The 72,089-nt window shown below is 42.9% G+C and overlaps 1 pseudogene; it reads right to left on the bottom strand.

Moving 5' to 3' along the window:
* Positions 1–39,456: 39,456 nt before the first annotated feature.
* On the bottom strand, positions 39,457–39,574 carry LOC126420242 (5S ribosomal RNA; annotated as a pseudogene).
* Positions 39,575–72,089: the final 32,515 nt, after the last annotated feature.

The raw sequence follows: 72,089 nt of genomic DNA, 5'->3' as shown, positions 1-72,089 counted from the left end.
TCCCTGATAGCAACAGCTGTGCCCTCATGCTGAGGCCAATATAGAGTTGAGCAGATGAGCGTTCAGCCAGAGACCTCGGCTACAGCAGTCAGCATCATCATCGAGGACCAACGAGTTGTTAAAGTTCTAGAAGGGCATATGCTTTTGTCAAGGTTGGACATTGTGTCTCAGTAGAAGAGTTTGTTAATTAGTGCATCAAGTGATGCTTTCTTAGTCCACGACAGTTGTCAGTTATCCACTTCTGCTAGAGCAAAGAACTGTGTCAAAGTTAAGTACAACTTTTATTCATTTGTATAGTAAAATGAACTAATATTTCATATGTTCTAGAACAGTGGTTCCCAACCAGAGGTAATTACCCCTGAGGGGTAAAACCGAAAGGGTACGGTACAATTGTGTTTTGGTCGCAAAATGTGAATTATTTTTAAAAGATCATTACTGTTATCATTATCTCATAAGACTGTAATACTGATTACATAAGTTGCCAATAATTACGTCTTCTTTCCAAACAATAGCACTGATGCGTGACACAACATGGTGGAGGTTACGGCCTGTGAACATCTTCCTCGCCCAGTCTGCCCACTACACACATACTATATGCTTTATTCCACGCATCTGTAACAGTAAAGTTAAAACACATGCATCCTATATGGTTAAACTGCTCATGAGGTTGCCTTCTCGAGCTGTACGTAGTTCCTGCAAGAATTATTCATTTCGTAACTGTTAACGAAACAACTGACAGCACACTAGTAATTATGTAACGCCTACTACACTGCTATATGGCGTACTCTATATTATTATTATTATTAATTGTAGCGGTAGTAGTAATAACAAAACATTGGCAGCCTGAAGTCTTCCATATTTGCCAGTTCAGAAGTTAGGAGTCATTTACAAACAGTCGGCCTAAATGTAGTTCACATATTTTAATTCGGTTGATTTTGAATGAGGGTTCAGGATGCGAGAAAATCAAGTGCCGCTAGGCAGAGGAGTGGTTGAGAGGAAGCATGTTTTGTAACATCTGTCTACCCTCAACATGGAAAGTTAGCTTTCCTTTCGGGAAACGTGGTATGGGTAACAGTCGCAACGCACTGAGAATTGTTTCATCATTCTATAAAAAAAATTGTCATCAATAAACCATAAGAATTTTCTCGTGGTTTAATAATACATCTGGAAAAGCTTAACATCATTTTAAAAATGAATGTATTCAAAGAAAATTCTTTTTCATTCTTTAGATGGCAGCTGATGTTAAACATGGTGGAGGAGAGGTGTGGGGTACTAGCTAACATCTAACTCAGATGGTCTCAGAAAGGCTGGGTACCACTGTTCTAGCGCGATGAGCCTTTTCCCAGGGTAGTCACAGGACGGCCTGGTTGGGGCTTTACGAAAGTAGTTTCGCATTATCACAACACATCGGCCAGGTGTACAACGTAATGAAAGCCTGATATTAAATCAAGTTAAATGTGACAAAATAGAATGTAAGTTAGTGATAGATTAACTTTTGCTGTGACCGAGATGAGAGCTGTAGATGATGTTATGCGGTTAAATATAGGCGAATGAAACCGACGCAAACAACACTTTTCAACTGTCCCTTATCACGTGACGAGGAGCCAGTGAGCCCCCACAGAGTAGAGAGGCGCAGTGGAAGCATCATGGGCCAATAACTCAGAGGTCCGTGGAGCGAAACTGTGCTCTCCTAAAATTATTTCTTTTCCTGATTTAAATTGCAATAATTCAACAAGCAAATAATTGTACAGCAAGATGACTGAAGAAAAAAACAGTTAGGAAATATTATATCTAAACAACCCACTGAAACAAGGTTCTTATTTTATTCTGCATCTACGTCTACATCCATACTCCGCAAGCCACCTGACGGTGTGTGGCGGAGGGTACTTTGAGTACCTCTATCGGTTCTCCCTTCTATTCCAGTCTCGTATTGTTCGTGGAAAGAAAGATTGTCGGTATGCCTCTGTTTGGGCTCTAATATCTCTGATTTTATCATCATGGTCTCTTCGCGAGACATACGTAGGAGGCAGCAATATACTGCTTGATTCCTCGGTGAAGGTATGTTCTCGAAACTTCAACAGCCCGTACCGAGCTACTGAGCGTCTCTCCTGCAGAGTCTTCCACTGGAGTTTATCTATCATCTCCGTAGCGCTTTCGCGATTACTAAATGATCCTGTAACGAAGCGCGCTGCTCTCCGCTGGATCTTCTCTATCTCTTTTATCAACCCATCAACCCTATCTGGTACGGATCCCACACTCGTGAGCAGTATTCAAGCAGTGGGAGAACAAGTGTACTGTAACATACTTCCTTTGTTTTCGGATTGCATTTCCTTAGGATTCCTCCAATGAATCTCAGTCAGGCATCTGCTTTACCGACGATCAACTTCATATGATCATTCCATTTTAAATCACTACTAATGTCCACTCCAAGATAATTTATGGAATTAAGTGCTTCCAGTTACTGACCTGTTATATTGTAGCTAAATGATAAGGTATCTTTCTTTCTATGTATTCGCAGCACATTACACTTGCCTACACTGAGATTCAATTGCCATTCCCTGCATCATGCGTCAATTCGCTGCAGATACTCCTGCATTTCAGTACAATTTTCCATTGTTACACCCTCTCTATATACCATAGCATCATCCGCGAAAAGCTTCAGTGAACTTCCGATGTTATCCACAAGGTCATTTATGAATATTGTGAATAGCAACTGTCCTACGACACTCCCCTGCGGCACACCTGTAATCACTCTTACTTCGGAAGACTTCTCTCCATTGAGAATGACATGATGCGTCCTGTTATCTAGGAACTCTTCAATCCAATCACACAATTGGTCTGATAGTCCATATGCTCTTACTTTGTTCATCAAACGGCTGTGGGGAACTGTATCGAACGCCTTGCGGAAGTCAAGAAACACGCCATCTACCCGGGAACCCGTGACTATGGCCCTCTGAGTCTCGTGGACGAATAGCACGAGCTGGGTTTCACACGATCGTCTTTTTCGAAACCCATGCTGATTCCAACGGAGTAGATTTCTAGTCTCCAGAAAAGTCATTATACTCGAACATATTAGGTGTTCCAAAATTCTACAACTGATCGACGTTGAAGATATAGGTCTATAGTTCTGCACATCTGTTCGACGTCCCTTCTTGAAAACGGGGATGACCTGTGCCCTTTTCCAATCCTTTGGAACGCTACGCTCTTCTAGAGACCTACAGTACACCGCTGCAAGAAGGGGAGCAAGTTCCTTCGCGTACTCTGTGTAAAACCGAACTGCTATCCCATCAGGTCCAGCGGCCTTTACTCTTTTGAGCAACTTTGTTTTTCTATCCCTCTGTCATCTATTTCGATATCTACCATTTTGTCATCTGTGCGACAATCTAGAGAAGGAACTACAGTGCAATCTTCCTCTGTGAAACAGCTTTGGAAAAAAAACATTTTGTATTTCGGCCTTTAGTCTGTCATCCTCTGTTTCAGTACCATTTTTGTCACAGAGTGTCTGGACATTTTGTTTTGATCCACCTACCGCTTTGACATAAGACCAAAATTTATTAGGATTTTCTGCAATGCCAGTACATAGAACATTACTTTCGAATTCATTGAACTCCTCTCGCATAGCCCTCCTGACATTACATTTCGCTTCGCGTAATTTTTGTTTGTCTGCAAGGCTGTGGCTATGTTTATGTTTGCTGTGAAGTTCCTTTTGCTTCCGAAGCAGATTTGTAACTCGGTTGTTGTACCACGATGGCTCTTTTCCATCTCTTACGATCTTGCTTGGCACATGCTCATCTAACGCATATTGTACGATGGTTTTGAACTTTGTCCACTGATCCTCAACACTCCCTGTACTCGAGACAAAACTTTTGTGTTGAGCCGTCAAGTACTTTGAAATCTGCTTTTTGTCACTTTTGCTAAACAGGAAAATCATCCTACCTTTTTTAATATTTCTATTTACGGCTGATATCATCGATGCAGAAACCGCTTTATGATCGCTGATTCCTTTCTTTCAGGAGTGCTAGTTTTGCAAGGTTTGCAGGAGAGCTTCTGTAAAGTTTGGAAGGTAGAAGACGAAGTATTGGCAGAAGTAGGGCTGTGAGGACGAGGCCTGAGGCGTGCTTGGGTAGCTCAGTTGGTAGAGCACTAGCCCGCGAAAGGCAAAGGTCCCGAGTTCGAGTCTGGGTCCGGCACACAGTTTTAATCTGCGAGGAAGTTTCATATCAGCGCACACTCCGCTGCAGAGTGAAAATCTCATTCTTGAAGTGCTAATCATTTGCACATCCAATCATCTTCTTGATGTTGTTGCAATCTTAATGTCCAATAGTGTGTATTTTTGAGCAGTTTACTGCAGCATCCTCTCTGTTTGTAACACACGCCCGTGTTCAGATTCCGAGATTGACTCTTGTAATAGCCATTTGATTAAAATGGTACAGTTAGTCCATATAGATGGGAGATGTGTTATTAGATTTAGTTTTTTTGAGAATTTATTTTATTGCTAGAGTTTGAAATTATTATCCGTTGCATAGTGGTCTGCACTGTTAATTAACTTCAATAAATATCTTTTGAACATCATTAAGCTGAGGTATCGAATATTGTAATTTTTGCAGAAAGTTGTATATGCTCCCTAAGGCAGTCTGGTTTATGGTGCACTGTCACGCAATGAAGTGGTTTATCGACTGGAGTAAAGGAGGATGTTACAGCATTCCTAGCGGAGAGACGCTTCTCCATCAAGTCACGGAAGCCTGAAAAACCATTCAACAAGTTTCGGCTGTGTTCGAAGGCTCCTATAGTCCATGAACTGAAAAGTGCATGCATATATACTGGGAGTAACTAAATTGCATTTATAGACTCTGAGGACACATTCATAACACCAAGACAAAGATGTCTGGCGAACATGAGCTCGAAAATGCATACTTTAAGTGCTGTGAGCACATGCTCATGTTCACTACAGTGAAACACATCTCTGCTGTTGAACAGGACCTCATAGCTCTTAAGCTATGCATTGTAGAGTCCATGTTCACTAGACATTTATTTCTTGATTTGTTGTAAGGAAGCTGTCCTCAAAGCCTGTAAAAGAATTTCGTTACAGTCTGTAGAAACAAGTGCAGGACAGTTTGATAATTTACACTGAGGTGACCAAAGTCATGGGATAGCAGTATAAAATATACAGATGGCGATAGTATTGCTTACACAAGGTATGAAAGGGCACCGCTTTGGCGGAGCTGTGTGATTCATACGAAAATGTTCCCTACGTGACTATGGCCACAAGATGGGAAGGAACATATTTTGATAATTGGAGCTGCATGCGTGGAAGTTCCATTTCGGAAATCGTTAGGGAATGCATTATTCCGATTTCCAAAGTGTCGAGAATGTGCCGAGAATACCAGATTTTAGGCATTACCTCTCACCACGGGCAGTGCAGTGGCCGACTGCCTTCACTTAATGACCGAGAGCAACGATGCTTGCGTAGAGTTGTCAGCACAAACCGACAAGCAACACAGCGTGAAATAACTAAAGGAATCAATGTGGGACGTACAACGAACGCACCCGTCAGTACAGCGAAGGGAAATTCGGCATTAATGAGCTATGGCAGCAGATGACTGCTAGCAGCACGACATCGGCCTGCAGAGCCCCCCCTCACACCTGCCCCCTTTTGGCGCGGCCAGATGAGTCCCGATTTCGTTTGGTAAGAGCTGATGGTAGGGCTCGAGTGTCGCTCCACGAAACCACGGACCCAAGTTGTCACAAGGCACTGTGCAAGCTGGTGGTGGCTCCGTAATGGTTTGAGGTGTGTTTACATGGAATGAACTGCCTCTGGTCCAACTGAACCATTCATTGACTGGAAACGCTGATGTTCGGCTAATGGGAGACCATTTGCAGCCATTCATGGACTTCATGTTCCCAAAAAGCGATAAAATTTTTGTGGATCACCATGCGCCATGTCGCTAGGCCACAACAGTTCGCGCTTGGTTTGTGGAACCATTTGGACAATTCGAGCGAATGATTTGACCATCCAGATCACCCGACATGAATCCCGTCCAACATTTATGGGACATAATCGAGAGGCCAGTTAGTGCACAAAATCTTGCAGCGGTACCAATTTTCCAATTACGGACGGCTATAGAGGGAACATGGCTCAATATGGCTGCAGAGGACTTACAAAGACTTGTTGACTAATGCCATGTCAAGCTGCTGCACTACCCCCGGGATAAAGGAGGTACGACACGATATTAGGTGGTGTCCCTTGAATTTTATCATCTCAGTGAGATTATGACCTGAGAACTTCATAAATATTTCAAATGGTTCAAATGGCTCTGAGCACTATGGGACTCAACTGCTGAGGTCATTAGTCCCCTAGAACTTAGAACTAGTTAAACTTAACTAACCTAAGGACATCACAAACATCCATGCCCGAGGCAGGATTCGAACCTGCGACCGTAGCGGTCTTGCGGTTCCAGACTGCAGCGCCTTTAACCGCACGGCCACTTCGGCCGGCTGTAAATATTTCTTTCATTGAGGACTCAAAGATGCAGAATTTTAGAATATATGCTTCTATGGGCAATATTACTTGTTTCAGTGTGTCAGAACGACCTAAAGTGTCTAAAAATGTTTCTAATGCACCACATTTGACAAAAAAAAAAAAAATAGCTGGGAAACATCTTTATTATGCTGGTTACGCAAGAAGTAAATCTGGTAAGAATGAGTGCGACGAAGCCACTGCACTGAAGGAGGTGACAGTGTCGTGGCCTTGTACAACGAATTAGCCCGCAGCTGACACCGCTCAAGCGTCGTTCGGGCCATCGACAACTCAGATTACATTGCAGCACGCATTTTGTTTGTAGCGAACTAACTCTCACGCCCTGTATTGCAGTATTTCCTTGATCCTGTATGGAATGGTGGTAAAAAACATTTCACATTCTGAGTTCTTGGTGGAAGACAAGAATTCTCGTCGTAATAAGAATTCAAATGTAACATAGCCATTCGTTTTGCATTTTTCTGTTAGTATGCTGACACTTCAGTAGACATTTCCCCCGGAGACGGTTATTTAATTAGGACTTTCGGCGCGACGGAAGAAGACTTTTTGTATGTGATCATCACAGACGTCTTTGATCTCTTGCAATATTGGAGAAGTTTCCGAGTTTCCTAACGAGAGAGGCATATTTAACAGTTGCAGTCAGTTCACCGATGCCGAGCCATACCTTTTGGATTCGCCGAGATTAAGGAACTCAACTTTAGGCAGAGATAATGCGGTTACGGGCGAAGCTTTAGAGATGTTCTTAATTAAAACTTTCTTTTGATCCCCCGCTGCTAGCAAAGCCACGGCAGGAATTGGCTCTTCTGTATAGGAGAAATTGCTCCGCGAGGCTTATTTCCAACGACGCCCCAGGACACTTTTGTACTTGTGTTACATAAACGTCACCTTATTTTTCACAATCGCCCAGTATTCAAGATTCGTGGATCTCCGACACTGCCAATCGATGTTGTCACTCATATGAAAACATTCCACTGGAAGCCGGTAGGATGAGAACTAAGAAGTTTGCGCCATTTATTGAATACCCTTTGAAATTTCAGACATGGACCAAGTAATATAGTGCGCTACGTTGTGGAGATACTACGAGGGTTGCCCATGAAGTAATGCACCGCATTTTTTTTTTCTCAGCCGAAATCAATGCTACCAGTGTGATACGTTACGAATGTTTTATTTGAAGTCTCTTGAGAGAGCGGGCCAAGGTTGCCACTTCCGACAGATAGCGTAGCCGCAGGGCAATTTAAAATGGCGTCTGTATGTGATTCATGTTACAAGCAACGTGCCGTCATTGAATTTCTCACTGTAGAAAAAGAAAGTGTGAGGAATATTGACAAACGCTTTTGCAAAGTCTATGGAGCATCTGCAAGTACAGTTAGTGGCTGGGCACGGAGGGTGAGGTCATCAGAAGGTGGTTCGGTGGAGCCCCACGACTGTCACACATGGCAAGATGCAGCTAGCTGATGTTGTCATCCGCGAGGACAGACGCATTGCGACTCGGCAGTTGGCACTGCATCTGACAATTGAAACACGTATGTAACATAGCAGCGATGGTGAGGCACGTTAAAATCTTTGACCAGAGAGCCTATTATCGTGGTTAGTATGCGCTTGACCGCGCGAGTGTTGCGAGCAGTTCGCTAGTAGTCGCAATGTAGAGCAGTACGCTAGTAGTCGTCATGCAGAGCAGTCGGTCAGTAGTAGCAGCCCAGTGCGGTTGTGTGATGTAGTCTGTCGGCAACACTGGTCAAGATGCTGAATGAGGTATATTGTTAATGTAGGTAATCATCAGATAACGTAAAGTTTATTTATTGTAATTAATTTTGAACAAGTGCCCCAATAATAATTTTTATTTCAAAGCAATTTTACAAAAAAAAAAAATTTTTTTTAATTGAACTAACGATTTCGTTCCACTTCCCTTAAAGAAAAGTTTCAGTTAAATTAAAAAAAAAAAAAAAAAAAAAGAATATTATTATTTGCAATGCAGTTCCTCCAAGCTGTGCACAAGAATAAGGGCAGAAATTTGACTAGCAGTTTCAATGAGGTAAGAAGTTAATTCTGATTGTTTTGCACAGGGCCAAAGACCGATATTTCGGTTTAATTGAATTATCATTATCACTGAGATTTTCTTATCACTAAATTGACTTTCATTTTTTGTGAGGAATTTATATTTGAGTCAGATTGCGATTCTCACTTTTGTTGTCATTAAATTTAATTGCTAGGGAGATTACGTGTGGCTCCTATTCATTTATTATTTCTGTCTTTAAAATTTCAGTGGAGAGGTTACACTTAGCGCAATGTCCATTAGCATTCTTAAATAATATTGTCCTTAGAAATTTTTGTGGGGAGGTTACACAATCTGCAAAGGAAGCGTGGATGTAATTATCCGCACTCTCGGATATTCAGAAATGTGTGAAACATGGGTCCCGCCGTGTCTAACGGTGGATCACAAAACCCAGAGAAAAAAAATTTGTTTTCAGCCATTAAGAATGCCATTCGTGGAAAAAATTTTGAGGAGGATAAGGAAGTGATTCACACAGTGAAGCACTGGCCCCACCACCAGGACAAGGATTGGTACCGACAGGGCCTACACGCCCTTGTTTCGCGCTGGAGGAAGGCCGTTGAAAGAAATGGAGACTACATGGAAAAATAGAGTGTATAGATTAAACACCATTATTTCATGTGTGCAATTCTCATTATGTTCAATAAAGAACTGTTGAAGAAAAAATATGGTGGATTACTTTCTGGGCAACCCTCGTAATTCTTAACGGCAAGGCATTTTCACACAGCATATCTTCAAGGCTTCAAACATAGAACTCCATAACCAACTATAGTGTCAAGCAAATGACAAAGTGATAATCCTAATTAACTGGGACAACGCATTTTCCTACACACTATCAAGACTTTAAAAATAGATCTCCTTATTTAGCTACAGTACGCAACAGATGATGAAGAGACAATTAATTAAGAAAATGGAAGCAAACAGCAAGAAAAACACAGTGACAGAAATGGAAAGTGACCTACCATTAACGTCTGTATTTACGTGTATAGGTACCCCTCAAGTCACCTTACGGTGTGTGGCGGAGGGTAATTTATATACCTCTTTTACCTCCCCCTTTTTCTGTTCCAGTATGTGTTCGAATCGGTACAATCTTATCTTGACGGTCATTTCTCGAGATTTATGTAGGCCGATGCGATATGTTGGTTGACTCTTCCAGGATTGTACGCTCTCAGAACTTAAACAGCACACCATAATGTGATGCAGAAAGCGTCTCCTTTGCGTTTGATAAATGAACCTCTAATGAAACGTGCTGCTTTTCTTTGAATCTTTTGAGTTTACTCTGTCAGTCCTATCTAGTACGGATTCTGTACTGACGAGCAAAGTATTGGTCGAACGAGTGTTTTCTAAACTACTTCCTTTGTTGATGGACTAAATTCATTATAGGTAAAGTATGTTGTGAGTACGTCGGAAGTTACTTTTACTCCTCACAACTTCTCTCCGTTCAGAATGACATGCTGCATTCTATATGCAAGAAACTCTTCAGTCTACTACACAGGTGGTCTGATTTAATTCTTCATTTGTGTGGCCATATTGCCTGTATCTGCTGTACTATTTCTGCGGTATTTTTGCTCCAGCTACAAAAAAGACGCACTGTCTCGTAGAAAATACCCCAGGAGTTGGTCTGACTTTCCGCAGGCTCGTATTTTGTTCATTATGTGGCAATGTAGAACTGTATCGAACGCCTTTCAGAAGTCAAGGAACATGGTATCTACCTGGATGTCTGTAACTTCTCGTGGAGGGCAGAGGGAGCTAGGTTTCACATAATCATTGCTCTAAGAACCAATGTTGGTCTCTACAGAGGGGATCTTCGGTCTCCAGAAATGTCATAATGACCGAACATAAAACGTGCTCTAAAACTGTACAAGAGACCGCCGTCAGAGTTATAGGCTATCGTTTTGTTCGTTTGTTCGACGACTCTTCTTGAGAACGGGAATGACCTGTGCTTTTTTGCAATTATTAGGAACGCTTCGTTCCTCAAGAGAGCTGCGGTACACAGCTGCTAGAAGAGGGACAAGTTCTTCCGCACACACTATGTAGAATGTAATCCGTCAGCTACAGTGATCTATCCTCTGTTGAGCGATTTAAGTAGTGTTTCTGTCCCTTGGTCTCTTCTATGTCTGTCATTCTGTCGTTCATGCAAGGATTTATAGGAGGAGCAATAGTATGATCTTCCTCTGTGACGCAGGTTTGGGAAAAGACGCTTAGTATTTCGGCCTTTCCTGTGTCGCTCCCTGTCCCCTGTTCCTTTATGGTCACACTGTGTCTGGACAGATGACTTCGGTCTGTTTACTGATTGAACATAAGACCAGATCTTCTCAGTATTTTCTGTCAAGACTTTTACTTTATTCTTCATTGAACTCTTCACGTATAGCATTGCTCATGCTAATTTGCACTTCGATTGATGTTTGTTAGGCTGGGAAGCTGTGGCTGCGTTTAAATTTACAGTGAAGCTGCCTTTGCTTTCATAGCAGCTTCTTAACACGGTTGTCGAACCACGGTGCGTCTTTTCCATCTATCACATTGATTGAACGCTGCCAAATTCTTACTCCAGTATTTACATGCCTGGTGATAATTTGTTTATAATTACAGCTTCATGTGACCTTATTTTCAGGTTTTTCAGGGCAGAAGAAACCTGTTGCTGCAGATAAAGAATGTTGTGAGTAGGCACAAAGTTTACTTCGTATGTCTGACGTTGATGGAACTTTTCAGGTGGAGATCGCATCAAAGAGGACGCACAGCTTCTTGTCATGTGTCGGTAGTGTTTAGAAATACTAATCCGAAAATTAAGGTGTAGCGAATCGGGACTGAAAGGCTCGAAGTAATTCCCAGGTCTTTAGACCAGGCTGGTCCAGATACAGTAACATTTCTCTCTCTCTCTCTCTCTCTCTCTCTCTCTCTCTCTCTCTTGCTCTCTCTCTCTCTCTCTTACGATCCAAGTCTTTCCTATCTTCTAGGATCATATCTTCTTAAAATTTGAATATCTTTTGTGCCTTTTTTCCAATTTCTAATGTATTATTAAGTACGAGGGTAACCCCAAAAGTAAGGCCTCCTATTTTTTTATAAGTATATAGACCCATTTATTTCTACAATGGTTTACATCAGTTTACAGCTTGAACATTTAGCTATTTTTCGACATAATCACCATTTCTGTCGATGCATTTTTGTAGACGCTGTGACAGTTTTTGTATGCCCATGTCATACCGGCTCGCCGCCATGCTGTTCAGAAAGTTATGAACCTCTTCTTTCATCTCATCGTCGGAGCTGAATCGCTTTCCGGCCAAATGTTCTTTTAACTTAGGGAACAGGTGATAGTCACTGGGCGTCAAGTCAGGACTATAGGGTGGATGGGTGATTATGTTCCACTGAAACTGCTGCAGGAGAGCAACGGTTTGCCGAGCGATGTTTGGGCGAGCGTTGTCATGGAGAATGTGTACGCCCTTGCTCAACGTTCCTCTTCTCCGGTTCTGAATTGCCCGTCTGAGTTTCTTCAGAGTCTCAAAGTACCTGTCAGTGTTAATTGTGGTACCAGTGGGCATAAAGTCGACCAACAATACCCATTTCCGATCCCAAAAAACAGTTGTCATGACTTTACCGGCAGACTGTGTTTGTTTGAATTTCCGCGGCTTTGTAGAAGAAGGATGCCGCCACTGGCGTGATTGTTGCTTGGTCTCAGGTGTAAAGTGGTATGACTAGATTTCGTCACCCGTGACAATTGAGTCCAGAAAGTTGTCCTGTTCGGCTGCAAGGTGGTGCAGAAATGCGCGGGAAGCGTCAACTCGTTGCCGCATGTAGTCCTCAGTCAGCATGCGTGGCACCCATCTTGCGCACACCTTTCGGTAGTTCATTGTTTACGTTAAAATTCTGTAATCGGTGCTTTGGGAAACCTCAGAAATCAACGTGCAAAGACCATCCAGGGTGAACCGCCCATCTTCACGCATGCTTTGCTTAACCTTCAACACTGTCTCCTCAGAAACTGACGGTCTCCCGCTTCTTTGTACGTCGTGAATTTCGGTCCGACCAGCTGCAAACTCTCTACACCACTAACGAACATTTTTCACATCCATGCACCACTCACCATACATTTCCGTCAATTGGCGATGGATTTCAATCGTCGCAGTGCCCTTTGCGTTCAAATAAATGCGCTCAATTCGCACTTGGCGGTAACATCCAACGTGAGCTCCATTCTCAATGGCTGCCAAGCCAAGACTGAGCGCTTCAGCGCGGCGTGCGCATGTTTACACACAGCGCGTGAAGCACTCTTCATAACAGTGTGACCAACTGCCACACAAACAGAGTTCTGTACTCATACAAAAATAGGAGACCTTACTTTTGGGATTACCCTCGTATTATTACTTTCATTGTAACTACTGAGAAATAGTTTTCTAATCAACATGAAAAACTGTAAAATGAACGACCTGTTATAAAATGTAAGGCAACAGGTATCTAAATGAGCACTAAATCAAATCAAATCAATCATCTGTCGGTCGCTGATAGAGGTCCAGTTTCTTGTTACAGAGCTATGTCACCCCGACTTATCGGCCATACAGTTACCTGCAGTGTAGTGACTGCTGATCAGATGGACTCAGCAAGACAGCGTGGCAAGAAGAGCATGTGCGGGTATGGTCACAGAAGACTGGAAGACCCTAGAACTGTTTGACGAGCTCTGACGACTAGACCAAAGGCAAAAGCTGAAATCGCGGCAAAGTGTACAACACCGAGTGCCACTACGAATCGCCAGGAAGAGATTATTGAATCCGCGCGGGGTGGCCGTGCGGTCTTAGGCGCCTTGCCACGGTTCAAGTGGAGCCCCCCGTCAGAAGTTAGAGTCCTCCCTCGGAGATGGGTGTATCTGTTGTCCTGAGCGTAAGTTAATTTAAGTTAGATTAAGTAGTGTGTAAGCCTACGGACCGATGCAGCTCAGCAGTTTGGTCCCGTAGGAACTTACCACAAATCTCCAAAGATTACTGAAGCGGGTTTGATATGTGAACGGGCCATGCGTTGTTTGCCGCTGACACTGTACCACACAAAACAGAGACTTCCATACTGTCGATCAAGAGTCAACTCGGACATTGAGAGGAAACCTGTGGAGTTCGGCCACGAGTGTCGCATCTGTTTCTTGTGCTCATTCGATCCCAACGCGTCCGTCTTGTCCTGGTGAAAGGCCCAAGGAAACAGCGGTTCTAAATACCTACACCTTTTCCACTCCCGTAACCGTGGTGTGGGGAGCCATTCGACCGACAACAGAACTGAATTAGCAATTCTGTTGTTATCTGACAGTGTCAACTAGGGAGTCAAGCGATCTGCTATTTTAAAATATAGAGATTGGGCCAATATCGCAAAAATGTCTTTTTTGATAACTAGTTTCGGCTCATTGGCGAGCCATTTTCATATATAAAATATAACAGGTAAACAATAACAAGATACATTTAAAGACTAAACTTCCATTTTACGATAAATATCAATATAAAATTACACTCTAAGACAGAAAAAAGGCTCATCACGAATAATTTATCATAATGGGACGGAAATCGGCGGCTGTGATGTTCATGTACAGACAAACAAATGATTATAGTTTCAGAAAAAGTAGATTATTTATTCAAGAGAAGAGCTTCACTTAGGACCATTAGGCAAGTAGTTATTCGGCTTGGCATTGATTGATAGAATTGTTGGATGTCCTCCCGCTGCATATCACGCCAAGTTCTTCCATTTGGCTCCTTAGATCGTCCAAATACCGAGCTGGTTGAAGGACCCCGCCCACAATGCTCCAAACGTACTCACTTGCGAGAGATCCGGCGGTCTTCCACACCAGGGTGATGTTATGCAAGCACTTATACAACGGTAGAAAGTCTGAGATTCTGCGGGCGGGCATTACCTGACTGAAAAGCAAGCTTAGGATGGCTTGCCATCAAGTACAACAAAAGGAGGCGTGAAGCATCGTCGATGTACCGCTGTGCTGTACGGGTGTCGCGGCTGATAGGTAAAGGGGTTTAGCTGTGAAAAGAAGTGGCACCCCAGACAGTCACTCCAGGTTGTCTGACCACATAGTGGGCAACAGTTAGGCTGGTATCTCAGCCCCATGGGGCGTCTCTAGACACGTCTTCGCTGGTCAATAGGGTTAAATTCGAAGCTAGACTGATCACAGAAGACAATTCTACTCCAGTTAATGCGATCCCAGGCCAAAGATGTGTTTAGAGACGCTCCAGACAGCAGAGGATACCCCCTGACTGCCGCCCACCATAAGGCCCGACAATCAGGAGCGATGGTCGCCCGCACACGGTTCAACTGCCTGTCCTTGTGTTTGCCAAACCCTACCTCGGCCAGCAAGGTCACCGGATACCTCCACAACTGAGGACGTATGGAACATTATAGGCAGTGTTCTCGAACCAGCTCGAAATTTTGACGGTCTAAAGCGCCAATTGCACACAATTCGCCGCAATAACCCTGAGGACAACCAACAGCTTCTACAATCATTGCCAAGCCAAATAACGGCTTTCGTAATAGCCAGACGTGGACAAACGCCTTATTGGCTTGCTGAATTTTTGAAATCTTTTCACTGATAAGTTAATACAATTTGTCTGAAATTGTAATCATTTCTTTGTCTGCATATGTATATAACACATACCCATTTTCATCGCATTCGGATAATTCCTGCGTGATGAGCCTTGTTTTTGGTCTTAGAGTGTATTATTTTGTTTGCTGTGTATTACCCACCAAGCATTACACATATCGTCATAATGTGATCAACCGAATAGCTCTTATTAAATTGAAGAACCGCATGGGCACGTCAATACTGGGAAATATGGTAGACTGTGACAAAAGTAAAGACGTAGAAAAATATATTTATAAGTGGTATCAAACTATTATCTTAGTTAAAGTAAACGGTGTCATTTTTACGTTGTTGGCAACTTATAATATTTAGATCCGGTGTTCATATTGACACACAGCGTTAGTATAAAGTGACTGACAGTCGTACAGCTACGTAATCCATATGTGGGGGTAAATAAGATTTATTGCTAAGGAAGTATCTATACTATGGCTATAAGAGAAATGGCAGATATGTAGCGTCATGGCTGCACGAAAACCCTAACTGCCAGATATCGCTATGAACTTCCTAGCTGTATGCACTGAAGCGCCAAAGAAACCGGTACAGGCAATCGTATTCAAATAAAGAGATATGGCCGGCCGGGTGGCCGTGCGGATCTAGGTGCTACAGTCTGGAACCGTGCGACCGCTACGGTCGCAGGTTCGAATCCTGCCACGGGCATGAATGTGTGTGATGTCCTTAGGTTAGTTAGGTTTAAGTAGTTCTAAGCTCTAGGCGACTGATGACCTCAGATGTTAAGTCCCATAGTGGTCAGAGGCATTTAATGTAAAGAGATATGTAAACATGCAGAATACGGCACTGCGATCAGCAACGCCTGTATAAAACAACAAGTGTCTGGCGCAGTTGTTAGATCGGTTATTGCTGCTAGAATGACAGGTTACCAAGATTTAAGTGAGTTTGAACGTGGTGTTATAGTCGGCGAACATACGTTGGGAGGCAGCGATGACGTGAAAATTTTCCCGTACGATCTTTTCACGAGTGTAATGTGAATATCAAAAATGCAGTAAAACATAAAATCTGTGCCCGGAAAAAGATCCTGCAAGGCGACTAAAGAGATTTGTTTAATGTGACAGAAGTACCACCCTTCAGCCAAATTGCTGCAGATTTCAATGCTGGGCCATCAACAATTGCCAGCGTGAGTCCCATTCAACGAAACGTTATCGATATGCGCTTTCGGAACCGAAGGCCCACTCGTGTACCCTTTATGACTGCACGACAAAACGCTTTACTCCTCTCCTGGGCACGTCAACGCCGACATTGGACTTTTGATGGCTGGAAATACGTTAACTGGTCGAACAAGTCTCGTTTCAAATCGTATCGAGCGGATGGACGATTACGGGTATGGAGACAACCTCATGAATCCGAGGACCCTGCATGTGAGCAGGGGACTGTTCAAGCTGGTAGAGGCTCTGTAATAGTACGGGGAGTGCAGTCGGTGTGATATGAGACCGCTGAGACGTCTAGATACGTCTGTGACAGGTGAAACGTAGGTAAGCATCCTGTGTGACCTCCATCCATTCATGTCCATTGTGCCTTACGACGGACCTGGGCTATTTCAGAAGAAAACTTCGACACCCCACATGTCCAGAATCGACACAAAGTGGCTCCAGGAACACTCTTCTGAGTTTAAACACTCCCGCTGGCTACCAAACTCGCCAGACATGAACGTTATTGAGCATATTTGGGATGCCTTGCAACGTGCTGTTCAGAAGAGACCTACACCCCGTCATATTCTTACGGATTTAAGGACAGCCCTGCAGGATTCATGGTGTCAATTCCCCTCAGTACTACTTCAGACGTTAGTCGAGTCCTTGCCACGTAGTGTTGCGGCACTTCTCCGTGCTCGCTGGGGCCTTACACGATATTATTCAGGGGTACTAATTTCTTTGGCTCTTCAGTGTATACCGAACATTACCTGTTCGTTGCGTAATGCAAAACCAGGAAATAGTGAATGAGAAGGAAAATAGTACAGAGTCGTAACTGAAGAGTATGTATTTTGGATACAGAGAAGCATGTGCAATAACAACGGTCAAAAAAGGTTATATACATAATAATGAGTATAAAGGCGAAGTAATACTGTAACCCAATGCCTGTGTGCAAAATAAAAAAAATAAATAAATAAAATCTAGCGTTATATGCTTTTATGACTACAGACTATTAAAGAAATGGATAAAACAGGAAGAATGTACAGTTGAGCCATTAGATGTTATATAAAAATAGGTGACAAAAATCGAAATTCATGAATATATTGATTAAAGGATTGTACAAAGGATTAATTGTTCAACGGAGATTGAATGCTTGCCAGCGGATGGGAAGAATTAAAATGCTGTCAGACCAGTCATATTATTGCCACCTCCTTGTTTGGTTGTCAGTGTATATATCTGTACGTTTCTCACTCGAGAATAATACCTTTCATGACCATAGTACTAAATTGATATATTCCAACGCGGTATTCAAGGCGCCACGTTTCAGTTTACACCATAAAGACGTTGAGGAATGCACGGATACTTGATTACCTAGCTGTCCACTAATTTTGTGACAGATTAATCATTTCTGAAATGAGATGGGAAGTGTATACGTTCACACTAGGCCGCAGCCACCTATCTTCACAAAGTGAGACAGCATGTGTTTCAAGCACGACAAGAAATTGAGAAATTCCTCAAGAACACATCGGAGGCTGTCTGCTCCTGTGCCACTACAGTAGGAATGAAAAGGGCAATTTCAGACCAAATTTGTCTTTTGACGTTTGACCATAGCCGTCCTTTAGTCCTCTCGCTCGCTCCCTTCCTTCTACCCTCACCTCCCCTCCCCCCTCTCTCCCCAATCCCCACAACTACTTATAAGCCACGTCCCTTCCCCTAGACCCCCCTTATCTAAGTCACACCCCTTTTTTAGAAATGGTCTAGTCAGATAGCTTCTAAGCCAATTTTATGTACATTTTAGCTCTCCGAATAACAGCTCGGTATTTTACTGCAATATCAGCTCATTTAATCACACTTCAACTAATTCTTAAGTCATGCCTCTTTCTTGGAAATAGCCATATCAGATAGTTTCTAAGCCAGTTACGTTACGTACATATAGCTTTCTCAATCATAACTGTTTTTCTACCATAAAAGTGAAACAACTAATCAGACCAACTAGTGACAAGAATGGGTGAGAGACAAGACATAATACCTGTCCAGTAATAGTAATTGTTCATGATTGGGAGAGTCAACTAGGTCTCTTGTCTGTCCATCATGTAGGTTCAAGCAGTCATGTAGGTGCAAAAAATAAATAAATAAAACTGAGATATGTAGGTCAATATACACTCCCTAGCAAGAAAAGTGGAACACCTAGAAAAGAAGGAGGAAACGAAATTAAATTTTACTTGTTGAGGAGGTATTATAACGTTCCTACCTCTCCGGCTAATTAGGCTTTTCTATATGACAGTGTACCTACAGTCCCTAATCTGTGGGGAAAAAGGCATCTGCTCCGAAGAATAATACAAAATCGAGAGAAGTAAATGACGTTATAACCACTGCTCAGTACTTTACCAATGATGATTAGAAACAAAGTTCGGTTGACTTAATGAAAGGAACCAACGGTCGCCTGTTCCTCACCTAAACAAGAATAATTAAATTGACACTGAACTTTATACTCGTAAGGAAACCTATGTAAGAATAGTTATTAGCGTCATAACGTAGGAACAGTACCTAACGCACACTTTCAAGTACTTCATTCCACACATGTCACAGTAGTCAAATAATAATCCAATGGGAAACACAACACGTTATATTAATTTTCAAAGATCAATTAAAATGGCATTATTTACTCGCTGTGTACAGAAACTTTTTGTTACGTTACTCATCATAATACTGACTGTCTTAATTGCATTAAGCAGAAAGATTGTTTAAATTTACTCATTGGTAAGGACTGTCATTTACCTAACCGTTACTCTGATATTTTATTGTAATAAAAGCTATAAATGATGCCACAACCTATACATTAGAACTGTGCTTTGGCAGTGAAATTTAATGTCCAATTTGCGTAAAGTTTATTACCAATTTTGTATTATGAAAGTTACTCTGTTTTTAGCTAATGAATTAATACTGGCTTTTGCATCATTCTATTTCTGACGTCATTCATACTACAGCCAAAGATTTCATTATTACGTAATTGTTCGAAAGTTGGAATCATTATGTTTTGATAATCTAACAAATTAAACTTCATTTTGAGTCCATTTCCTGATTATCTCGGTACATACAAAGGGATAGGACGGACACTACTTGGGTGATGACGCAGGAAAATTATTTACGTGACAATATGCACGAAAACAATGTTATTTAAGCAATAATGATTCAACTACGCTTGTCAGCCTGTTACACTTCTAGCTATAAAAAAGTCTAAATCTTACTTCACTTTATGATGCCGTTGGTTTGTCGAGTGGCTTCATTTAGCGGTAAAATAGAGCACCGGTTGATTCTCTTGCCATACGATAGCCAATAACAAGGGCTCACAGTACTATTGATGTTATGTGAATTACTCTTGCTACATTTGTACTGTGCCGAATAAAAGCCATAACTTGCCCGTATTAAACATGCACCAAACCAAACATTTCAGTTTTCACTACTCCACACTTCGGAAACAGACTTCTTATCTCCGCACTTTTGCGCAGCCACACCGCCGAATACATACAACCAACAACACCAGTCGTCTCCTCACGACTCCGAACTGCTACTTTTTTGGCGCGCTCGCACGCCCAGCGATAATACATTTACAATTTGTTACACTCTTTGACAATATGTTTTCCCTGACTAGGCCAGTGTGCCTTCTTACAAAATGCTAACACTCCATGCGTATTCTCTTTCTTAAATAACAAATAGCATTTTAACTTAACAATATAATTACGAGAATAATATGCAGCACAACTAATAAAACAAACTTCTCAAAACACGTAGAAAATGTATAATCATTCACAGAGTTGTGGTGTTGTAGTATATGATGTTATTACAGTGATTACAAAATCAGTGCTACGTTCGCTTCCTCAGATCTTAACAAAGACACTGATTCGATTGGGAAGGATGTCATAAAGCTGGCAAGGCTGGCTCACAGTTGCTGCAACTGGTCTTTGATGTCCTTAATAATGGCACTAGTGGAAGTTAACATCTGAGCTGGTCCCGCAAATTTTCTATCGGGCGCAGATCTGGGAATCTTGCTGGCCATGCGAATACCTCAATGTCACGCAGACGGTTCACAGAGACAAATGTCAAGTGTATACTAACATACCTGCAGCCGTCTAGAATGAAATTAGAATTAGATTAATACCTCCAGCTGCTGACATGCTTTGATATATACCAACGGGGACAGGTGAAAATGTGTACCCCGACCGGCACTCGAACCCGGGATCTCCTGCTTACATGGCAGACGCTCTATCCATCTGCCACCAAAGGCACAGAGGATAGTGCGACTGCAGGGACTATCTCGCGCACGCCTCCCGCGAGACCCACATTCCCACCTTGTATGTCCACACACTACATTCGTAGTGTCCCACCCCAACACACTCATTGCTCGTGAAAGTCATTCTTTCCAAGTCCCGTAAGAGTTCGGAGAATATGTGTGCATCCACACAGAAGAAGGAGGTCGTGGCCGGTATTGCCAGACCTATATACTAATGTGAATATGGTGTCTGTTTTCTCGGACATGTCCGAAAGAAGTGGGAATGTGGGCCTCGCGGGATGCGTGCGCGAGATAGTCCCTGCAGTCTTACTATCCTCTGTGCTTTCGCTGGCTCAGATGGATAGAGCGTCTGCCTTCTAAGTAGGAATCCCAGGTTCGAGTCCCGGTCGGGGTACACATTTTCATCTGTTCCCGTTAGTATGTATCAACGCCCGTCAGCAGCCGGAGGTATTAATCTAATTCTAATGTTAAGTGTGGAAGAACATTTTCCTGTTAGAAACTGGCACCATAGTACTGTCGCATGAGAGATAAATGCATGAACTCACAGATCGTTTATGACTTATCAGTGTGCTAGCAGTGTCCCTCAACAACTGTTAGCCGTGACCTGAAGTCATACCCGATGGCTCTTCACACCATAACGCTGTCCCTGTCCAAAACATTGGAAGAATGGTACCTATCCTAAGATCAAATGGTTCAAATGGCTCTAAGCACTATGGGACTTAACATCTGTGGTCATCAGTCCCCTAGAACTTAGAACTACTTAAACCTAACTAACCTAAGGACATCACACACACCCATGCCCGAGGCAGGATTCGAACCTGCGACCGAAGCGGTCACGCGGTTCCAGACTGAAGCGCCTAGAACCGCACGGCCACAACGGCCGGCCTATCCTAAGATCAATGAGATACTCGCCGACAGTGGTCTTATGGGGATACTACGGGGTAGTCCAGAACAGTAACTCTTCACTGGACACATTGCGAAACCGTTCATCAGCAGCCCATGCTTCCCAATCACGACACCACTCCAAACATCTGTGGAGATAACGGAAGCCAGCACTCGGGACGTTATTTCCCGAATCCTGCTGGTGCTAGTCTCCGACCAAGCTGCGACATGGTCACGAATAAAACAGTGACCCGAGTATAGAATAAATTTCCTTTGCTTCACGTCCATGGTCACAAATTTTTGTCATGAGAGTACCGGTTTCGTTCTATAATGACCGCCTTCTGAATGTTGCTGGAAGTCCATTACTTGCTCTCACATGACAGACAAAGATGTGAAGGAATTAGAAAGTGCCTGGTGGCTATGCGATGATCCATTCTGGCGGTTAGAGATGATCGACCTGGGTCTTGACGTCCAGTATGCCTACGCTCATGTTCCCAAGAAGTCCAACACTGAGCCGCTGTCACACCCAAATGCCCCACTAATGTGGATATGACGTGATTCGACCAGCTGGCTAAGTGGAAATCCGAAATGAGAAACCCTTCAAACTCTCTCAAGTATTGATAACGATGTATCACAAGAGAATGCTGTACCTCCGTCTCCTTCACTGTAATTACTACTGTTCACACTCCTTATTTGCCATACTGGGCCTGGTAACAGCACTAAACCCGAGTAACACTAACGTATTCTGTGCCAGTTCTATCTGAATCATTTACTTCGCCGCAAATGGTATGCACATATACGGAGTTTCACTGACATCTGACCATGTCTTCAGGACGCTTCAATATTTGTTTTTGGTCGTGTGGTGTCACCGCCAGACACCACACTTGCTAGGTGGTAGCCTTTAAATCGGCCGTGGTCCGTTAGTATACGTCGGACCCGCGTGTCGCCACTGTCAGTGATTGCAGACCGAGCGCCGCCACACGGCAGATTTAGAGAGACTTCCTAGCACTCGCCCCAGTTGTACAGACGACTTTGCTAGCGATGCTATACTGACAAACTACGCTCTCATTTGCCGAGACGATAGTTAGGATAGCCTTCAGCTACGTCATTTGCTACGACCTAGCAAGGCGCCATTACCAGTTTATATTGAGATTGTTATTAATGTATCAACAAGAGCGATGTACACCAATTATGGATTAAAGTTAAGTATTCCAGCAGCAACGTACCTTATTGGCTATATTAATTACATTGTCCTGTTCCAGACCTCACGCCAGTTTGTATGAGCTTAAACGCGTGCCTTTCGGCTTCCTCCAAACTCCGTGAATTGGCTCCTGCCAATTCGCAACAGGTCGCACAATGTATTACGGAAGTTTTCGTTACGTTTTTAGATCAATACCATTTCTTCTACATCTACAACTACATTTTCATAATACATTACAACTAATGTGTTACGCAGGGTGTCCCACATTTCAAAGGCTCAGGAAAAAAAGCTGCAGTAGTTACGTTAATGAAGTTGCACCATTTATTAGAGCATATCAAAGAATTTATTTAATAATAATAATCAGTACAACTATACATGTTAACCATTTGCAGCACGAAGAATATCGAATGTCTATAAATTTCTTGCCGTGTTCTTCGTAACATGTCCTCTATCACTGTTCCAGTTGCATCAGTGATACGACGTCTTAACGTGTGACGTCTTTGTTCGAATGCAAGGGGTCCTTCACTAATCCCCACAAGAAGAAATGGAGTGGGGTAACGTCGGCAGAACATGGTGACCAGGCAATGCGTCCTCTGCGTCCAGTTCATTGATCGGGAAATTTCGTATTCAGGAACTTGCCAACAGCCGTTGACCAACGCCAAGGAGCTCCAACTTGTTGGAAGATGATGTTGGTTTGAAAGTCTTTTTTCTGTGACTACACTAACTGCTACAACATGCCCATATACGCTGACTTATTCACTGTGTTTTCTGTGAAGAAGAGCGGGCCAACAATACCGTCATGCATTAGCCCACTCCAGGAGTTCAGTTTAGGGCTACGACGATAATAAGGATAGGGTGTGGTCGATGCGGGTCTCAAAACCGAACTTTATGCAGATTAACCAGTCCTGATAAATGAAAGGACGTCTTATGTGAGAATACAGAACTTCCTAGAAAGCTGACATTCATATCAGTACGCTGCGGCATATCTGTAGCAAATTGTTATCGGGGTGGTTGGTCATTCGGCGTCATAGGTTGCAGAATTTCCACTTTGTAATAATACAAAATAAGACGCTGATGTATTACACGATGCAATGTTGTTCGGGAAACATGAAGTTGCCTAGATGCCTTTCGAATTCACTTACGCGGGCTTCTGGGAAACGCTTGTCGTATGTCCTCCACTGTCTCTTCCGAAAGCATAGCCAAAATGTTTCAGAAAGCTCCCAGCTGCCAGAAATTTACGATACCGTTGTTCTCACTTCAGCTGAATCCCAACCAAATGTAATTTCTTTGCACAATAATCGGCGATTTAGATTCTACAAACCATCCTACTGTTTGCATGCGCTGCTATTTAATCGACATTTTCAATTCATGCTATCATGCTACATTCTGGCGACAATAGTTGGCACGTGTGACACGGAAATATACAGTATTTGAGATGCACCAACATCTGTTGCAATTTCACACTCGTATCTACTGTATTTTTTTTCCTGGACCTTTGAAATTTGTGAGTTTTGAAAGGGGCACTCTGTATTTTCGTTATAATAATAAATCTATAGCATATAGGTTACAATTAAATTTTCATAATACGTGTACAAGTAGGGTTTTAAATTTTCATATCGGATCGTGACATCATTTTCGTCCTGTAGTGATAGAAATTGCGCAACTGTGTGATACTACTCAGGCTGGAACATCCAGACCACCGAGACATGCAGCTCGGCTGATGAGCTTGGACGAAAGAGATATACGACAACCGACTCTCACACAGATTAACACAAAGGAGCACCTGCTGGCCTCACTTGACATTTACCTTCTGTGACAGGTTTATAGAATCAGCTTTAGAACTCTGCCTATAGGCTTAACCCTCCATTGACATGAAATACGATCTCTCACTACTCGCTCCAAAGCGGATTGTTCAGTATGCGAAATCCAACGCAGTAATTTCGTGGACTGTTTTTAAATCTTTCGGACTTATGAATCTGGCCTGTTATGGTTGTCTTTCAAATGATAGTACGTTTTAATGTGCAATTTCTAGTTTTGTAATGGAGTTGCTTCATTTTCTGCTTCTGTTCAAATCCTCGCCAACTTAAGATTCAAGCAAATAGACGCTGCTTCCAAGGGGTTCCTCTTGAATAGATATTATTTCATTATCGTGTCAATTGTTGCCCACCGCTTTTGATAGTAGCAGTAAAATCATGCATTAGAGACGGTCTGCTAACCTTTAATGTCAGGTTCATTTTCGTGACCTGCTGCCAGTACATTCCCAGGCGATAACTATTTTATAATCTCTCAGTGATGTTCGAACATTTTAACTGTTGCGATCTTAGCGATACTGGTATAATTGGCATTTACTGATCTGCAGGATGGATGTCTTTGTGTGTTAGTATTGGTGGCACAGAACTTTAGCGTAATTTTGAAGATCTCGTACTGTGTAACTCTTGTTATTGTATTTAATTTTAAACAATAGATTGCATAACCCTCTCGTTCGTACGTGTCTCGCACTGTAGATTGTTAAATCATCTGTATCAACATCTACCGGCGATTGATCAAGATTGTACCCTATAGGTAACGTTATTCTATCTGTACAATGAGCAAGCAGTTTGGTTTCCTTGGAAACCGAGGGGAAATTAATTATCATCATCACTGTCTTCAAGGATTAAATCTTTTGACATGTTCCGCCTCAGAACTGCTCACGCCATCTCTTTAAGGGACGTCCAACGTTCCTCTTGCCGATTGGGTTTTGTTGTAGTGCCGTTTTAGTTACTCTGCCATAGACATACTTTGAACATGGACTTTGCAATTCAGTCGATATTTTTCAGTTATATTTTCAATAGGTTCAACATTTAGTTCTTGTCTAAGATCGGTATTTTATTTATGGTCCAGAAATGAATATCCCGCTACAACACGGAGGAACTTCATCTCTGATGATTCGATTCATTGTAAGTGGTCATATGTTTCGGTCCAACATTCGTTAGCATAATTCAGCAGAGGTAACGCTATTACATAGTAGAGTTTTATTAATGTTTTTTCCGTACGTTATATTTTTCATGTAGGTTGTATAGTTACACAGAAACCCCTGAATCTGGTCAGTTTTAGCCCTACGTCATCTGACTCGGTAAATTTAAAATTACACCATAAAATTTAAAATTTCGGACTTGTTTAGTTATTTCTCCATTATAACAATTTTGTCTCTTATGGGTTCCTGTCCTCGGAATGCTATCACTTTTGTTTTATCTGTCGATATTCTCATTACATATTTAGCGGCAATTTGATTCAATTTGTGCACTGTAATTTGAGCCTTTTATTTAGGTTCTCCTGTTATAATCTCATCACTAGTGAAATGCATAGCCATAAAATTAAAATTGTATTTGTTAATGGGTCATTTAATAAAATCAACCGCTTACGAATGACATTGTCAGTGTAAACAATTAAAGGAGTGGGGACAGTGGGCGATCTGGTCTGACTCCATGATTAATATCGGCAGAATCCCTCCCATTCCTCACAGTACGGATCCTTATTGTGTTATTTTCGAATTTCGACTTAATTTCCGTAATCAGGTATGCTGAAACTCCCAATTCCTTAAGTGATTCACATAACATTTTCCGTTTTACCTTGTCAAACGCCTTTTCATAATCGATAAAAACATAGTAAGTTGGCAGTCTAAATTCTCATCTTTTCTCGGTTACTTGTGCCAAAGTGAAGAGACAATCAGAACATTATCTACCTTTTCTAAAAGGATGTTGTACCTCTAACACACGTGCTTGCACTATTGGTACTAATCTCCTGTTTATAATTTTAGGAAAGAGTTTGTAGCAGGAATTTAGTAGACTTATTCCTCGGTAATTTGCGCACTGCGATTTATCATCTTCATTCCATTCGTCTGGCACATGTGCTCTCAGCTAACAAACGTTCATAAAATTTAAGGGTCTATGCTATATATCAAATGTACATTAATCAGCTCCATGTTTATATTATCAGTGCCAGGCAACATTTTGTTTTTTGTTTCTTATATCACAGTCTGTAGATCTTCCCTTACAATCAGATCTACAGAGTCTACATCTACATCTACATCTACATTGATACTCCGCAAGCCACCCAACGGTGTGTGGCGGAGGGCACTTTACGTGCCACTGTCATTACCTCCCTTTCCTGTTCCAGTCGCGTATGGTTCGCGGGAAGAACGACTGTCTGAAAGCCTCCGTGCGCGCTCTAATCTCTCTAATTTTACATTCGTGATCTCCTCGGGAGGTATAAGTAGGGGGAAGCAATATATTCGATACCTCATCCAGAAACGCACCCTCTCGAAACCTGGCAAGCAAGCTACACCGCGATGCAGAGCGCCTCTCTTGCAGAGTCTGCCACTTGAGTTTATTAAACATCTCCGTAACGCTATCACGGTTACCAAATAACCCTGTGACGAAACGCGCCGCTCTTCTTTGGATCTTCTCTATCTCCTCCGTCAGACCGATCTGGTACGGATCCCACACTGATGAGCAATACTCAAGTATAGGTCGAACGAGTGTTTTGTAAGCCACCTCTTTTGTTGATGGACTACATTTTCTAAGCACTCTCGCAATGAATCTCAACCTGGTACCCGCCTTACCAACAATTAATTTTATATGATCATTCCACTTAAAATCGTTCCGCACGCATACTCCCAGATATTTTACAGAAGTAACTGCTACCAGTGTTTGTTCCGCTATCATATAATCATACAATAAAGGATCCTTCTTTCTATGTATTCGCAATACATTACATTTGTCTATGTTAAGGGTCAGTTGCCACTCCCTGCACCAAGTGCCTATCCGCTGCAGATCTTCCTGCATTTCGCTACAATTTTCTAATGCTGCAACTTCTCTGTATACTACAGCATCATCCGCGAAAAGCCGCATGGAACTTCCGACACTATCTACTAGGTCTTTCTGGTTCTTTTTCATGATTGATCCACAGATTTTTGAGGTATTTTAACCGTTCATGTTCGGATATTACATCTCACTGTAAAGGGTCTCGATCTTGTTTATTCAAGTGCTTCATAATTTTGCGTGCTTTGTTTACTCTTCCATGAATGTGATATGTATATTATGTTCTATTTTTTTCACTCATGTATCGGTCCCAACTTTAATTTTTCGTATTGGTTTCTTTACTGACGCAGATTTACTTTTATCACTTTGTAATTCACCTTATTAGGTAAGAGAAGATCTTTTGATACGCCCCCTATTTTTCTTTTATTAACTTGGTAATATGGTCATTCCAAATCACTAATCCCATTTTAGCGTATTTGTTTTCCTTCATTCCATTGCTTCACTGGCTGCGTTGTTATAGTTAATAGTATTCCATTCTCGGTTTACGTTGTTGTTTACTTGTTTCATTTGACATTTCTCATTTAGCCTCTTTTGGTATAACATTCTGATACTACATTCATGAGAAGATGCACCTTGTAAGTTTTTACATCCGACTGGGTGTTTACGTAAGATTTCTTCCACCTTGTTGAAAAAGTTATGTCACTTTTTTCTAACATGTGATCTGATGATGCATTCAAACTCCTGTAAACACTTATGTCTTTTATTCTTACCGGTGTCTGTTATTGAAGCTGTACCTCGGGCTGGCCACATAAGTTTCGGTATGTCACGATGTTTAAAAAGTGTTTGTTATTTGTAATTCATTGTGTGTGGCAAACTCTTATAGCGTCTTTAGATTGCTATTCAGCGTATTTTCACCCTCTGTGCCTAATCTTTAATGAGCCTCTTACTCGCTGGGGCGTCTAAGTCTCCCACAAGAAGTATATAACCATTTTTATCTACTGTATTTGGCTTTCATAATATTCAATTGAATTCTTAATTATTCTTTCTTCTGCCGCATACAAAGACGATATGGAGACGTATGCTCTGTCAACTTCAAGACGTGGCAGTAGTATTCTTACACTTACACATGCGTACAAATATCTATTGTTCTTTAACGTTTTGCGCAGCCAGATGGAGACTCCAGCAGCAGGTCTTCGCTGTTGTTACACTTCGCAATAGATCGTCACGTAATTAAGAAATTCGGTCGTTGCCTGTAATTTCTTTTTTGTTTAAGTTACGGCAGCAATATCGATTTTAGCACTGCCTTGATCTGTTTATTTATGTCAGACCTCTAACATACCATATCCTTGTTTCAGACATTTCTCATGTATGTGATTTGTGCTTCTCATTTCCCTTATTTTCTTCACGGAAGGCGTATAATGATTAGTCCAGCGTGAAATTTTCTTTGGAGCTTCCGCAATTCGAGTTTCCCCTAGCCGTGTCACAAAGGCTGCGCAGGGTAAGAACAATGGTGGTGCTGCCACCCGTAAGTTTTCGTCATAGCTCATTTTATTTCAAACTCGATCTATCCTAGACAGATTTCCTTCTCTATGGTTTCAAGATTTGTGGTCCCGTTGTGTTAGATTTGTTCCACCCTGGGTGTTTCAATTCGCCAGTGGCCGCCATATGTGGTGAGCATTCGACTATCTGCCATCGAAGAAGGCTCACTGTGGGAAACTAGTGAAATCCACACGACCCAAGGAGAATTTAAGAAGGAAACTAAAGTTCAGGGAGAAGGAATAAAATGTTTGTGGATTGCTAATTATACTGAATTCTATCAAGTACGGTAAAATACATGTGAAAACAGCTGAACGGGATGGACCATGTCTTGAAAACGGATTATAAGATAAGCATCAACAAAAATAAAAAGAGACTTATGGAATGTAGTCATATGAAATGAGACGATGCTGAGGAAATATGATTAGGAAATGATACAGGAAAAGCACTGAATGGGTTTTGTTATTTGTGCCGCAAAATAACTGACGATTGCCGAAGTAGAGAGGATATGAAACGCAAACTGGCTATAGAAAAGATAAGGTTTTCCGGAAACGAGGAATTTGTTAACATCCAACATAAATTTAAGGGTTAGGAAGTTTTTTTCTGAACATATTTACCTGGAATGTAGCCTTGTGCTAGTGTGAAACGCGGACGATAAGAAGCTCAGACAAGAAGAATATAGAACAGAATTTGGAAATTTGTGGTAAGTTCCTATGGGACCAAACTGCTAGAGGTCATCGGTTCCTAGGCTTACACACTACTTTTCGAACTTAAAGTAACTTACGCAAAGGACAACACACACACCCATGCCCGAGGGAGGACTCGAACCTCCGACGGAGGGAGCCGCGAGAACCGTGTCAAGGCGCCCTTGACCACGTGGCTACCCCGAGCTGGTAGTATAGAAGGTTTGGAAATGCGGTGATATACACTCCTGGAAATGGAAAAAAGAACACATTGACACCGGTGTGTCAGACCCACCATACTTGCTCCGGACACTGCGAGAGGGCTGTACAAGCAATGATCACACGCACGGCACAGCGGACACACCAGGAACCGCGGTGTTGGCCGTCGAATGGCGCTAGCTGCGCAGCATTTATGCACCGCCGCCGTCAGTGTCAGCCAGTTTGCCGTGGCATACGGAGCTCCATCGCAGTCTTTAACACTGGTAGCATGCCGCGACAGTGTGGACGTGAACCGTATGTGCAGTTGACGGACTTTGAGCGAGGGCGTATAGTGGGCATGCGGGAGGCCGGGTGGACGTACCGCCGAATTGCTCAACACGTGGGGCGTGAGGTCTCCACAGTACATCGATGTTGTCGCCAGTGGTCGGCGGAAGGTGCACGTGCCCGTCGACCTGGGACCGGACCGCAGCGACGCACGGATGCACGCCAAGACCGTAGGATCCTACGCAGTGCCGTAGGGGACCGCACCGCCACTTCCCAGCAAATTAGGGACACTGTTGCTCCTGGGGTATCGGCGAGGACCATTCGCAACCGTCTCCATGAAGCTGGGCTACGGTCCCGCACACCGTTAGGCCGTCTTCCGCTCACGCCCCAACATCGTGCAGCCCGCCTCCAGTGGTGTCGCGACAGGCGTAAATGGAGGGACGAACGGAGACGTGTCGTCTTCAGCGATGAGAGTCGCTTCTGCCTTGGTGCCAATGATGGTCGTATGCGTGTTTGGTGCCGTGCAGGTGAGCGCCACAATCAGGACTGCATACGACCGAGGCACACAGGGCCAACACCCGGCATCATGGTGTGGGGAGCGATCTCCTACACTGGCCGTACGCCACTGGTGATCGTCGAGGGGACACTGAATAGTGCACGGTACATCCAAACCGTCATCGAACCCATCGTTCTACCATTCCTAGACCGGCAAGGGAACTTGCTGTTCCAACAGGACAATGCACGTCCGCATGTAGCCCGTGCCACCCAACGTGCTCTAGAAGGTGTAAGTCAACTACCCTGGCCAGCAAGATCTCCGGATCTGTCCCCCATTGAGCATGTTTGGGACTGGATGAAGCGTCGTCTCACGCGGTCTGCACGTCCAGCACGAACGCTGGTCCAACTGAGGCGCCAGGCGGAAATGGCATGGCAAGCCGTTCCACAGGACTACATCCAGCATCTCTACGATCGTCTCCATGGGAGAATAGCAGCCTGCATTGCTGCGAAAGGTGGATATACACTGTACTAGTGCCGACATTGTGCATGCTCTGTTGCCTGTGTCTATGTGCCTGTGGTTCTGTCAGTGTGATCATGTGATGTATCTGACCCCAGGAATGTGTCAATAAAGTTTCCCCTTCCTGGGACAATGAATTCACGGTGTTCTTATTTCAATTTCCAGGAGTGTAGTAGAATATTGAAGATTAGATGGGCATATCGAATAAAATATGAGATGGTACAGAGTTCAATTAGGGAAAATAGAAATTTGTGGCACAATCTGATCAAAAGACGAGATCGATTGGTAGAACACATACTGAAACATGATGAAATCTTCAGTTTAGTGATCGAGGTCGTGAGGTAAAAATCGTGAAAGGAGGAGCGAATATAGTAAGCTGATTTTAGTCGATGCGGGTTTCAGTAGCAATGCAGAAATGAAGAGAGTTGCTCAGGGTAGACTAGGATGGGGAGCTGCTTCAAAGGAGTCTCTGGACTGAAGATGGCAACAACATCATCGTCTACTTAGGCCGTGTATGATCTAAGACTGAGCACTGTTGTGGTAACCGTAACTTAACGTAACGTAATCGCGTTCCAGATACTTAACCTGCGGTTGAATTGTAGGCATGCAGTGCTGACAGATACCCGCCGTTTCAGTGCAGACTTTTGCAAAGGTCTAGAAATTACGATAGCTCTTAACGATGAGGGGTTATTTAGCATGTGCTACATACCGTGTGTAAAGTCTCTGGTACAGTTCTTACGCGGGTTGAAATTCACGCGCCCCGCGCGAGATTACCGGCTCCCTCGCGCCGCCGCATATCCCGCGCGCCCACCGGGCTGCCCTTTCACGGCGCCTGACGCTGCGGACCCTCGCGTGTTAGGGTGACGCGCCACGCAGCGCGGCTTTCGTTATATTGGATGCGCCTGTCATGGCGGCGGGCTTTATGAGCCCGCCTACCGCAGGAGCGCCCGACAGCTAATCACGGCGTCACACGCACGCTACCCACAATGGCGGACCACAAATTAATAGCAGTGACGCAAATTAGCTACTTTGTATGCGCACAGTGAATGAACTCTGCCACGCATTAAACGTTAAACTCAGTTTCAATTATAAGTAAAAATGGTAAAACCTGTTTCGGTGTAAACAGCAAACAAAACGAGATAATTTTTGCGTGTTACGTATTGCGTAATTAGAGAAAATACTGTGTTGTGGACCGTTATACACTGAAGGGGCGAAAAAAATCGCAATATCAGGTGGGAGTTGTGCGATGTAAGCGAACGCTGGTAGGCGTGTTTGTACATCTGAAAAATGATATCTGTTCCAATTTTGCTCCAGTCACGCAAGAGTGGTGCTAGTACCGGCACTATGAGAGTGCAAAAGTTTGCTTTAAATACACTCCTGGAAATTGAAATAAGAACACCGTGAATTCATTGTCCCAGGAAGGGGAAACTTTATTGACACATTCCTGGGGTCAGATACATCACATGATCACACTGACAGAACCACAGGCACATAGACACAGGCAACAGAGCATGCACAATGTCGGCACTAGTACAGTGCATATCCACCTTTCGCAGCAATGCAGGCTGCTATTCTCCCATGGAGACGATCGTAGAGATGCTGGATGTAGTCCTGTGGAACGGCTTGCCATGCCATTTCCACCTGGCGCCTCAGTTGGACCAGCGTTCGTGCTGGACGTGCAGTCCGCGTGAGACGACGCTTCATCCAGTCCCAAACATGCTCAATGGGGGACAGATCCGGAGATCTTGCTGGCCAGGGTAGTTGACTTACACCTTCTAGAGCACGTTGGGTGGCACGGGATACATGCGGACGTGCATTGTCCTGTTGGAACAGCAAGTTCCCTTGCCGGTCTAGGAATGGTAGAACGATGGGTTCGATGACGGTTTGGATGTACCGTGCACTATTCAGTGTCCCCTCGACGATCACCAGTGGTGTACGGCCAGTGTAGGAGATCGCTCCCCACACCATGATGCCGGGTGCTGGCCCTGTGTGCCTCGGTCGTATGCAGTCCTGATTGTGGCACTCACCTGCACGGCGCCAAACACGCATACGACCATCATTGGCACCAAGGCAGAAGCGACTCTCATCGCTGAAGACGACACGTCTCCATTCGTCCCTCCATTCACGCCTGTCGCGACACCACTGGAGGCGGGCTGCACGATGTTGGGGCGTGAGCGGAAGACGGCCTAACGGTGTGCGGGACCGTAGCCCAGCTTCATGGAGACGGTTGCGAATGGTCCTCGCCGATACCCCAGGAGCAACAGTGTCCCTAATTTGCTGGGAAGTGGCGGTGCGGTCCCCTACGGCACTGCGTAGGATCCTACGGTCTTGGCGTGCATCCGTGCGTCGCTGCGGTCCGGTCCCAGGTCGACGGGCACGTGCACCTTCCGCCGACCACTGGCGACAACATCGATGTACTGCGGAGACCTCACGCCCCACGTGTTGAGCAATTCGGCGGTACGTCCACCCGGCCTCCAGCATGCCCACTATACGCCCTCGCTCAAAGTCCGTCAACTGCACATACGGTTCACGTCCACGCTGTCGCGGCATGCTACCAGTGTTAAAGACTGCGATGGAGCTCCGTATGCCACGGCAAACTGGCTGACACTGATGGCGGCGGTGCACAAATGCTGCGCAGCTAGCGCCATTCGACGGCCAACACCTCGGTTCCTGGTGTGTCCGCTGTGCCGTGCGTGTGATCATTGCTTGTACAGCCCTCTCGCAGTGTCCGGAGCAAGTATGGTGGGTCTGACACACCGGTGTCAGTGTGTTCTTTTTTCCATTTCCAGGAGTGTACATGTTGTAACGGTAGTGAGCGCTAGTTACGTTTGAGATTGGATGTGGTGAGCTGCCGTTAGTCAAGACGACGCCTGTATCAATGCCTTACTGTCGTTCGACGAGGTCGTGTAATAAGGCTACAAGAAGCTGAATGTCCCTTCTGCGATAATGCACAAAGATTTTGCAGGAATGTAGCCACTGTACGTGACTGATGCCAGCGGTGTCACGACAATGTACGGTTGCAAGAAGACTGTGTGCCGGACTGCCACGTGGCACTACCGATGGGCCGGCCGTTGTGGCCGTGCGGTTCTAGGCGCTGCAGTCTGGAACTGCGTGACCGCTACGGTCGCAGGTTCGAATCCTGCCTGGGGCATGGATGTGTGTATTGTCCTTAGGTTAGTTAGGTTTAACAAGGGGAGGCCGCCAATTGTGAAATTCAGATTGGATTCATACTGCGCATAATAAAAGCTCATGGCCAGAGGTGTAATGTGGTAAAGCACCAAGATGCACTTCTCAGCCGTTGTCGAGAAAATCGACAGTTGAAAGAAACCGTTGCGGTGAAATACTCTCTACGGTTAGTAGTTTTCTACAGCGTCGTGGCGCAGCGGTAAGCGCTCGGGTTCGTAATCCGAAAGTCGCCGGATAGAATCTCGCGCCATGCAATTTCTCTTATTATTAGTTTTTTGTAATTCAAATATATATATATATATATATATATATATATATATATACACTCCTGGAAATTGAAATAAGAACACCGTGAATTCATTGTCCCAGGAAGGGGAAACTTTATTGACACATTCCTGGGGTCAGATACATCACATGATCACACTGACTGAACCACAGGCACATAGACACAGGCAACAGAGCATGCACAATGTCGGCACTAGTACAGTGTATATCCACCTTTCGCAGCAATGCAGGCTGCTATTCTCCCATGGAGACGATCGTAGAGATGCTGGATGTAGTCCTGTGGAACGGCTTGCCATGCCATTTCCACCTGGCGCCTCAGTTGGACCAGCGTTCGTGCTGGACGTGCAGACCGCGTGAGACGACGCTTCATCTAGTCCCAAACATGCTCAATGGGGGACAGATCCGGAGATCTTGCTGGCCAGGGTAGTTGACTTACACCTTCTAGAGCACGTTGGGTGGCACAGGATACATGCGGACGTGCATTGTCCTGTTGGAACAGCAAGTTCCCTTGCCGGTCTAGGAATGGTAGAACGATGGGTTCGATGACGGTTTGGATGTACCGTGCACTATTCAGTGTCCCCTCGACGATCACCAGTGGTGTACGGCCAGTGTAGGAGATCGCTCCCCACACCATGATGCCGGGTGTTGGCCCTGTGTGCCTCGGTCGTATGCAGTCCTGATTGAGGCGCTCACCTGCACGGCGTCAACACGCATACGACCATCATTGGCACCAAGGCAGAAGCGACTCTCATCGCTGAAGACGACACGTCTCCATTCGTCCCTCCATTCACGCCTGTCGCGACACCACTGGAGGCGGGCTGCACGATGTTGGGGCGTGAGCGGAAGACGGCCTAACGGTGTGCGGGACCGTAGCCCAGCTTCATGGAGACGGTTGCGAATGGTCCTCGCCGATACCCCAGGAGAAACAGTGTCCCTAATTTGCTGGGAAATGGCGGTGCGGTCCCCTACGGCACTGCGTAGGATCCTACGGTCTTGGCGTGCATCCGTGCGTCGCTGCGGTCCGGTCCCAGATCGACGGGCACCTGCACCTTCCGCCGACCACTTGCGACAACATCGATGTACTGTGGAGACCTCACGCCCCACGTGTTGAGCAATTCGGCGGTACGTCCACCCGGCCTCCCGCATGCCCACTAGACGCCCTCGCTCAAAGTCCGTCAACTGCACATACGGTTCACGTCCACGCTGTCGCGGCATGCTACCAGTGTTAAAGACTGCGATGGAGCTCCGTATGCCACGGCAAACTGGCTGACACTGACGGCGGCGGTGCACAAATGCTGCGCAGCTAGCGCCATTCGACGGCCAACACCGCAGTTCCTGGTGTGACCGCTGTGCCGTGCGTGTGATCATTGCTTGTACAGCCCGCTCGCAGTGTCCGGAGCAAGTATGGTGGGTCTGACACACCGGTGTCAATGTGTTCTTTTTTCCATTTCCAGGAGTGTATATATATATATATATATATATATATATATATATATATATATAAACTATTAATGAATTGCTTATGCATGTTGGTGAAGGCGGATCGCTCTCCAATTGTACCGCCTCCATTTTTCCGTTTTTTTGACAGGGTGTACCAAAACTCTCCCGTCAGCACTGATTTTCGACGATGTTATAAGTTGCGCTAGGGACCGCATCTACCTTCTTTCGAAGTTAGCAGGCAACTACGCTGTTATGCGGCGGCTCGTTTCGGCCCATTCAACATCTGTCCTTAAAGTGTTACGAGCGAGTAACGGAGTTTATATTTCATACCTGCCACAGCGAATTGGTGTTCGTGGGGTCTCATTTCTAATTCGAACGTTTGACTTAAGTTATACGTATTCGTATCGGAATATCGTTTCTACGTCTTCCGTTAACTATACGTGGTTAACATTATGAAGACAATTAATAACATTTGTGAAATACAACTTTGTTTGCGGAAAACATAATGATGTTCGAAGTCGCCAGTTTTTCCACGACAAACGACTTTCAACAACTTATATGCATAATTGTTGCAACTGATTGCCGGGATATATATATATATATATATATATATATATACATCTGAATTACAAAAAAAAAAAACTAAAAAAAAAAGGTTGAATGGCGTCAGATTCGATCCGGCGACCTTCTGATTTCAAACCCGAGCGCTTACCACTGCGCCACGACGCTGTGCAAAATTATTAAACGTATAGAGTACTTCACCACAACTCTTTCTTTTAACTGTCGATTTTCTCGACAACGGCTGAGAAGTGCATCTTGGTGCTTTGCCACATTACACATCTGGCCATGAGCTTTTATTATGCGCAGTATGAATCGAATCTGAATTTCACAATTGGTGGCCTCCCCCTGTAAGTAGTTCTAAGTTCTAGGGGACTGACGACCACAGATGTTAAGTCCCATATTCCTCAGAGCCATTTGAACCATTTGATCTACCGAGAGGGAAGACCATCATGTTTCGTGTATGGCTCTGGCGCATCGTACTGCGTTTGTAGCAGTGATTTGAGCAGCATTTGGCAGCACAGTGAGGCAACAACCTGTTGCATATCGATTACCTCAAGGAGAGCTCCGAGTGAGAAGCCCTGCCACGTACATTCCACTGACCCCAAACCACAACCCGTTGCGACTTCAGTGTGATCAAGCGAGAGCTCGTTGGACAGCAGGCTGGAGGTATGCTGTGTTTTCTGATTTACTTTACTTTACTTTTCCGTGTCCAGATCACATTTTATTTTTACAATAGTTAGCCACCGCTACGGCATTGTCGTTGGATTGTAGCAGGTCACTAAAACTGCAGGGCTCCGGCAGTAGTCGGCGCATGAGCAGATGTGCCTCGTCTTGTACCTCTCCGCATCCGCAAAGAACGTCGTCATCGTTAGTCAGCAGTCCCCACTTGCACAGATTAGTTTTGCATCTGGGTACACCAGCCCTCAGCCTATTTAGTGTTCTCCACACTGTATAAGGAAGTTTGTTTCCAGGTGCCGTTTGCTCTTTTGGTATTATCTGCAGTGCAGTTTGTTCATTCTCCCATTTACGGACTCTATTATCTTTCTGTGAACCGTCAAGGATCTTGGTTCTTGCAATAAAGCTATTTCTAGACTTAAGCCTCCGAGCCTGAGTGACGTTCCCATTCAGTGGGTGTCTAGAATCTGCTTCTTTCTTTGTTCTCTCAGCGTCTGCTTCCACCTGCCTTCTGATCTTGGATGGCGCAATTCCAGCAAGTAGGTAGAAATTACCCGTTGGTGTGGGTCTGAGACAGCCTGTAACAATTCGCATTGTCTCATTTACACTTACATCAACCTGTTTAGCATGTGAAGATGCTTCCCATTCTGGCGCTGCATAGTCTGCTGCAGAAACGCTGATGTTCTCAGTACTGATAGTTGAGCTCCCTTCATAGTTTGTCAGCCTGCGGATGATGTTATCCCTGGTGCAGACTTTAGCCTTGGTGTTATGGCAATGCTGCTTGAAGGAAAGCGTTCTGTCAAGTACAACCCCAGGGTACTTAGGTGTTGGACAGTGCTTTAGCTTCTTACCTTGCCATGTAACGTCGAGCTCAACTCCAGCATCTCTATAGCGCAGATGGAAAGCACATACTCGGGTTTTGTCAGGGTTTGGCTTGAGGTGATTGGTGTCGTAGTATTGAGCCAGTTCTTCAAGATTTCCAGATGTTGCATCAAAATTGGACCCCTGGACCACCACAGCTGTGTCATCAGCATATACGAACAGTCTTGCATCTTGAGGTACAGGTTGGTCATTAGTGCACACCTGTGTTTTCTGATGAAAGCTGGTTATGCCTCGGTGACAATGATGGCCGTTCTGTTGGTTAAAGGAGGCCAGTTGAGGGCCTGCAAGTAACCTTCTGCGTGGTGAATCTACACATGGAGTTATGTTCCGGGGTGAGATTCTTTATGACAACGGGATCTCTCTCGTGGTTATCCCACGCACCCTGACTACAAACCTGTACGTCAGTCTGGTCATTCATGAACAGCATTTCAGGGGATGTTTTCCAACAGGATGTTATAATCCAGCATGCTCTGCAGAGTGTTGAAATGTTGCCTCGGCCTGATTGATCACCAGATCTGTCTCGAATCGAGCACATATGGGGCATCATCGGATGACATCTCCAGCGTCATCCAAAACAGTATTAACCGTCCTTTACTGCGAGCCAAGAGCAGCGGTTATGGAACTCCATTCCAGAAACTGACATCAGGCAACTGTAATGCATCATGTTTGCGTGCTTGCATTGAACATTTTGGCGGTTACATCCGTTATTAACGTACCAGCATCTGATATTTACAATGACTTATCTCTCGCTTACATTAACCTATGAGCTTGCAATGTTAATCATTCAAATATGTTACCTCGTAATCGCCACCTACCTTGGCCGACCCTCCGCATACATTAGTTGCCGTTGGGTTCTTGATAAGATCTTTAAAAATAATTTTAATCTGTGTGTGGAAATGGGTTGTTTTCGCTATCACTTATGCTACAGCTTATGTAAAAATTTTGCACTAGGGCCACCTGTGGCATTCACAGTAAGTTCTCGGTGTTCAACGTCTCAGACAACAGCACTCCGTCTTCAGGCCACAATTGGCCCATCGTTATCATCCGACCGACGTGTCATCCTCAGCTGAGGATGCAGATAGGAGTGGCGTGTGGTCAGCACAGCGCTCTCACGGTCGTTATGATGGTTTTCTATGACCGGAGCCGCTACTGTTTGGTCGAGTAGCTCCTCGATTGGCATCACGAGGCTGAGTGCACCCCGAAAAATGGCAACAGCGCATGGCGACCCGGATGGTCACCCATCCAAGTGACAGCCACGCCCAACAGCGCTTAACTGCGGTGGTCTGACGGGAACCAATGTATCCACTGCGGCAAAGCCGTTGCCCGGAATAAATCAACAGTTTTAAATATCCCAACACAGAAAAATCCAGTGGGTTAAGTCGGGGTGTGTGGGACGCCATATTGGTGAACCACAGTCAATACGCTTCTCGCCAGAACATTTTTTGTCAGTACTTAGGCATCCAAAATGATGAGTAACATCAAACGAGGGAGCTATGTCACTTTGTAATTTACGATTCACTTGTGGTGTTTGAAATAAACATAATCTTAGGCAATAACAGTGTTGTAACATTGGTTTCTTAGACCAAGTGTTTTAGGATTATTTGATTGTTTCGTGTCCTTTACTCGTTCTTCCCATTTGCGCTTTTTCATATTCTGACACCTTGTACACAAATGGTACCCATAAAAGTCTAAATATCATCTCGAAATAAATCAATTTCCAACTACGAAGATTAGTAGTATCTGTTACTCCTTATCTCTGTTCTAACCCTTCAATGACACACATTTTTTCCCGCCGGTCAGTGGTTTGGTGAAGAACATAGTTGTAGAAGCCTGCAATTTTTTCTCTTCCATGTTGAAAATAACGTTGTCGCCATTGTGGAAATGACTATTAACCAATGGTTTCTTCCTCAATTGAAGGAGAAGATATGACTGGATACCACGTCAGGACATTACAGGAGTGAGGCACAGTTTGAGGGCCCAGAGAACAATCATCTGTGATTGTGTCCTGCCTCCTTAGTTTCTCGCGGTGCTCCATCTTGACAGCCTTGAGGCTTCTGTAGTATGCTGCTGTGATGGTTCACCTCTCAGCACCACATCATTGCAGTCCCAATGAACACTCAATGTCACCTTGTCCACTAACGTTTGGGTCTTCGCCTGCTTCAGCAGTGATGAATTCACCTGTTTTCACTGCTCGTGTTGCTCTTTGTCTCGGTGTCACGGTAAAACGCATGTAGTAATTAGACGGCTAAGGAAGTTAGACGTTATACAGCTGAAACATTTCCGCTGCTCCCTCTGTTTAGTCTGCGTTATCAACGGTGTCTTTGTTGAACGCACTTGGCGCATTGCGTGCCGCTCTCATCTCCAGAGAAGAAACATTTAAATCAACCACCGCGAGTCGCAGCTACAGAAGGCTCACGAGACGCCGCCAGGTGGCGCTACGTACTCTGTCAGAGGACTCTGTACTCACAACACCTCACTGCCTGCAATTGTAATCGGTCTGTGGTATCGATAGTTCCGATGCCACAGCGTAGGCTGGCACTACGAGAGCGGAAGATCTTCGCCGACCGCAGCGCCCTCTAGCCGACGCTGTGCAGCCCCACGAGCGCCGCTCCACTTTCACCCAGTTCATGAAGAGCAGACGGCCGAGAACCATCGCCTTAGCTTAGCTTGCTACTGAGACTTTCTTATCTGGACTATGGCTGCACACCTACATGCTCATCTGTACAAAGATACGTAATCACTTGTATATATTACTGTACCAGTAAAAGCCTCTTTTCTTGCAGTACCGACGTGCTTCAACTCACCTGCTCCTACTCGCTTCCTTTCATTCGGCCACTTTGTCAGATTTCAAGACCAGACCCACGCGCCGCCTTCCAGGCGGGATACAAAACGGTCCGGGAGTCTTTTTAGGCAACTGTACACAGAGCTCCGCCTCAGGTTCTCCTCAAACTGTGTCCAGACTATCGTGAGGCTCCGATCACACTGAGCGTGCAGTGAGATATTATTAACGTAGCATACTACAGAATACAATATATGCTCCAAATCACACTAGCCTTTTCCTCGTGGCTTTGCCTCCGTCTGCGGTCAACAAATATATTGAACCCTCCTCCTCCTTCCCTTCTCTATGTCCACCTCTCTGTATCTGTCTTCCTCCTATTCACTCTCTGTGTCTCTCTATCTCCTCCTCCCTCTTCTTTCTCCTTTCGTCCACTCCGTTACTCTGACCATACCTTTCTCCTCCTCCCGCTGATCATATCCTCGCCCCCCTTTCTATCTCTGCATCCCTTCTTCCTTTTTTACCTGTCCGCTAACCACCAAACTCTGCACTTGCGTAATGAACCTCCCTTTCATCTCTCCATCCATTGTCTCCTCTTCCTTACTCTGCCCATTCCCTTCTCTATTTATCTCATCCTGTCTCCAGCCAAGCACATCGACAAATGTAGACCTTACAATACAGTCCGATACTATTCCTACAACATGTTTGTCATTCAGGGCAGGCTACACATCGGGGTTTGAAAATCATTTATTTGCCTCTGAGGTCGATAAGGCAGACCGATAATACTCCAACACAATGTAGCTGTTATGCAGGGAAGCCTACATGTTGGCGCCAGGAAAACCGTTTCTTGTGCTTGTTTGATCTGGGAGACCGATACTGTTTCAAAGAGTCCGTCATGCAGGACATCCTAGATGCCAGAGAATAGAAAAAAATATGTTTTTACCTGTAGCTCCACTCCTATCAGAGCTAGGAGTTTATGAATGTCACATTGCAGATACTTGTCAGGTCTGCTGTTTCTGTGCCCAATTTGGATGAAATCAATCTAGAGGTTTGGGAGGAGATCCCAGACATACATATATACATTCTGCTTTTAAATATGTAACAGTTAACAGAAAAATTGTAAATAAATATATTTATATTCATCCACCTTGTTACACCAACAGACAGAAGATCGTGATCTCTATGAATGGGCGTGGGGAGTCGTGGAGCACTGTAGGTGATAATCTTTGTTGTGTTCAAAGTGTCATGCGAGATGTTGAAAACTGATCCATGACTCAGTTTCTCCTTTTCCACTACAGCCTCGATTGTGGTACGCTGGTTGTCGAGTAGCGTACTTCACAGAGAGATTATCTACCTCTACATTATTCACGACTGAAATTTGTTTGATCTCACTGGAAGCGTCTGCGGCTAGATAATGCTGCACTGTATGGCCCCTATAAATGCAGGAAACCAATTACTGCACCATCCTAGCCGTTTTGTTTTGGGTTTTCTAGTGGTGTGCTACCGAATTGTCACACGGGGAATTAAGAGCAGTGGCATATTGTGGGCAAGAAGGGCAGATGCAAGAGCGCAAAATTTTTAGGGGTGCAAAGAAATCGTAAGACATCATTTTTATCATAAAATGAATTACAATACTTCAGTTCATCTTCGCTTGTGTGAGTGGGGCTCGTCCCTCCTCTCTAAAAGATGAGTCGTGAGTTCTCCGATAGGCTGGCCTGATTCCGCTACTGGCGCATGTGACACAAGTGCTCTCACTTGCTTCATAATTCCAGCGTTGTGTTTCTGTTTGGTGATAAAGGTTCTCCTTAGTAGCCTACACTAGGACTGAAAAGACATACAAAAAAATAGGCATAAGAAAGTTTATTTATCGATAAATTTGTTTTTTAACTTTGGGAACAGCAGGTTTCTTCATTGCCAGTGCTAGGCAATGTCTCAAGTAATTTTTTATGTACGTATTGAAGATTCACAAGTCACAGTAGAGGAACCCTTTATTGACTTCGCTGTGTTACTTGGGAAATAGGTTAATGAAATTACGGAACAAATTTGTGACAAGATACAAGGACATGGTCTAACCCCAGAGCAGTGTTTGTGCCATGGGACGATCACTCACTTATTCTTGATGAAGTACATGCAGCTACTGTTGGAACAAAATTGCTGACTTTTTAGCACTGTGTAAAATGTGTACACATTTCTCTCAAACTCTACACACTGGGGTGTTCTTCAACAACATCTACCAGTTAATGCGAAACAAGCCTGTAACAAAAGATGGAGTTCAGAGCGTGAATCTGTTCATGTTCATATTGAGTAATGGATCAGAAGGAATCTGAGAAACGAAAGGAGATGCAGGCAGTTTGTTGGTTTGCATGATGACTTATCCTTTCTTTGTATTCCTTTATTTTTGGAGCCCAGTGCTTAGTGAACTGAATGATGCTGAGATACACCAATAACAAAGAAGATTTCTACTCGATCAGTGTCTTCAAAAACTCAGAGTACTGTATTTTGAGAGACAAAACGTCATTCACTAGTGACAAAAGCAGCTAAGAGAGCCATGGCGATACGTAACATATTGGCAATTTCAACAGAAATTGATTACTGAGGAAAGATTGACTCTGGCCTAAACTTAATTTAGGGAACTCGTCGGGAACAACTCGCGGAATCAGGTAAGCAAACATCAGATTTTAAAAAAAAAGCTCTACGTTACAAATGAATATATTTCAATAGCCATTTGCCTTCTTTCAAATTCAAATGCTATTGGGCGGAGAAAAGTTAAATGCATTGTTCAAAACATACAGCATTTATGTGAGAAATTTTCCGAATTGACCACTTCAGATATGATTGATTACCTATATCGTATTAGACGCCACATTTCTTTATTTAAAGAACTAAGAAGAGAACATATTTTGCAGGGGCACATTTATAAGTATTAAGCTAGATAACTTAATTATGTAAAAGACGCAAGAGAGTTTAATTAACATTGTTGTGACACTAAGAATTTTTTTAACAATCACTGTTTGAAATGCTACTAGTGGGTGAAATTTTTACAAATTGAAGCTGATAAAGTTCAGTCTGAGATCGACTATGACCCAGTAACGGTTAAGTAATCTTGCAATTTTATCGCTATAAATAATGATGCACCGTCGCATATAAACGCTGAGACAGTAATTCGCGCACCAACGTCATTCCTGCCTTTCAGCAGCGTGAATGTTTGGATAGGATCATTTCTATGCAAGACGGCGCTCCTCTATACGCTGCACAGCCAGTGAATCAGCTGATCTAAAGGCATTTCGGAAATGTTAGAAATGTTAGAATTATCAGCTGTCGTTTTTTTTACAGCCTGGTTGTCCAGATGACCTTACCTTAATGACTTCTGGCTGTGGGATTATCTGAAAGATGGTGTGTTCAGTGCTCCGATTACAGAAGTAGTTGAATGTAAGGCACACATTGCGCAACGCATTCTGAGCGTGACCTCTGAGACACTCCGATCAGTTGTGGAACATGCTGTTTGTCGACTTGAGCTTGGGTGGGAAACGGTGTATAGCATATTGAACATGTCTTACGCTCGTTTAGCGACAACGAAAAACCGATTTCATTCTTGCTTTTCATGCAGTTTTTCGCCTCAGTACAATTAAAAACCATTTTCCTTTTTTATGCGGTTTTTGGCGCCAGTACAATTACAAACCAATATTTTCCATCCGATGTGTGCGACCTTGTCGTGGTGGATAGGCTTACCTAACTAACAGTGGCAAAACTATTAATGCAAAACTTATGCGGTCATGCACATTGCACAGTATAGTGGCTTAGTGAGAAACTCATACCATAACCGTAGCTGTTCCCCGTGCTTATACCTGGCTCGTACGTTAGCCGTTAAGAACATAACTTTCTGAGATTCTCTTGGCATCAGGAGGAGGTTAGTGAACATCGTAAAAAGTGGAATGTAGTTCTGTCACTCCGTGACAGAAATGGCAGTCATTGCACTGCGTTCTAGTTCACTCAACGGCGTTGCCCGTAGGCACACGTCATATACGCCTGACGACAGTCTCAAAAATTGCAACCGGCTTTTACAGTGGTTGGTAAATACAAGATCATTTCCAACAAGGTCAATGGAGAGTGGCAGACCTTGCGCGGCTCATACCGTCGATATGGAAAAGAATGTGTTGCAACGAGTAGAGGATGATCCTAAATATACTCATACGGAATTGCTGTTGTAACAGGCAGTTATAGGTTCTATGTATCAAAAGAGCATCTCGTCCAAGGAGTAGGCAACCTCAAGTAATAAAAAATTATCTGTGAACTTCCACTGGAACACTTCCTGCACCAACGTACACAGACCGTTCTCGACACAATTTAAAAGACCCATTCCTAAACAAGAATACTTTTTTTCGGCACATGCATTTACAGAACATTTTATCTTGCTTTTATCGGTAGCATCTCTCACGGAATACTTTTTCTAACACAGGACGTAGGTGGCACAACCACTGTTCATTACGTTGTTATAAATTTTTGTTTAATTTAATCAGAAACTTTATTTCTTGACTATGTTTAAATGTAACACAAAATCCTGTAAATACTTCCCTATAATGGAAATGCAATGTACACTACTGGCCATTAAAATTGCTACACCACGAAGATGACGTGCTGCAGACGCGAAATTTAACTGACAGGAAGAAGATGCTGTGATATGCAAATGATTAGCTTTTCAGAGCATTCACACAAGGTTGGCACCGGTGGCGACACCTACAACGTGCTGACATGAGGAAAGTTTCCAATCGATTTCTCATACACAAACAGCAGTTGACCGACGTTTCCTGGTGAAATGTTGTTGTGATGCCTCGTGTAACGACGAGAAATGCGTACCATCACGTTTCCGACTTTGATAAAGGTCGGATTGTAGACTATCGCGATTGCGGTTTATCGTATCGCCACATTGCTGCTCGCGTTGGTCGAGATCCAATGACTGTTAGCAGAATATGGAATCGTTGGGTTCAGGAGGGTAGTACGGAACGCCGTGCTAGATCTCAACGGCCTCGTATCACTAGCAGTCGAGATGACAGGCATCTTATCCGCATGGCTGTAACGGATCGTGAAGCCACGCCTCGATAACTGACTCAACAGATGGAGACGTTTGCAAAACAACAACCATCTGCACGAACAGTTCGACGACGTTTGCAGCAGCAAGGACTATCAGCTCGGAGACCATGGCTGCGGTTACCCTTGACGCGGCATCACAGACAGGAGCGTCTGCAACGGTGTACTTAACGACGAACCTGGGTGCACGAATGGCAAAACGTCATGTTTTCGGATGAATCCAGGTTCTGCTTACAGCATCATGATGGTCGCATCCGAGTTTGGCGACATCACGGTGAACGCGCATTGGAAGCGTGTATTCGTCATCGCCATACTGGCGTATCACCCGGCTTGATGGTTTGGATTGCCCTTGGTTACACGCCACGGTCACCTCTTGTTCGCATTGACGGCACTTTAAACAGTGAACGTTACATTTCAGATGTGTTACGACCAGTGGCTCTACCCTTCATTCGATCCCTGCGAAACCCTACATTTCAGCAGGATGATGCACGACCGTGTGTTGCAGGTCCTGTACGGACCTTTTTGGATACAGAAAATGTTCGACTGCTGCCCTGGCCAGCACATTCTCCAGATCTCTCACCAACTGAAAACGTCTGGTCAATGGTGGCCGATCAACTGCCTCGTCACAATACGCCAGTCACTACTCTTGATGAACTGTGGTATCGTGTTGATGCTGCATGGGCAGCTGTACCTGTACACGCCATCCAAACTCTGTTTGACTCAATGCCCAGGCGTATCAAGGCTGTTATTACGGCCAGAGGTGGTTGTTCTTGGTACTGATTTCTCAGGATGTATTGACCCAAATTGCGTGAAAATGTAATCACATGTCAGTTCCACTACAATATATTTGCCCAATGAATACCCGTTTATCATCTGCATTTCTTCTAGGTGTAGCAATTTTAATGTCAAGTAGTGTACAATCAATTCATGAAGATAGTTTACGCCGTTATCTGTGTGAAGTAAAAGCACTATTATAAATTTATGTTTACTTGAAAATACGTGTTATTACGAACTGCACAATTGCCTAATAGTTAATGCAATCGCCGCCATTATCGATTATAGCTTAGCACCTTAGCTCTTTCTCCGGTAAATCATTCACATTTCCAAAACCTAAATATCGTTTGACCCACTTCGCAATGTATGTCTTTGACTTTCTACGAATTTTAGCGGCAACTCCATAACAAAGCTTTGGTCCATTTGGATGATTTACAAGGAACACTGCCTCGTGACGCTTCAGGTATTTTGCACTCATTTTAAACTGCAACCGACAAAACAAAGCATTCAACTTCACGCTGTGTATCTATACACTGTTCAAAAGCGCATATAGTGTAGAGATCACTACCAGAGATGTCACCACGGACGTTACATTTGAAATTATGGCGTACACTTTCTTGTGGAACTCACTGTAAGTAAAGCTGCACATTAAATACTGCCTGTAATACCTGTTGTAAAAATTTAAGCCCAGAGATCCGTTGTAAGTAGTTATGCCTGGGTAAGTTAAGATGTTAAAGTAAAATCTATGGAAGGAAGCAATCATGGGGGTGGTACAGCTGAAGGTAGAAAGAAAGAAGTTTGTTAGAAATTGTCTTCCAAGTTTACGGGACTCAGCACCATAAGCATCTAGTTATGGATCTGAACGATCCGAATTCTAACAAGCAGTAAAACGTTGCATAAAAGTAGCATACGGACTGTGCGATATTAAGTGTTGCGAAGGAACTGTGTGATTTCAAGTGGTGAAATGTTTTTGTTTTGGTATCTAGCACAAAGACGCTAATTCATGAATTACGTAATGGAGGAAAGAAGTTGTTTTATGGTGACACTTCTTAATGAACAACGGCGAGGAGTTATGAATTACTAAGAAATGCTTTTGTGATGTCATAGAATATCAAATTGCTTTGCATGTCTTTCCTGTTTAACGCCGGCCGCGGTGGGCGAGCGGTTCTAGGCGCTACAGTCCGGAACCGCGCGACTGCTATGGTCGCAGGTTCGGGCATGGATGTGTGTGATGTCCTTAGGTTTGTTAGGTTTAACTAGTTCTAAGTCTATGGGACTGATGACCTCAGATGTCAAGTTCCATAGTGCTTAGAGCCATCTGAAACATCTCGGAATCCCATCGCTGTTCGGGACGACTCCAGACTCGTCTGAGCCCTGCCTCAGTTCGAAGCGGGATTCATCACGGAAGACAATTCTTCACTAATGAAATTCCAGGCCGAATGACCCTGACACCACTGCAAACGGACCTGCTGGTCTACAGAGGTCAATGGCAGTCGTGAGCTCAGCCCCCTTTCTGTGAGCCGCCTGTTAATGGTCCTTGTGATCACTGAAGCACCAGTTGCACGCCGGATCGGTGATAACGGTGAACCCAGGGCTGTGAGTGCCTCTCTGACGGTTTCTCGGTCCTCCCGTTCTGTCTTCTCTCTAGGTCGACCGCTTGCTTCTAGACGCTGTGTCCGACCATTGTTTACACATTCGTGCCAACATCGTCGAATAGTGGTATCGCTCTTATTCAAATATCGAGAGATTCTCCGGTTACTCCAGTCCGCTTCTTTGAACACAACTACACTTTCTCTCTGAAATGCTGACATACAAGTATAGTGTTCACTTTCCTATCTGCGAGACATAGTTACACGGAATGAAATTTGCGAGGACTTTATCCCCTGGAGTCAACAATCCCCCGTTTACTATCGTTTGCCAGCTGCACTGTGATATTGGGTTGCAGCGTAACACATTCATCCATCGGCCGCCAGAGTTTTTCCCTTTTTCCGTCGATACCTGAATAAATATCAGTTTGTGACCAATTTTCATGACTCCTTTATGGTAAGTCGTTTTTTCGCCTTATCTGTACATTGCTGCAAAGTAGATAAACTTAATTCATATAAAAATAGCGAATTGTGAGAAGTGGTGCAAGGGATGATTTTCGCAGTTGCATAAAGCGAGTCAAAGTTTTTATTTCAAAAGCAGATTCGAGTCTATCTACCTCAGGTGAAATTGTAGACTGGTTTTTCTCGCCTGGGAGGCGAATGTCGGCATTATAATTTGGCATCTGAAACCAAAATCAACGTCAAAAGCAAATGAGAAAAATAAAAGAAGACAATAAATTGAAAATTCTCCCTTCCGTCCATTTAGAAATAAAAAATAAACAGAACAGGAAATTCGAACTTATGGCTGGTAGGAGCGTTACGTTCCTCATTACCCCACTTTTTCATTTCACGAAGAGGATGAAATATTTGAAAAAAAAAAAAGTCTCATACATTCTGTGTTGGTATTTCTTCTCCTCTGGTATATTTAGTATGAAGAATGAAGCTGTACAAAAGCCCATCCTGCTGTCACAAGCTGTCAGAAAATAGCACTCCTAGCGTGCGATCACCACAGCTCATTAATGATATACAAATTTCTGACGGTTGAGTTAAGCATAATTTTATCTAAAGGAAAACGATCATGCAGCACATTATCATCTGCAGTAAGATAGCATTGATATTAAAGTTGAAGACACGCTTTGTATTGCTCTCTATGTAGAGAATAAAATATCAGCATTACTCTATGAGGTGACAGCTATCACAAGTGTAATAGATTATAGGCAAGTGAAAGTTCTCAACTCTGCCTTAAAGTTCCTTAGCCTTAGTATTATGAAACAACAAAAAACCAATTTACAGACAAGGGGGACGTCGAAAGTACTCTCTCTCTCTCTGATCGATAAACAAACAAATAATTGTACTAGAAGAGTGACTGCAACTCTCGTTGCATTCTCTGAATTCTTTTTAAGCAACTGATCGTTGAATTCGGCTACTATGCATAACGAAAACACCGCTGCAGCCGCCCCCTTCCGCCCCCTGTGGTGGTGCAGAGATGTCGAGCGTTATGTTAATGAATGTCTCTCTTGGAGGTGAATAACGTTAATTACCACATTTTTTAAATTCGGCGTGTATTTCGCCAAATATTCCGACAAATCGTTTCAAATACCTCACCATGTATATATGAAAACAGTTATACAAAAACGTACCTGTATTCACGTAGAACGTTCTGTCAAACTTTCAAATTAATTTTCGAGTTTCGCGAGCACAAACATATGCACACGAATTTCTATATGTAAAGATAACTTTAATATTATTTACTACCTGGACGATTTCCATTTCCACTCCGGCTGCGTGAACGACTAATCACTTGCTTAAAAAGCACTAAACACCACCGAGGTGCCAGCTACGTTCTTGAAAAATACGAAGCGTGAGCGCGCGCAGCCCCTGGTGTTTCTCAGAGATGGCCATGAGGCGAGGGTGGGGGGGCCTTGGGTGGGGGCTGCCGGCCTCTGGGCGCCCGCCGAGACGCACAGGCAGTCGCAGACGCAGCCGCGGCCGCAGGCAGATGGACGCCGGCTGGCGCCCGTTACTCGGCCGCTAACTTATTCATGGCTGCGGCTTCCACCGACCATTTCGCGCTAACTCGCCGTAAATTCTGGGACAGCCGCGTTACGTATGTACGGCGGGTAGCGCTCCCAGCAGGCGCACTGTCACCCTGCGCGTTTACGTCTGCGCGAATTACCGGCCACGGCTACAGATATTCACCTGTGCACCCTGTTGTGCATTCTGATTACACCGTTGCAGGATATTGCTGTAGTAGGGTCGCCTTTGTATTTGCTACAAACGACAATCTCCTGCCGTGTGGTCTTCACTTACTGAGTTCCACAAGGCTGAATCTTAGCTCCTCATTCTTCATATATGCAAACGTTCTCCTGTCTAATACAGAAAAAGTAGAATTAGTTCAGATTGCATTTGTATTGAAAGCAATCCAAAAATAAGCATAGCAACAGAAGAAATGCGAAAAAAATTGAAGTTCTTATTGAGTACTGTTCTGAAAATGGTCTGCCAAACTGAAAAAGATTCCACTCGTTGAGAACTGCAATCTCAGAGCACTACAGTAATGTATGGCGAGGAAGTTATAACAAGGATGGCAACTTAAAAATTTGTGATGAATATTTAAACTGAAAAATTAAACTGTACTCTTAAAACAACTCTCCGAATCATTGCAGATCTTAGCGAGAGACAAAAGTTAACTTATTTTCCGTATTTTCATTCAATAATGAAAAAAACGTTCTTTAAGAAAGTAGATTCTCATTGCTGAAAACATTCTGTAAAAATTATATAAAGTGCTCATCCACTTATCATCTTGTCGACACCTCTTTAAGGAAGTAGGCATTTTGACCACCGCTTCCCAGAATATTTATTCCCTCAAGAAGATGATAGTAAATGACCCACGACAGATCAAAACGAACAATGATGTACATGATTGCAGTAATAGAACAAAAAAAAATCTACATTTACTATTGCACATTCAGATTGTCTTTAACACAAAAATGGATACTCTGCCGACATAATTTTTGATCATTTACGTAATGATATAAAATATCTGACAGACACAATTGTTATATCCGGAAACAAACTGAAAAGTTCCTCTTTGATAGCGCCTTCTATTCCGTAGAAAAATTCTGTTTAAATAATGTCAAAAAGGTGGTGAGCAGGTATTGATAACCCACATCAATTGTCAGCATGTGTCCGTATTTACATATGACTGTGTAACGTGAATGTAAAATGACAAGCTCCATACTATTACAGTCAACTGTACAAATAATCAGAGGCGTCCGCTAGGGGGCAAGTGGGGGAACTTGCTCCATCCTGAAATCTATCTATAGGCGTTTTATTCGTTACAGAATTCTCTCGAATTTCCAGCAATAATTGTCAGCGGCGCTATTAATCCGCCTATTAACAATGCCTGCTGTGACTGGAGGTATTGTGACTTTAATGGTTGTACTTGTCCTGGGATTCTTCTGCTTTCACGCCGTTCACGAGGAATTACGTTGATTGCTAGGAACAGTAGCAGTTTTGGCGCCATTCTGCAGCCAAGATGGCTGCCAGTCTTTAGAGAACAGTGCTGAATAATGTCATCAATCTTTCCTCTGGCTCTTGCTCCTACAGGTCTTTTTGAGCCGCCAGTGCAGTACCCCGAAGTGCAGATTTCTGTACGACATAAACATGGCAGCACTATACTGTACATAGCGATCATCCATCCTCAACTTCCTCAACAACGCTCCCTCCCCACGCTCCACGACCGTATCTCAGCAGTACATTATCATTTTTCTGGTGACAAAGTAGACCTGTAATGGCTTGCAGATCCTACACCAATTTTTGCACAGCAGATATTTTGCAGAAGACTCTGTAGAACACAGCCGTCTGTATTTAATCTTTGTCTCCAAATGCTTCAGTCAAAACAGAAAATCCCTTCTTATGCGCCAGGGGAAATCTTGTGAAATTTCAAAGTCAGAAGGATTTCCTCACAAGGAATTGCAACAATTTCATGTCAGTTAGGAGTAACACAGCACGACATACAGTCCTAGTTCTACGAATTAACCAGTATATTTAGTGTATCTAGACTGAAATGTGACAAACTGAAGAGCCCAGGGTGGAGTTGGTTCAGTCAAAGGCTGTTAAAGGTCGATTCTACTGAGGATGGTTTTGGCACATTTATCATGTTAATTTATCGGTAACAGACTCTAGGCTACCCATTACTAGACCAAGCCAAAACATTTAGCATTTAAAACACATTTTGTTCAGTTTTAACTATGGCAGTCAACATCAAAAAGTAAAAAAGCGTGAAAGTCATGAAATACATCCATTACCGTGATAGGATGTTTTCTGTAAAGAGAGAAAGCGTAGCTAATTACATCAAATCTAATAAATTTTTTCAAAGTTTACACATTGTTCCTCTACTGCAAGAAGTATCGTATTAGTATTGGTTATTTTTGTTAATATTCATCACTATTTTCGCAACTGTTCTGACTTTTTTGATACAGATTTTTAATTTTTGTGTCGTAGAACATTATGGGACTATAAACAGCGTTTTAAAAATATTTCCTAGCATTATTTTATAAGTTGTTGGATAATCTGGATTTAAGTGTATGAAGATGAAATTTTAGGTCATTGAATCAAAAAGGTGGCATCCATATTCATAATAATAACATAAAAGATACACTTTACATACAAAGTTGAATATGCTTACTGTTTGGATATGAACGTGACATATCTTACAAATATTAATTGGATTCATAATCGTTTGAGATACAATGCTTCCAGATCGCTTATTCGGCTAAATAAAACATAACTATTCCAGAATTTTGCCCTGCCACCCTGAAAGATACCTCTGAGGACAGAATATAGAACTAATTAATTATCTTCAGTCTGAAGACTAATTTGCAACCGTCCATTCTAGTTTATCCCGTGCAAGCGCCTTCACCTCTGCGTAACTACCACAAAGTACATCCATTTGAACCTGCACGCTGTAGTCAAGTGCTTCACTGTCTCTACTATATTTACCTCCCACACTTTCCTCCCTTACCAAATTGGTACTTCCTTGATGCATCAGCATGTGACTATCAACTGATCCCTTCTTTTAATCAATTTATGCCAAAAATTTATACCCTCCTTAAGTTGATCCAGTTCCTCCTCATTTTTTAGTCGGTCAACCAACGTAAGTTTCAGCATTATTTCGTAATACTACACTTCAAAAGCTTATGCTCTCTCCTTATCACAACTGTTTGTCGTCCATATATCAGTTCCAAATGAGACTAAGTCGCAGACAAAGACTTCCTACACTTAAATTTGTTTTATATGTTACATATATCTGTTTTTCAGAAGAGTTTTCCTAACCATAGCCAGTCTGAAGTTTATATCCTCTCCACTTCGGCTATCATTAGCTATTTTTCTTCCTAAATAATTAAACACAGCTAATTCCCTCAGCCACACCAGACTTAATTCAACTACATTCCTGTACCCCCTTTAATTTACTTTTGTTGATGTTTATTACTATAATTTATTCTCAATACTCTATCCATTGGGTTCACCTCTCGTTCCAGATCTTTTCAGACTCAGATAGAATTACGGTATCACCGATACACATTGAAGCACTTATTGTCTGTTCTTGAACGTTAGTTCCTTTCCAACATTTCTTTCTTGTTTATTTCATTGCTTCTTCTAAGCACAGATTCAGTAACACTGACTAATGACTGCAATCCTGTGTGACACCTTTCTCAACTACTGAGCCTCTTTCTTGCTCTTTGACTCTTATAATTGTAGCCTGGTTTCTGTACAAGTTGTAAATATTGTTTCGCTCACTGTATTTTATAACTTGTGAATCCATATCAATGTGGTCAAAACTGTTACCTAAATCTAGAACCGTTATCTTAAGTCCGTCCACCAAGATAAGTCGTAAGATTACCGTTGTCTCCCATTTTTGCGGAACCCAAACTGATCTACCTGACGTCAGTTACTTTTTTTTGTAGAAAATTGGTATCATTATTTTCTAAGCACAATTATTCATGGTGCTATTGAAATGTGACATTATTATTGTCTAAAGTGATCGTTTGGAATAGTAGTGTTACAAAAAAAGGGCAATTTCACGAGAATATTGTCATATGATGTTTCTATTTTACGGTTTTCATAGAGACCTAACACTTATGGTCTCTACGAGTTTAGTATTCAGTATCATTAAAAAAACTTTTTTAACAGAAGATCATGGTTGCTTTTTTTGCTTGTGAAATTATTTTGGGGAGAATATTGCACCTTGAAACGCTTTCAAGCCTTTTGCCTCTAGCTAGTCCTGTAATAGAAATTTCATTAATTTTCTTATTCCATTTTTAAGTGATGCCATTCACTTTTTATATTCTCAGGTTTTTCTGTAATTACGGAACTTACTCCCGAAAATTAAGGTTTTTCGAAATGTAAAACCATGTTCCAAGGTACGTTATGGTCATGTACTGGGCAACAAATACTCTACTGACATTTAAGTGGTGAAATCGAGGAAACTTTGTCAGCAGAATGGATTCCGAAATACGAGTCGTACGAGTCGTTCCTGGCGACTTCGCACATTGCTGAGATGTGAAAGGTTAGATGAAACGTACGCTGAGAATATCCATGGTTCGGCCAGGATTGGGTGCTACGCCTTTTTTGTTTCCAGTTACGCACTTTACGAATGGAGCACCAGATCCGACATACTGATAACAGAAACAGTGAGGTGAGTAATTGTTCCGGAAAGTCGGTCTTCTTGTAATTTTTCCTTAATGCAGTGTCTTTCCCATTCTGGCTTGTATTCCAGAAATTTCAGCTGTTTGTCAGTTGTGCTAGTGAACTTACCAACCATGTAGGTTTTATTGTAGGCAGCAGGTACGACCACTTTTGACTACGCGTCTTCAGCCTGTAAGCACCTCTCGTTCTTTATCGCTGTAGTGGTAATGTTTACTATACGACATTTGACTGCGTTGTCTAAACCTGTAGACGCCGCAAAAAGAAATAAAAGGAGCGTGGTGCATTTTTATGTTCACTAATGTCCCAACATACGACGACACAGTTCGCGTCAGTCACTCACCATTCGGCAGTACATAGACTGCAAATCGTTCACTGTACACCTGAAAGTATTAACTCCGTAGGTCGCAAGCCTATTTTCCAATTATCACCAACAGTTTTCTTCTCTATTAGCAAGTCCTTTCCGTCTGCATATCCTGCAATCCACTTCTTCCTTTTTAATGTTCTTGTATGCGCTGCCGTCCATCGTATCATTCAGAATCTGAAGATCATCCTCTCTCACCTCCTCCTCCCTTCCACATATTCCTCTAAAACTGTTTTTGTAAGTCTTTCTTTGCTTAATCTTCTTTCAACCCAGTTTCATAGTCTTTTACTCAAGTCTTTTCGCCTATTGGTGAAGAAAATTCTCATTTTCTTATAAAATGTCTCTTCCTGCTACTTTAGTTTTAATTTATTAGCCATTCTTCCAGTCGGCTTACATCCTGCTACGAGATATTTAAAACTTTGCGTATGTTCAAAAATGGTTCAAATGGCTCTGAGCACTATGGGACTTAACATCTGAGGTCATCAGTTCCCTAGAACTTAGAGCTACTTAAACCTAACTAACCTAAGGACATCACACACATCCATGTCCGAGGCAGGATTCGAACCTGCGACCGTAGCGGTCGCGCGATTCCAGACTGAAGCGCCTAGAACCGCTCGGCCACACCGGCCGGCATTTGCGTATGTTTTAACATCTCTCCAGCCAGCACTAATTTTACAATTTTATTTCTTCTTCGTGCCATTACTGTTGTTCCTTTGGTTTCAGTGATAGAGATTGTATCTTGTAACTCTTTTTCATTTGTGCTAGATGGGCAATGTCGTTCTCACACACTATTCTGCTTCCACTAATTTGTACCTCTTTGTCATCTATTGGACGTGGTGAGACATACGGATTGAAAGCAGCCTTGCCATACTCATTTTTATGGTTCTGTTCCCTTGGTACTTTCTTCTGTGTCTTTCACTGACGCTTTTTCATTTAAATATGATGAGATTATGAGTAGTGTGGTTTCCAAGTACACACTCTTTTCCCTCATTATAGTTCATTATAAGCCAATCCCAAGTCACATTATCAAATGCGTATGTAGATTCTGAATAGTTTCGAATACCATAAACTCAATATTTGAGAATTATTAAGTGAAAATAACCGCTTGCACTTTGATAACTATTTATCGCAGCTGTGTGACCAGAAATAATTATTGATATTTCATTTCAGTACCACTAAATTCAGAATACTACTTTTTTGCGACCTAGTACTACAGTAAAGTTTGTAAGAAAAGGCATCATACTGTCGGTAAACACGTGTATACACAAAAAACATAGCTCGGTTTAATAATATTTCCGAAGTTTCTCAGTGATACAGTCAAAAATCGCTTGATAATAATAATAATTCATGTTCGCGTGTTCAAAAACAGTGCAAACAACAGCACTTCTCATTTCTTAGTGAATATGACACACTACTATAAGAGTCGTTAATGTTGCAAAGCCATTCATGTATTCAGGCCTCCACACAAGCCACTGGAAAGTAGCCTAGGGTAAACATACCTTGTTATTTCTGAAGGACTACGTTCTGCTAACTCAATGGCTTCGGCTTCATTCAGATTCTATTCATTCCCAATTAGAAATCAGATATGATTGTTAGGCAATCTACCAGTATCACGCAGATCAGTGAAACCCCGAGTAAACACTCTTGAATGTGTTACTCTGCGCTTAGCACATCGTCTCCTGCATCCTCTACAAGCTCCAGCAGTGTTCCGTTACAAAACCCTTACTCAGTTACCATGTTGACAAACTCAGCATTTGTAAATACGTGAATCATATTTAAATGATACGCTAGGACCTCCAGTAAATCACAGTCACAACTGAAATGTCTGTTATGTCTACTCAAGCACATCTTCACAATCCGAATTTCAAAACAACAATAACAATCAGTCCGTAAAACCATGTAGCGACTGGAGGACCGACAACCGAAAAAAAAAATTTTCGATATCCTTTTGTATCTCTGTAAGCAATAAAAATTTGACGCATGTTATACAGCATATTTTATTCGAATTACTCTGCACTACGATTTCATAAAATACTTAATATTCCTCACGACTCATCTACATCGCAAGCAGTTAAAGAGTTAAACACATTAGAATGTCCAGCTTCAAACTATTCCCTGGAACGTCCGTTGGATGTCAGTCGACTGCTGAGAGTTTTATTGGATTTTAGGTTCTTTTAGTGTAAAGGTATTTAATGTTATTGTCTTCAATATTGCTTTTAATATTTTTTATGTGAGCTCATTCTTATTTAAACCTGATAAATTTTACTTTTATGTTACACCAAACAAAAATGTGCAACACTATGTTAGATATACATAAAATTCCTTACATTGTCAGTGCTCTTGTTTTACATCAAATAACAATAGGTGAGTAATATTATTAATACAGCATTGTATACCTTTTCACTAATTACACTTTCATTTTGTAAAAAATAAGTAGTTTATTATTATGGGGAGCTCTGTATATTCAGATAACCTCATTTGCACCTTTTGCACATCCTTCTGTTTGGATGTAGAGCGCATGCAAGTTTTTTTTGTATGTAAAACTATTATTCTAATTTCATCTTGTCAAGTTTTTCTTTCGGTACCTATAGATTTCCTTTCTTGTCTGTCGGCATTGGAGATAGATGAAGTCTGGAATTGATGATGGCGAGATTCATGATTGCTACCATTAATTCATCTACAGTTTCCTTTAAAAAGATTTGGGAGAGCCAGGTAAAAACTTTTTCAAGCTATGGGCATTTATCATATCCAGGTACAGAATGTTACAGAAAACATGTACATGTCCGTGCCTCGTCATGGTTCTTACACTATATTTATGTGACATTTGATCTACCATCTCCACGCTGATGTGTTGGTATAAAAACTGATTGTTTCTAGAGTTTTCTTTCCTGTAGCCCTCGTCTTCTGTTGCACTGCAGGGCACAGAATTAAGTATAACCACATTTTTTCCTTGATAAGATCTTAGAATAATGTCATCAACCTTATAAGTAACTTTTCAGTGTAATACATCTTGTCTTTTTTCCATAGATGGTGGAACTTGTATTGTTTAACGGTTTCTCATCTGCAACTACGTACAGCTTAATGTAGAAGAGCCATTTACGCCGAAAATTTTCGACTGGTCATGTTATGCTTATGCCTACCATTAACTAATACTATGTATAAGATGTGTGCGTGTTAGTGTTTGCAATACGTTTCACTTGCCTTTGATGGTCTCCACATTATCTTCACTGTGAAGACCTGCACTAACTTACTTTTCATGCGATTGTTTACAAGATGACGGACACTTCAATGGATTCTGCGTGGGAGTTTTGAATCTTTTTGGAGTGTATCTGTCGTTTTGTTTGTGTATGTGTAGGTGAATAGGTGTGAGATATATTTATGTAATTATTACCTTTTCATCTTTTTATTATATATATATATATATGTGTGTGTGTGTGTGTGTGTGTGTGTGTGTGTGTGGTTGGAAGGAGGTTTGGGGTGTTTATGGGTTGGTGTTGTGTGATACTTCTTTGAGGGTAGATACAGTTACATAGCAGAGAAGTGTGTATTCATCTGTTGCTGTTTTCCCTTCCTTTTTGTATTTGATAGTTTTCTTCAATTATCAGTTTTTGGGGTCTACTGGTGCATTTGAGAATTTCCAAATCAGTGTTTATGTTTGTTGGGCTGTTTTTCATGGCCATAATGTGTTCAGCATATGTAGAATGACAGTTGTACTTTTTAATGCTCTTCTGTGTTCTGTGTATCTGGTATTAAAGTTTCTACTTCTCTTTCCTGCAAAAAACCAAAGAAATCAACATACCCACAACAGTCATACTCACATCATTCGACATCACATCCATTTACATTAACATCCCCACAAAACAATCAAAAGCATCAACATAGCACAACAGCTGTACTCACGTAATTCGACATCACATCCATGTACATTAATATCCCCACCATTGAAACAATCAACTTCGATAATCAACAATTAGAACACCAGAATGCCATATCCAAACCCCACATAAAAGTAATTTTAGGACTGATCAGAGAGCAAAATTATTTTTCATTTGGCAACCAGCTGTACTCGCAACAGGATTGACTTCCCATGGGGTCGCCAGTCACCGGACTCCTAGCGAAGATCTTCCTCAATCACGTAGTAAACAAAATACCTGAAACAATATTAAGACCCAAACGATACAGGATAGTATACTGGAACTGCTATGTAGATGACATCATATGTCTTCTAGATGAAACCCTGTCGCATCCAACAACTCCTAAATGATATAAACACAGTTCATCCCAAAATAAAATTCACCACAGAAACAGAAAATAAGAAAAGCATTATATTTCCTTGACCTCACTATACACACCAATTCTCTGTATTCGGAAAAGTCAGCACCACCAGCACAGCCATACAAAAATCATCCAATTGCCCATTCCTGTACATGATGCATAGACTGAACAAAGCTCCGATCACTGAAGACAACAACGAAAGTGAATTACAGACAATCAAACAAATAGCTAAAGAACGTGGACATGATACAAACATTGTAGAGAAAGAAAATAAAGGGGCACTCAGCACACAAAAACAAACAATCTGTTACCAGTCTACAAACATAGTTCAGAGAAAACTAAGACCAATTAACACAAGCACAGACAAACACAACAAATCTGACAATTACCAACTGGCATACCAAGACTTCAAATCAATTTATATAGGGGAGGTAAGCATAAACTTTAATACCAGATACACAGCACATAAAAGAGCGCCAAAAAGTATCAGCTGTCATTCTACATTTGCTGAAGATCTTATGGACCTGAAACATAGACAACTAATATCAACACTGACATGAAAATTCTCAAATGCAGCAACAGACATTCCCTCCCCCCTCCCCCCCCCCCACTAACAAATGATACCTGAAGAAAACTATCAAACACAGAAGCCAAAATCTAACGAAACCAAGTAATAAAAGAATTCACAGTTCTCTGCAATGGAACTCTGTTCTACACCATCAAAGAACTACCACATAGCGCCAACACATAAACATCCCAAACACACACACACACACACACACACACACACACAGGCACGCGCGCGCGCGCGCGCGCGCACACACACACACACATACATACATACACACAAAATCACTGATACGTTCTGATAAGATTCAAAATTCGAACCCAGAATGCATTCCATTGCTTAACTATCTGTCATCTTGTTTCCGTTTTTATAAACAGCGATACAATAAATAAAAAATAAAAATAAAAAGATAAAAGAGGTGATAATTAAATAAATAGCTCAGACACCCAATCACCCACACACACCTACACCTACACACACACACACACACACACACACACACACACACACACACACACACACAATCTTCCACAGTAAAAGGTAGGCATAAGCATACCATGCCCAGTCGTAAATTTTCGAAGCAAATGACTGTTCTACATTAAATTCTATATGGCTGCTGATGGCACCATGTGAAACACAACAATTGCACTACCTTACATAAATACAGAAGATACACACCATGTGCTAACACGGTATACATACAACAAAATTATCTTTTTTCAAATATGTAAATAATGTAAAAACTCAGATTTATATGTGTACCAGTAGCAAAAGCCATCCTTCTTGTTTTATAGAAGATAACGAAAAAAAAACACTGATGGTGCTGAAACTTCAGCGAATAAAAAAAAAGAAGAAATCGTATTCTGCAAATGGCGGGCCCTCTCAAAAAAGAAATCCAAAATATGTATTGGTTTGAAATACTGTGTTATTATAGAAAGTGGGAAAAGCGATCAGTGCTACTTTAATAACAATGTTTTCAGGAACGAGTAAGAAACACTTCGTATAAGAATTGCTGACACAATAATATCAGTGTTGTTTGCCGTGGCCTAAGGTACTCGTGTACATGCAACATGCAAGACTTACCCCACATGATCTATACTGTAGTTTCTTGCTGTCGTCGGCAGACATCCATTATACTGCAGAATGGCATCAACCCTGGACTGAAATATTTTTACAAAGTGACGTAGCAACCACGTACATTGCTTCATTTGCTTTAAAAGATTAAAGATTTGTCTGCCATTTCTATGAAATAATAAAACGAAATTATGGTAAAAGTGAAAAATTAAAAAAAAAAACTTATCAACAATTCATTTACAGTGTGCAATAAAAATAGAAATTACCTGATCTACTGCCAGTGTCTACGTAATACGGCTTGTAAGTAGGCTGTTTAGGCTTTTATGTTGGTAACGCCACGTAGCGCTCTGTATGAAAATCACTGACTGTGCTATGTGCAGTGTGTGGCTGGTTACCATTGTTGGAATATTCGCTATTGTAGTGTTGGGCATTTTGATGTTAACAGTGCGTAGCGTTGCGTAGTTGGAGGTGAGCCGACAGCAGTGGTGGATGTGGGGAGAGAGATGACAGAATTTTAAGAGCAGACGATCTGGACGTGTGTCCTCCAGAAAGAGTAAATTTGTAATACTGGATGTCATGAACTGATATATATATATATATATATATATATATATATATATATATAATGACTTTTAAACATTATTAAGGTAAATACATTGTTTGTTCTCTATCAAAATCTTTCATTTGCTGACTATGCCCATCAGTAGTTAGTGCCTTAAGTAGTTAGAATCTTTTATTTAGTTGGCAGTAGTGGCGCTCGCTGTATTACAGTAGTTCGAGTAACGAAGATTTTTGTGAGGTAAGTGATTCATGAACGGTATAGTTTAGTTTAGTGTCGATCAGAATAAGTAAAGAGAGTAATGTCTACGTTCAGTTTTGCTCAGCTGTTTGAAAATCAAATAACGTAGAGGTTTATCAGCACAGTAATTCATTAATTTTTCAAAGGGGATGTTTTAGGCTTTAACTGCCTGTAGTCGAAAGCGGACAAACTAAAATGATAAACTGAGTTCATCGACCTCAGTTTCTACCCACTTACTATTCGTGATACCCAACTAATAGTACGATCCCCGATTAGAACCAAAAGGAGATTATTGGTGAATATTTGTAGAATTCAGCCACTTATCACTTTTTCGAGAAACACAGTAAACGAAGGATGGAGTAAATTTTCTTTTATTTTCCTATTTAATATAATATTTTGAGTCTATGTATCTTTAAACTGAGTCAAGGTTTTTAATCTTTTTCAAATTTTTGGGTGTACCTTAGGAAATTATCGAGGTAAAAAACCGAAAATCGATTATTTCGTAAACCGGTCATATTGAGTGCTCTTAACAGTCAGGTGAAATTGGAGTGGAAAAAAAACAAAAAAAAAAAAACAAAAAAAAAACGATACAACCGAAAATCGGTTGTTTCAGCGATAACCGACGTCCCTAAGGAGGAGGAGGAAGTTTTGTGTCGGCAGCAGAATGTCACCACGGAATGAAAACGGCGACGCAGCGCCTGAAATATTAAAGGGAAGCCAACAATCGGATGCGCCGCGGGCGGCGCCGTTCTGTGCAAGCGCTGCTGGCTTAATGTGCTGTTTGTATTCTACGCCGCCCAATGGCCCATATTTCAGCGGAATGTCCTTTTCACTACCGCTGGCGGAACGAACGCGCCGATCTCCCGTTTTAATCTTTGGTAATATCTCGCAGCAGTTAATGAAACCGGCGTAAATCAAAAGGCGAACACCGGCACCGAACGACGCGGAAAGGGCGCCAATTCATTATGGACTTCAGAATTCGAATCCCTCGCGTTTCACCCTCTTTGGATTCAAACTCGTTTTCCTTTTGATCAATACGAAGCGTAAGCGAAATCCTTGTGACATAGAATAGTCAGTGCCAGCACTAAGATCAGGAGTGCAAGCTCTGTGTTTTTCGACATTAGAGTCGGTTACCATTTGACAACCGAGGATTCTGATGACGATCTTCACCCTCGCAGATGAGTACTGGGGATGAACACCCAGGGGGAGATACGTCTGGAGTCGCAACAACTACTTTACGGGTCTGTGTCCCGTAGGGAGGGAGGTCAGCGAGACCTTATCCCATTGAAAGTTGGGTCTACGAGTAACTATTATTATAGTCTTTTATTAACAAGAATCTTTCTAAAGATGTAATGATGTGTAAGTAGTGTCCAGAACCTTAAAATAACTCTGAGTACATCCTTAGCAAAACCAACAGCAATGCATTTTCAAGAACATGTACTACCTACTATACTTTACGTTCATCACAAAAAAAATAAATAAAAAAAATGTTGTTGTTGACTGTTGTGCGCAAACACACTTTTTAAGAGCAACTGGTATGTAATCGGTGTCCTGAAATTGAAAACACTTAATGTGACATTTGTTGTGAAAAATCATATCTACTACGAAGACATATTTTTCAGTTAAATTTAACTAACAGATTCGAAACGGTTGAAGAATCTGATAGAAGAATTCATTAATGCCGATAAATATTTTGGTAAAATTTTAAAACATAAAATTCATAACTAGATTACATTATTTTCAATTGGTGGGCAAAGAGTTCCCCTTTCCCCTGCCCCTCTTCATCCACAGTGGTATTACTCGGTTTATATCTCTATCGTAATTACAAAGGGAGTGCCTAGGATTGAACGCCAGATAACAGGGGGATATTTTCTTTACACTCGTATAGCATAATAGAGAATAAATATAGGCGCCATGGACATGAACAGGATCTTATCCGGTTATTTACGCTATGTTAACGTCCTACTGGGCCAGTGTGAAATACCTGACTCTCTACGATGGAATCGGCCAGATAAAGCCAAAGTATTGACGGCATGCGCAATACATAACTTAAAGGCTAACACACAAGCTCAGTGGTAAGTAGTAACGCGTGGAGTGATACAATATGAATTTCGATAACTTGACTTTAATGCGTATCTGAAACATACATTTAGAACACTAATCATGTGGGCAAGGATCGAGTTTCTACACTCCTGGAAATTGAAATAAGAACACCGTGAATTCATTGTCCCAGGAAGGGGAAACTTTATTGACACATTCCTGGGGTCAGATACATCACATGATCACACTGACAGAACCACAGGCACATAGACACAGGCAACAGAGCATGCACAATGTCGGCACTAGTACAGTGTATATCCACCTTTCGCAGCAATGCAGGCTGCTATTCCCCCATGGAGACGATCATAGAGATGCTGGATGTAGTCCTGTGGAACGGCTTGCCATGCCATTTCCACCTGGCGCCTCAGTTGGACCAGCGTTCGTGCTGGACGTGCAGACCGCGTGAGACGACGCTTCATCCAGTCCCAAACATGCTCAATGGGGTACAGATCCGGAGATCTTGCTGGCCAGGGTAGTTGACTTACACCTTCTAGAGCACGTTGGGTGGCACGGGATACATGCGGACGTGCATTGTCCTGTTGGAACAGCAAGTTCCCTTGCCGGTCTAGGAATGGTAGAACGATGGGTTCGATGACGGTTTGGATGTACCGTGCACTATTCAGTGTCCCCTCGACGATCACCAGTGGTGTACGGCCAGTGTAGGAGATCGCTCCCCACACCATGATGCCGGGTGTTGGCCCTGTGTGCCTCGGTCGTATGCAGTCCTGATTGTGGCGCTCACCTGCACGGCGCCAAACACACATACGACCATCATTGGCACCAAGGCAGAAGCGACTCTCATCGCTGAAGACGACACGTCTCCATTCGTCCCTCCATTCACGCCTGTCGCGACACCACTGGAGGCGGGCTGCACGATGTTGGGGCGTGAGCGGAAGACGGCCTAACGGTGTGCGGGACCGTAGCCCAGCTTCATGGAGACGGTTGCGAATGGTCCTCGCCGATACCCCAGGAGCAACAGTGTCCCTAATTTGCTGGGAAGTGGCGGTGCGGTCCCCTACGGCACTGCGTAGGATCCTACGGTCTTGGCGTGCATCCGTGCGTCGCTGCGATCCGGTCCCAGGTCGACGGGTACGTGCACCTTCCGCCGGCCACTGGCGACAACATCGATGTACTGTGGAGACCTCACGCCCCACGTGTTGAGCAATTCGGCGGTACGTCCACCCGGCCTCCCGCATGCCCACTATACGCCCTCGCTCAAAGTCCGTCAACTGCACATACGGTTCACGTCCACGCTGTCGCGGCATGCTACCAGTGTTAAAGACTGCGATGGAGCTCCGTATGCCACGGCAAACTGGCTGACACTGACGGCGGCGGTGCACAAATGCTGCGCAGCTAGCGCCATTCGACGGCCAACACCGCGGTTCCTGGTGTGTCCGCTGTGCCGTGCGTGTGATCATTGCTTGTACAGCCCTCTCGCAGTGTCCGGAGCAAGTATGGTGCGTCTGACACACCGGTGTCAATGTGTTCTTTTTTCCATTTCCAGGAGTGTATACAAACGTGGTATGAAAAAGAGATAGTGTAACTAATTGCAGAAAGAGGCAGTTTATTCACTTCTGAAACTGCAAGTTGGCTTACGCGTTCACAGAAATAGAAACGACTGCAACATATGAACACACTGTTAACAAGGGTAATAACGTAGTACTAGGTAAACAGTCCGTTAACGCAGTTGACGAAGTAGAACTATGGAATCGTGATGCTGTTACACAAACGGTTACTCTCATGTACATCGCAGAAGTGGAAGATTGTATGGAAACAAAGGCTGTGGGAATAATACCCAGAAACTCTCAGAAATAGTCATGCTATGATACTACAGGTAATAAGCTATCATAATTGGAGCTAACGGAGGGTAAACAGGAAGAACATTAACAAGTTACAGGCCACATATCATTGTGACAAAAAATGTATTAAAGTCTTTTACTGAAAAATAAGAAAAATAACTTTACATGTGTTAGCACTCGTCCCTTGCTTATTAAACGTATTGAGTGACTCACTAGGTACAATATAGGGGACAAGTGAACAGTCTTTTGGCCACAACTGTGTTCAACATCGGATGAAACTACTTTAACCCCCCTGAAATACCTAAAAGAAGGAGAAAGCGAAATATGTGGATTGCTGAAGGAGCTAATCTTTTCATTTAATCAGCGTGCCGTTGAGTGGCTATTATCCCCTCCTTGACCCGTGCGTCATCGGTAGTCGTAAAGGAAAGCAATGCATAAGCAGTGCGAAGTCGAGTGGTGGAGCCCGTTGGGACAACACAGTTATGTCCCAACACACGAATAGTGCTGGCATGGTCAAGTAACCGTCTGGCAAGTAACACTGGTTTGTATTTTGGACTACGTTAGTTCTTACCTGGAGTGGTTTTTCAATCCGCATTTGCTGATGTCTTGATAGTTGTGATCTGAGACAGAGAAGATGGAAGCTTACTGGAATTCCCAAAGGGAGTAGTATGATGCTGTATTCATAGCCAGCGAAGAACTGATTTGGTACGTCGACTTGAACACTGCTCCATCCATTTCTTCTGTGCTGATAAACGTCCGGCACAGCCTGGCTTAAGCTACTGGTGTATTAGAAGTGTACAGTACTTATTCTGTGAATATCAACGCCGGTGGTCTCGAGTAATTGAGAATATGTGGTGTTACTCTGTACCGCCTAATATTGTTCTCATTTCGACACAGTCTTCCCGAATTTCACACTACAGCCTACATTTGTTTGTCCGATAAGGCGTAGGTTGTCGTGTGTGGGAAAAGATACCGCGAGTCCGAAAAGTTGTACTACCTTGATAGCAAAACAACGACACAGAAATTTGTAAGGGATTACTGCTAGCTCATGAGGGGTTTTATACACACACCAAAAAAAGCTTCTCATCAATTCGGTTCCATGAGTTTCGGAACCAGTACAGAAAATTGGAATAGATATTACCATAAACATCATTTCCGCCCACATATTGAATGTTGTACCGCCATACAGCGAGACCTTCTGAGGTGGTGGTCCAGATTACTGTACACACCGGTACCTCTAATACCCACTAACATGTCCTCTTGCATTGATGCAAGCCTGTATTTGTCGTCGCATACTATCCACAAGTTCATCAAGGCACGGTTGGTCCACACTGTCCCACTCCTTAACGGCGATTCCGTGTACATCCCTCAGAGTGGTTAGCGGGTCACGTCGTCCGTAAACAGCCCTTTTTAATCCATCCCAGCCATGATCAACAGGGTTCATGTCGGGAGAACATGCTGGCCACTCTAACCCAGCGATATCCTGAAGGAAGTCATTCACAAGATGTGCACGATGGGGGCGCAAAATGTCGTCCATGAAGACGAATGGCTCGCCAATATGCTTCCGATATGGTTGCACTATTGATCGGAGGATGGCATTCACGTATCGTACAGTCGTTACGGCACCAGCGGCGTACTACGGCCCCACATAATGCCACCCAAATCATCAGGGAACCTCCACCTTGCTGCACTCGCTGGACAGTGTGTCTGAGCCGTTCATCCTGACGGGGTTGCCTCCAAACACGTCTCCGACGATTATCTGGTTGAAGGCATATGCGACACTCATCGGTGAAGAGAACGTGGTGTAAATCCTGAGCGGTCCATTCGGCATGTTGTTGGGCCCACCTGTACCGCACTGCATGGTGTCGTGCTTGTACAGATGGACCACGCCATGGATGTCGGGAGTGAAGTTGGTCATCATGCAGCCTATTGCGCACAGTTTGAGTCGTAACGCGACGTCCTGTGGCTGCACGAAAAACATTCAACATGGTGACATTGCTGTCAGGGTTCCTTCGAGCCATAATTCGTATGTAGCGGTCATACACTGTAGTAGTAGCCCTTGGGCGGCCTGAGCTAGGCATGTCATCGACAGTTACTGTCTCTCTGTATCTCCTCCATGTCGAACAACATCGCTTTAGTTCACTCCGAGACGCCTGGACACTTCCCTTGTTGAGAGCCCTTCATGGCACCAAGTAACAATGCCGACGCGATCGAATCGCGGTACTGACCGTCTAGGCAGAGTTGCACTACAGACAACACAAGCCGTGTACCTCCTTCCTAGTGGAATGACTGGAACTGATCTGCTGTCGGACCGCCTCCGTCTAATAGGCGCTGCTCATGCACGATTGTTCACATCTATGGGCGGGTTTAGTGACATCTCTGAACAGTGAAATGGACTGTGTCTGTGACACAATATCCACAATCAACATCTATCTTCAGGAGTTCTGAGAACCAGAGTGACGCAAACCTTTTTGTGATGTGTGTATATTAATTGCGTTATGAATGTACGGGTTTACCTAAGAATATCCTGTGAGTGCTTAAACCATCACGAACACCGTCGTGATGAGTTAATGCTGTCTCAGCAATTACCTTGTAATTTGAGACTCGCGGTGGCTATTAGATGTAGTCCATTCGCTTTCCAAGTGTTAACTGTTATTATTTTCAGATCGTTTGAAGAAATGTCTAACTTATGAAGTTTTGGGTGGGCGTTGGAGGTCCAATAATGTTTGACTTTGAAATGATCCGATGTTGTAGGCACCGACTGTTTGAAATACCGGGCCCGTAGCGGACTGGGGCCACGTGATTGTTTTGATCGATATTCCGTCATTGGAAGCTACCTTACTTGGGCAGAGTTTTGTATTTTTCAATGGTTTAGAGCATCGTCATGGCATTTGATTCTGTCATAAGTTTTGATTTTACGTGCTTTCAAGGTGCGCAAATGGCCTCTTAAAAATTTATTCTTTAGTACTACTCATGGAGTTCATTTAAATTGTAAGCCTATGATACACAAACGAAAAGGGTTCCTTCACTAGTGTCGTAAAAATTTACGAATTCTACGAGGTGTTATTGTCGTGTACATTTGTTCTTAAATTCGACTGACTGGAAGTAGTGATTTTTATGAAAGATTTTAATTTCATGTTTTTTTTTTTTAATTCGTAAGCCTGGACGTAAAAAATGTAGAAAAAGATTAATTAATGTTTAGTTTTGACACCTAGTTCTCGCTCCGCTGTCCAGTTGGTTCATTAGTTCAGAACGGGACCATGATAAAATTGCTGCTTAACGTGTTCAAAATCGCATGAAGAAAAGTCTCCAAAAACATTGTCAATAAGCACACGTTTAAATTAAGAATGAAGCAACTCACGAAAGACAAAATTCACAGATCTACAGGCGCACTTGGTTGCATCTCATCGCAGAGATAACCTTCCTCAATAAACTGCATTCTGCACGTAAAATTTGGATAAAACAATCAAGAGATATAAACCCAAATGAATCTATTGAACTACATTTGCAATCGAAACAAACTGAAACCCGCTACATATTGAAATGAATCAAACCGTTATGTAACTCCAGATAGTACTAATGGAAGAGTCCCCCTTATACTCACGCGTCTCAGAAGCAAAAGTGTCTTAACGTTCGGGTTCTTCTGCCGTTTGCGTCCCCAGTATCGTAACACAGTACCGTCACACAGTACCAAACAGAGCTCAGGGGCGTTTAGAGGCAGACGGTGTATCTCTGTCTTGCCCTTTGTTTATTACCACCACCTACAACATTGATATGAGGTTCTTAATGCTCAGGCACGTAGCTCTCCAGTTCACCGCAAAGATGCCATTGCATAAGAAATAAACGCATTTTCCCGTGCAACCTTCTTCCGGAGGCTCGTCAATACAGTAAAAGAAAGAGATAGGGTGTGACACGTGTTAATAACACGCTCGGAATTTTTAAGTGACAAATTTTATGAAACGGGAATGGCAGTACTGTATCTCCGTTTTCCACTCATCTTCTCACGCTTCCACCACTGATGAATAACCCCCTGGCTCAGGAAGGGGATGACAGCTCTTTGGAGAATGATACGTTGTTCAACTTCGGTACCCTACTTGCCTCCTTGATCATGCATAAGAATAATTGGCAAGTCACTAAGTTAATGTATTTCCCAAAATTTCATTCACTAGTGTATGGGATAATATCTCGGATAATTCTTTACTTACGCAAAAAATTCCATCGCACAAAGAAGTAGACTTAAATGTTGGTTTTATACGCATACATCTTGCAAGCACATATTTTAGCCGGTGTTAACATTAACTACAGCTACACAGAACATTTATTCACTTACGAAATTTATTCTCAACAATCCATCTGAGGAAGTAATACAGATTTTAATGAATCTAACTTTACTCAGAAAGATGTGAAATATACAGTTATAAAACCTTTTTGAAGATTTACCCTTGAACGTAAAATGCCCAACAGCAGCTGTCTGTCCATGACAACTCCTTGCATGCCGTAGAGGAATCATAGAAGAGAAATAATTAGTAATTTTTTCAGAGAAAACATGTAAATGACCAACCTGTAGCCATATAATATTCCTCTTTACTTGCGAGCATTTACGCGTTCTTTGTATCTTCTGTTGACACGTTCCACGCCGTAACATTTATCATGAGTACAGTGTATGGAAAAAGCAACAAACGAACTAAGAAATCTAACAGACTGGAAAGTAGTTTCATGGAATCACGTTGGGAAATCCATGCAGACAATAATTTGCTGTTAAAGAAAGCCACACACGAGACGAGCCCGCTATGCAAAGAGCAACGTTTTCTTTTAGGGCATTTGATCGATTATTGAGACGTATAAAGGAAAAGACCTCGTCAGTATAGGCTCGTGTAATAGCATTTCCATATGGTAGAACGGTTAGTTCTGTGAATACAATTATATGTATGTAGAGCGAGGTTGGTAAGACACGCCACCCTAAATAGATCCGGTATTAGAGGTAGTTTTATATTTTGCTCTTCTCTCTGCTCAAAAAGGGGGGGGGGGGGAGTGGTTGGCAATGACGAACCGAATTCTGGTAGACATCGATGAAACGCATGCAAATGTACCCTCCAAAATTTTGACAGAGGAACTTACGAACATTAAAGGAAATAGGAGTTATAATGACTTTGATTTATTACAATAAGATGAATATAAAACAGAGGCAACCTGTGGCAACATCAACGAGATAAAATCATGGACAAATAAACAGTTGAATGGCAACCTGTGGCAACTTTAATATCCTTGGCATAGCAGACATAGAGGTCGGGGGAGAAGCTAATTATCTCTCAACAAATTTGCTTATACCCTTTGAATGCCTAGTGATCGTTGTAAGGTTAACGGAAGTAATTCATACTACAGAAAGGAAAAGCGTCACACCTCAGGGCGAAGTTGCAAGCAAACGCTATCCGCTGTGGCCGAGCGGTTCTAGGCGCTGCTGCTACGGTCGCAGGTTCGAATCCTGCCTCGGGCATTGATGTGTGTGATGTCCTTATGTTAGTTAGGTTTAAGTAGTTCTAAGTCTAGGGGACTGATGACCTCAGATGTTAGGTCCCATAGTGCTTGGAGCCATTTGAACCATTTTTTGCAACCAAGGTGACAAAATGCAAGCCTTCAGACTGAAGCCTGAAATAATCGAATTACGAAAAAGTGACTAAATTCGCTATACCTTGTCTTGCGACCTAGATTTCGACCTTTTATGCCATTTTCAAGTGATTGAGTTCATGTCATTAACATGTATTGCAGGACATCAAGGTCAAAATTGGTTATAAAATTAAGCAAATATTGGCTCCCCACGAAATGCCAGACGTAAAATCATCATATTGTAGAGAGGTCAGCAAATAATCGTAGGAGCAGGCCATATTTAGTAAAAACAGGTAAACGTCTTTTTACTAAGTATGATGTGCTCCCATT

The sequence above is a fragment of the Schistocerca serialis genome, chromosome 9, assembly GCF_023864345.2.
Source record: "Schistocerca serialis cubense isolate TAMUIC-IGC-003099 chromosome 9, iqSchSeri2.2, whole genome shotgun sequence".
NCBI lineage: Eukaryota > Metazoa > Arthropoda > Insecta > Orthoptera > Acrididae > Schistocerca > Schistocerca serialis.
Note: the sequence above shows the minus strand (reverse complement) of the source record. Positions and strands in the feature narration are given on the sequence as shown.